The sequence below is a fragment of the Populus alba genome, chromosome 16, assembly GCF_005239225.2.
Source record: "Populus alba chromosome 16, ASM523922v2, whole genome shotgun sequence".
NCBI classification, from domain to species: Eukaryota; Viridiplantae; Streptophyta; class Magnoliopsida; order Malpighiales; family Salicaceae; genus Populus; species Populus alba.
This window is the reverse complement of record NC_133299.1, coordinates 5,826,361-5,895,850: the sequence shown is the minus strand read 5'-3', so window position 1 is coordinate 5,895,850 and position 69,490 is coordinate 5,826,361. Positions and strand designations below refer to the sequence as shown.

Genomic DNA, 69,490 nt, shown 5'->3' with positions numbered 1-69,490 from the left:
AATAAAATAAGATACCAGCAAACACACGCAAGATATAGTTGAAGATACACCTCAAATAGGGACAATTAAATTATAAACTAACACGATGGATCAGATGTTACTGGAAAATTTAAATCCATTTATTGGGCCACCATATAAGCAATTTTGAAATGGGTTAGTAATTACCAAATTTGTGTGGTCAAGTGCGATAAACAACCCATATGATTCCACCCGTTTAATCCTGCCAGAAATTATTTCCCCAACATGTAGGCGACTCAGGTCACTCTTTTCAGATTTTGACACGTTGCTTACGCTCGATTTCAAGGTAACTTCAATTCGCTTTGATAGATGCTCCACAGATAGTACCCTGCAATCAAGCTTCTAAGTACATTTCCTCGCATAAAATCCATCATAAAACATCACATTTTTTCAGCCAACAAAATAGGAAGAATGGAGAAAAAATTACCGGCCAGTTAAAAGTTTCCCGATGGGGAATTCTTTTTCAGGATCATCAATATATCCCTCAGACAGATTTGAGAGGAGAATTTTTGCATCAAGTTTCCTTGAAAGTGAAATGAAACATCCTTTTGATGAAACATTCTTAACATAACCCTGCCAAATTTAGAGAATGGATTAAACAAACATGATACCAAGCAATATGCCCAAGTAATCAAGAGACAGAAAGAGAAAAAGAATATAATACAAGAGCATATTAAGAAGAGGAACCTATCTCTTACCTGCACAACCATGTCAGGTTGTAGATCCTCAATCTTATCCACACGTTTGCTGGGAGCATCCCTGTCAAACATGTAATGTAGTATTAAAAACAGGAGATTGCAGAGAAGACCAGAATAGGAGCTTATTAAGAGATCTAAAATCACAAAGGCCTAGCCCTCCTGCATGTTTAGTCACATAAGTGAATTTAAACAGAAACTTTTGTTTGGCGGTGTTACAGAACCAGAAGCTTTTGTGGTTTGTCATGCTGACATTTGTCCTAGGTTCCAGTCACCAAAATTCCAGTAGCTAGGGCCTTGAGTGTTGAAATTTATGAGCATGAGAAATGGCAGAACTTAAATGTAGGCTACTAGCTGAGCAGGGTTTAGGATGCACTAGATTCAACTTTAAACAAAAGGAAAGGAAGAGGATAGAATAAGAATTATAGAATTATGTGTGCGCTCTTATATTAATTGTAGCAGCATCACAAAGCTTTTCAGCTTCAATCAAAGACAATATCAATACATAGTATTTTTCTGTGTTAAAATCAACCAAAGTGGTCCCTGTCAAAAATAGAACCTAGCTGAAGATAGTATTCCTAGTTTCCTACAGATGCATACAAACATGGACCCACTGTTTCTAAATAGACTAACACACAAAGATTGGATACAGCAGTCAATCCAAAGCGAGTTCCTATTTTGTAAGGAATAAAAGTACCGAGTTCATCATTTCATTTTCATTAAGTGAAAGGCACCTCAACACCTAGACAAACCAGAAAAAATTACAAAATAGTTTAGCAGCCCCCTCCTAATCAGTTGTTCAACACTGATACTAATAAGATGAGAGCAATATTAGGAATTCATAAAGCTCCAAGACTTACTGATTATTCGAGAACTCTGCTGAATTTTGACCAAGCAAGCCATTCAAAGATAAACGTAATGACAGATCGATGTGGATGGTACCCTTGACTGGATGGCTTATCTCTAGGACCTTGGATTTGACAAATTGACCTTCTTTGTATGCAGACAATGGATCAGGAACCCACGAGTCTTGAAGTTCGGTAAAATGAACCCTGCCATGTATATGAGGACCAAGTTGCACCAGCAATCCACCAACACCTGGAAGTATCTTGGAAATTCTACCACCTACAATATCTCCTTCTTGAATATGAGCAGTAACATTGTCCCAGGGAGCATTACTCTGTAGGTCATCCATAACTGGAGCTCCCCCATCAACAAGAGTTTGAGAGGCAGCAAATGGATGGAGCGCCAACCGTAGTGATGCTTTCTCCTTGTTATAGTTCAAAACATGACCAGTCACGGCCTTCCCAACATAGAATCTTTTTTGGAATTCTTGAAGCTCAATAGGTTCACAAGCACTGTCGAGAACAAAAAGCTTTGCCTTCAAATGTCGAGATATTGTTAACCAGGCCCATTCACCGTCCACTTTATATACATAACCAGAGACGCGTTGCCCAGATGAAAACTCGTATTCCTTGGGCACAAGTTTATCCTCTATCGTGCACGAATCTGCAATGCAATTGGATTTCAGATCCATGAGAGGTAAGTAGGTTTGATTACAAACAGAGCAATAAAACACAGTTAAAAAGTACAGCTAATGCTACAGATATTTCTCCAAAGCACTACTAAAAAAGAAGAAGCTGTCTTCGCCAGTTAAGCAGACAATTCTAATCAATAGATATAAACAAATCACTCACCCAACCAAAGTTTCAAGCTTCAGAGAGTAGCAAGACCAAGAAAAAAGCAGTGATGGAAAAAAAAGGAATTAAAAGGAAAGGAAGGAAGTGGAGTTAGAACAATGACATTTGTGCAAACAAAGTGGTTGCAAAACAGTCATTGAAACAGATTGAAGTCCCCGAAAATTCCATGGGTATCAAAGCATCTACAAAGAATAAAAATAGAAAATTCCATCTAACAATGAAATGTTGCTAGGCAGCCTCACAAATACTCTATTCAAGAATAATCAGCACCATAGTGTTGATGTTTGGATTGAAGCCACAAGGTATTGTGATTCAATGAAACAGAGCAGAAGGAAGCAGCAGTTAAGGGATTCTTGATAAGATTGAGAAAAAGGATGTGATCTGAAGGCACTATGGCTATTAATTGCTTTAACACGTATTTTCACATGATAACTGGAATGGCGTGCTAAAACAACACACACATACGCACCCATGCCTAAAGTGATTTGTTTAAAGTTTGACACATGGTACGGAATGCTTTGGTACACAGAGCTGAAAGATTGAGAAATGTGTCCTTGTAATGCTGTAGCTGATGTGATCAAATTTAGACAATTTGATTAGCAAAAAAGAATCTGTCAAGAAAATAATACCAATGAGCTTGTAGCTCAAGTGGCATCCATGCCACCAGACCCAGTAAGAGGTCTTGGATTCGAGCCTCTCCAAAACAAATCAGACAAAAACCAAGCATATAGTGACCTATAAGAAATTTCAATACAAGGAACAATGCAATGCACATGATACCATAGAAAGTTGGCCTTGACATTAGAAATGCCAAGCAGTGAGAATCCAATGTGCCTTAAGCTTAATCAAAATCAAGATTTTACTTAAAAGGTCATTATTAGATTACACCAACCCCTCCTTTTCCCATCACAGCTTCATCTTAGTGCAAGCCAGTGGCAGGCTCAAAGGAGACAAGGTTATGAAAAAAATTCCAGAAATCATTCTACCTTCAAGCATTTTTGGTTTGATAGACAAATCCCACAGCTGACTTTTTTTATTGTCAGATTGACCAGCCTTAGCAATAATCCTCGCAGACACTGTTTGGCCAACTCTGAAGTTGCTAAATGGATTCTCCAAAAGACAATTATCGTTGACCTGTGCATGAGATTGAGAAAAAAAAAGAGCAAATTAAAATTCGCCCACTAATTAGAGAACAACCAAATCAAGCTGCGTGTGAAGGTTGCCCAAAAAAATGAAATTAAAAATGTTGAAATCAAATTATTCAGAGCATTCACCTCTGTTATATGAATCCTTCCACGGAAACCAATACCGAATTTCAATCTCATTTCAAGAGGCTTGATTTCAGTAATCTAAAAAACAATATCACAAAAGTAAAACATATATTTAAGCCTACACAATCAGAACAGGGTTGAATATAAACAGTGCATTTGGAAAAAACCACCCCCATAAACAATAGAATCATGTGAAGTACCTCTGCCTGAACCAGGGATCCAACATTACAGCTAGACTTTCTCTTGGCCTTCTTTGAACTGGATGTCTCAGTCACCTCACTAATAGATTTCAGAAGCAAAAGCAACCTCCCTGCAGTAGAAGGGGTTGGAAGAGCCATAACTGTGGCACTAACGCTGCATCACATAAGCCATGACAGATCATGAAGTTTAAACAAAGCAATCATAACACTTTTGTAGAGTATAAACTAGAAAATAAATGCAAATGTTGAATCTTACAGGCAACGGCCAAGTTTTATAAAATTTTATACACTTGTCAAGCTTTACAAAATTTTATTAAGAGCTTCCACCCATTCAAATGCCCAAACTTCTAAGAAAAAGAAAAATGATGACAGGCAAATATATACTGTAAGGATTATTCGCCAAAATCATACTTGCCTTTGTCCATTCAGAAATTGTTTCTGAGATATCTTTTGTGTATTATAGTCTGATACCGACGCATAACCTATGGCATAGTTATGCTCAGGAATTGACAGAACCTGCTATCAGCAGGAATACAATAAGTAAAAATAAAAATATTATTGACCACAATATATCATCAGATTTAACAGTACTTGCCAGGTAATTTTCTTTCACAATCTCAACAACTGCATTTACTGTTTGGTGCACCTCCAAGTCCTTTGACATCTCTCCTTTTCGTTTCTAAAATCAGGAATATTGTGTATCAGTCTCAAACATGACAAAAACAAAAAACAAGCAAGGAAAGAAACACATATACAGGCCTTAACCAGCACAAATGAAAATGCGAAGGAGATGACATGAAAGCTTATTCTTTAAACTTCTTTAGTACATATTTGGGTGTAAAGAAACTTTAAGCAGGACTCAACCTTCTTGTGAGTTAAGCTGTTAGAACTTTTGTCTCTTGATTTATCCAAAAACTCAAGCTTTAGAGATAAATCAACAAGGCGTTCTGTCTTGGCAACATCAAGAACAGCAGCTCGAACATTTGCACCTGCTTTCACAATTGCTCCACCTACTAAAGTGATTATAATGAATAAAGGATTAGTAGTTCGTAAATATTAATAAAGCAAGCAACACATATCAAGAAAAGCATTCACATGGTAATGAAAAGAAATAAATAACTTACACTGGTGATGAGAAACAAAACCAAAAACATCATTATGTTTCTCAAAACTGACAACAACACCGAATTCCTTTGACTCCTGAATTTTTCCCTCAATGGTGCTGCCAATATGAAATCCTTCAACCCACTTCAAGTCACGACCTTTAGAATCTGAAGATTGCAGATCAGCAATCTGGGGGGTGGGTGGGGGGGGGGGGGTTGGGGGGTGTTAGACAATCAAGCAGAATGTGAGAAATACAATGCATTTGCATGGCAATCTGAAGTTAACGGGATCCTACAACAAATATTTTGTCTTTGAAACTGGAGGGAACAGAAAACAATAAATTAAATATAGCACATTTAATTTTACCTTGTTCTCTAAGAGAAAGTATTCTTGAAGAAAGCATGCATCTGTAGATGAGCAGCATGACTGCTTCAAAGACACTGTTATTCTGCTTGTTTCATTGTTAACCTGGAAACAGCCATAAATAAATAATAGATAAATAGTCCAATGACAACAATCTGAGAAATTTTAGTCTCGGATAGTTCACCAACATCGAGTATATTACTACGAACAGATTGTCCAACGTAAAAGGCTTCTGAAAGCTGAGATCTTTGGTCATCCATTGCCTGACATCAAGTATAAGAGAATTAATAAAGAAGAAAAATGCAAGAAGCACAAAAAAGGAAGAGATTCAACTTTCTAACAAGTAAAACACACTGGGGCTTTCCAGTCTCTTTGGGTATCAGACAAAGAGACTCCTTTGTACGCCCCATGAACTGGAGATGAGAAAGAAGCTCAAAGAACATTCTATACCATAAAAGTTCCCGTAAAAGATTAAAAAAAAAAAAAAAAGTGGACTTCTGTTCCTTCCAGGTAACCCGCTAAAATGCAAATAAAATGTGGTTCTAGAGGTTCTGGCAGTACTTGCTCTTCCAAAACCACTGTAAAAGCATCCTTAGACAACAATCTTAAAAGCCAGATATTAAGAGTTTACCTTGCTTCTAGGGGAGAAAGCCGTCAAATTCCCAAGAAAGCGAACAAAGCAGCCAGTTTCAATCATGTTACAGATGTACCCCTGATTTGCAAATACAAGTTCAGATGCATGAAAAAGCAGAAACAATTACAATTTCCGAAGATCATGTCAAAATTCAAACCACATCACAACTGCAAGAGCTCTCCCAAAAAAAATATTTATAAAACTGGTCATGCAAGTAGGATGCAAGACATACTTACATGGACTATTGACTGAGGACGAATCTGGCTTAGATCCGAAGGAAGCTGAGAAGCAGACTTGATAAGAGAATATTTTGCAGAGAGAGCCAAATTGTTGCTCTCAATATCTACAGCAACACAAATTCAAGGTAATCAATTGCTAGTTCATAATTAATGTTAACAAATTTGCATACTGCAATGACAAAATATATGATCGGCCAGACTCTAATTATGTCAGAGCACCCAAAGCCCCAAAAATGTGACAAGATGCAGTAGACTGGGAAGATTTGTCCAAAAGGGTGGCAAAGCTACAAATTTTCAGTCTGACCCTTTTCACGTTACATAGCTTCATGTTATGCAGTAACCCGCTTATTTTGCTCGGGTATTAGCTTTGCATAACTTATCTTCTAACGAGCCTCTTTTTATTAATCAAGAAGCATGTGCAATTTGAGAATATCTTAAATAAATATTTTCCTTTTAGACTATATAAAATAATTAGAAAATGTCTTCCAAAAAACCTCTGGATTTTACTGAAAAAGCATGTGCAGTCAGAAAACATCTTAAATGAACCTTTCCCTTTTAGACTACATAAAATAAAATAATCAGGAAAAAGAAAGTTTTAGAGATCTGGTAAAGCATTCAAATGGAACAGCTAAAAAAATACCTAGGACCAGTAGTTGATCAAACTCGTATCCAGGCTTCAAAACTGACTTCATCAAGGCAGCATGTTCTGCATAATTGAAGACCAAACAAGGGTATAATTGAAAAACGTGAACTGCTATTTTTGCCATGTATACAAAGCAAAGATCAATACCATGGTGATCTGACAAATGCTCGGTAGCAATTGTCCCCTTCAAGTAGTCTTTTGCATTAACATAAACTATTACTGAAGAGGCAGTAACTTTATCAATAACTCCAGTAACCACACTACCCATCTTGATGCCATCTTCTTCAGAAAACCTGTAATTTTGAAATCGCAAATACTTGAATAATTTCGCAGAAAGACCAGTAATGAGACTCCAACTGACATTGAAATTGATATGATATCTTCCATTGCCAATTTACTCCTATCTTTTTACCCAGGGATCATGGGGGATGGGAATAGAAAATTAATTCAAAAGCCTTTTTCATTGCTTTGTGAAATGAAAATCAATTCGTAAGTTGTTCTTGCAGGGTGAAGAGAAAACAGCTTCAAAAAAGCACATAATATTGGACTTGGATACTGCTTCCTATCAGACAAATATGAAACAACAAATTTGCAGTTAACCCTAGAGCTCCCCTAAAGACCCATTTAACAGTCAACTTGAGGCACAATACTGCAGGTAAAATAATGAAGAAGTTACTTCATGATGACTTTAATTTTGACACAGGATAATAGAAAAGATGAATCAACTAGCAAACCTTAGAGGCTTCATTATGAAACTAAGATTGATCCTGCGTGAAGCAGCAATAGAACTTATTACTCTGCATTTGACAACCTGCCCAACTTGATAAGTTGAAATTGCATCACTTCCTGGTTCTAATCCAAGCTCAGATCTGCTTTAAAATGAAGAGCAAACAATCAGCATCCTCTACAATCAAACCAAAGAAGAAATCAATCCTAGCCATATAGTACAAATAGACCAACAAGGCCATTCACTATATTAAAAGCAGAACGCTCCCACAGAAGAGATCCAAGAAAATAAGAAGGGCAAAAGAAATCCCAAAAATGATCAAACAGGACTTCAGAACACAAGAAAAAGAGTACACAACATTTGCAATGGATTATTAAAAAAGACAAGCAAAAGCTAAGTATTGGCCATCCAATTCCAAATTAGCATATTCTTTTAGCTCTCACCCTGATCCTCAAGCCCAATAGAGCCATCGTTGATAAACATCGATATATCACTGAAGCAGAGTATCAGTCAAAATATATCACAAAGCAGAGTAAGAACAACTAGAGCCATAGTCAACATCCAAAATCTAAGGCCAGAACATAGAGGAAAGTTATACTAGTTGGAAGATGGATGAGGGCTTGCACTCACAGAGTAGAATTTGACTTCAATGCACAACAGACATGCATGAGCTGATAAACCGCATAAGAAAGTCAAGGACACCAATAATATTGTCAATGTCGTATGGTCTATATCTAAGATTTAGAAGTCAGGAAAGAATAAATGTACCATCTCAAGAGACATTAATTCATTATTCTATATTCCCTGATATTGTCTCTATCCTAATCCTCATTTCTATATTTGTCAAACCCTTCACAAAATATTGTATAAGTTATCTTCTCGTTAAGTATTCAATTCAAAGTGAAATGTCTCCAAACCTTTTCTGCAAGAAACATATTCAAGATTCAAAACCTGTAATCCCAGTTGTTTCTTGGACATCATTGCTGCTAATCCTATTTGTTTTACAACTCTAAATTCCATCTTTATTGAGCCTAAAACATCTAGATTCTTAAATTATCCTTCCCAGGTTGATTTAATAAGTTCTTATGAAAAACACCAGTGAATACAGGATATTGAAGGAATGAAAAAAACAACGGACTATATAGATAACAATTCAACAGAAAGTGTTGTTCTCATGTTGGCAAGATCAAGAAGATAATAAAAAAAATGCAATCTTGAGTTTTTAAGACTAGCCTGGGGGCAAATCCCTGGACTCCATTGTAAAAATGGACAAAGCATCCAGGCTTTTCAATCTTTGTTATCCAACCATGTGTTATTAGTCCATCAGTTGCATCAGAATATGAACTAAGAATTGGAAGTTTAGATTTAACCTGTCAAACCATAAGCCAACAATGTCCATCAGAGAATTAACTACATAAATTATTGAAAAAAATGAAAACGCAACTATTAACAACAGATTGCAAGGAAGCATGTGAAACGTCAAACACAGTAGCAAAGACAGCATGTGGTGTATATATATATGAAAACTGACAGTCACAAAGACCGCTGCAGTGAAAGAGAAAACCTATGACAATACATTTGAGCACTCTTGAAAGTGCTGCACATTGATGAAAAATAAGTTTCAAGTCATATAACATACAAGAGTTTTCTTGTGTGTCACAGTTATTCTCTTGGACTTGCAACCCAGCACACGGAAAAACAGCTCAGCTCCAACCTGCATAATAACACAGGTCAACTATAAGTTATTACCATGAACCAACAAACAATGGACAAGATGGTTGATGTCTAATCTAAGATCCAATTCACAAAAACACCTTAAAAAGCAAATTTGGTTAGAGCGTGACCTTGAATTTTTTCCGAGGTTTCGCAATTTCAAATTCAGACATATGTCGAAGCGGGCAAAGTGCCTTCACTCCACCAGGAAATTGTACAATAGCCCCAAAGCTGTCAACAGCTATGATTTTAGCCCTTGTTGCCATGCCTGGCTTGACATCAGAGTGGGTGAATACAGATCCTTCAAAAGCACTAGCCTGCACATACAAAAACATTATGACAAATGTTCTCATGTCACTTAAGGCAACCTTATTTTGATCTGTAACAGATATAGTCATATAGAAGATAAGAATAAAGCTAGACGCCTTTCTATGCAATATCACAAATGCACTTTGTTAATAAATAACTACAAATAACTTATGCAAATAGAAAGCAACCCCATTTGCTCCCAAGAAAAATATATTATAGCAGTGCAAGTCAGGCAATATACATTCATTTCATTTGAAGAAACATAGAAAACTTTATGAAATAGAAAAGCAACCTTCAAAATCCCCGTGGCAAGCCCTTCCAAATGCCTATACCCAAGGATTCGAACACGAACATTACTTCCTTCCTTGAACTTCTTTTCAAGCTTCCGTACCTCATCTTCAGCCACATCAGATACCTGCATCAACATAATTTTAATGCATTTACCACCATGAAGAACTTAATGATAAGTAAACAATATAAATATATTTATCATGAAAGAATAGGGCATAGAATATGTGAATAAATGCACAAAGAACATACATTAACAAACGCTGGAGTTGGCAGCGGAGTAGATGGGATTTCAAGTAGAAGTCCCATGCCTTTATCTACCCTGACTACTTTTGCAATGTCATAAATATCTCCAACTTTAACACTCTGCATTTAAACCAAAAATTAGATCTAGAGGGAGAAAGGCAGCAATCAGAAGATGAGCATTATAATACCAAGTAGAGCAAGTCAAGCATAATTGCATGTGCCACCATTATCAAGAGAAGCTCCACTATGAAATCAAGATGATATAAGTACAAAAAATGCATTATCATGCCCAGCCTTCAAGTCAGTGATATTCAACTCTATTGCTTTATCAATGGAACCAGGAAGGTAAATATTGATGCGCAGACCAAAAGCACACAAGGCAAGCCTATAATAGAACTTGTAAAACCTCTAGCATTGCAAAGCCCAAATATGAAGCAGTGCTAAGATCTATTACATTTGGTTCACATGCCTATAAGTGGACCCCTATTTCTGGACATCCCAGCTCACTCAGTCCCAGAAAAGGTTGAAGAATGCAACAAACAATAAACAAAGAGTTTGAACATTTAGTAAAAGCCTATAATAAAAAAACTCAAATTCCAAAGTTGCAAGTGCAAAAATAATTATCATACGTCCAAAGAGACTTACAGATGGCGGTGAATTGTTGTGAACAAGATGTTGATTGAGAGTCAAACCAACAGCTCTAGTTGAGGGATCAATAAATAATATACGAGCATTGACCTAAACCAAAAATAATAGCACTGTATATTAACAAAAACAAACAGAAAAAAGAAACAATGGTGGTGTGGCAGAAACATTTTTGGCTAACATGCAGATAAAAATTCGAGCTGCAAAACCATGCACATTATGTTGAAATACAAGTAGCAAAAAAAAAAGTGAAACTTGACAGAAACCACAATACTCTTCATGCAAAGCAATGAATCAATGCACTATGGTAATATGTACTCTTTACTATGTTGATCTGTCCATTGGATGACTCAAAGCATGAAGGCAGTGCAAAAGGAGATTATTACTGAACTTGGGTACTGAACAAAAGCACTGACGGATTGAGTGAGAAGTCAATACTGTGAAAATCAACAGAGCTAAAGGTGTCCAGATCAGTTGAAGGAAGACTTCGAATACGCACCTTTTTATTCTTGGCATAATCATCCTTCCAATTTGAAGTAGGGAAAGTATTTTGTAAATGAAACATATCAACCTGTAAAATGAAAATGAAATATAAAAATATAGGATGTATAGGCAGAATTAATGCATAACCAAGTGGATAAAAATATAAAAATATAGTAGCCATGGCTAGTCCTTGTCCTATCCATCTGTTATAATAAACTTTACAAATAGACAGCAGCAAACTTACAGTTCCAGTAAAGTATGTAAGGAATGATAACATTATCCCATTTTCAAGGGTCGACTGTACACGGGCATCAACCATCATGCCTGGAATGAGAAGATCAATTGAAATGCCCTTAAGATCCTTAGTCTGCATAAGAGTGCAACAAATAAATGTTAAAACAGCACTAAATCCATTGGAAAAAAAAGAGATAATAGAACCTGAAGGTGATGGGATAACTTTAGCATACCACACATTTAGACACTGTATCTGGGTCAGAGCTCAGATAAACAACTTTCCGAGTTTTATCAATCCTTGTAACAATCCCCTGTAAAAATTGCCCAGTTTTCACTTCAGAATCCCTGCTCTCTACAACCAAGAAGAAAAGAAGAATAAGATGTTGCTGTAAAGATTATTAAAACAGTGAAGTATGCATTTTATGGGAAATAGAGAAGCATGAGGCGAATGACTTGCAACTATGTAACATGCTGCAGAAAAACTTGACTGGTACTTACCAGCTTGGCTGTTCTTTGGCAAAAATCCCATAAACGATGACAAACCAAAATGCAGGATGAAACCATGATCTTCAATGCTTTTGACATATGCGGTGAGGACCTATAATCATTAAATGGTGGGCAGATGGGATTACCAATCTATAGAAGACATATAAGCAAACAAGTTAACACTGTTTCATTACATCCTTGATACCTTCGAAAGATGCATACCGTGATAACCTACTAGTAGAAGAGATAGATGCCAGTTATCACTTTGTTCAAAGACAAAATTTTGGTTCAGGAACATCTTTGTAGAATATTATAATGTAGTTCAAGCTATCATTTTCTTTTCTTTTTGTTTTTGGCTTGAGTAGCACCAAAAATAATGATGTGATGTCTACTCAAGTAGATTTTAACAAGGAGTCCATGAACTGCACACTCCACGCTACAAAGCCCTGTGCCAAAATGATTGGTTATTGGTCCAACAATATAAAAATCCTGAGTGGATAGTACCCAAAAGACTGATTCTGAATCCTGGGATCTTTTCCCAATAAACAGTTTCTAGTTGAAGAAAATGTACCAAGTAATTGAACCATAGATCATAAATATCTAATTACATGTACATAATTTATCAGTACAAATTTTGGCCCCAATTGGGATGAGCACCAAAGATAACGATATCTTTTCCATCTTTCCGATTACACATTGTTGCTCAAGATCTTTGTTCCCTACACAGACCCAACTAAAAGGGGGGTCACTTGTGATGGACAATAGTTAGCAAACATAAGTTTTTCACAAGAAATATATCAATTTGATGTAAATCCTAGTTTCACCACTCCATTTTCAGACACTAGTAATTACAAGTTAAGGAAAAAAGAAACACCAAGTTAATCAGAACAGTTTCAGGGTGATAATAGAGCTCATTGAATGGAATGTTTGACTGGGTATCAATGTGATTGTTGCATAGTTGTGGCAGGACATCATCTTAGAGAAACATAGCAGGGCTATCCAAGTCACTCTAAGTTTATATCAGTTATGCTAGTTATATGAGACTAGGAAGCTAGAGGCCCCAGTATCCACCCTCGCCAACACATAAATTATATTAAATCTGGACTAAACCAGGCAGCCAGGCCTTTGCCACTGCTGATTCAGTTAGCCAGATTAGATTGTTGAGATAGTAACAGTACCGTCCCAGGTATGAGAACAAATATTTAGAGGCCCACCCGGCATCAAGAGAGCAGATAAATCTTAGTGAGCCATCTATAAACATGTAATCCACTAAACAAATATATCAATGATTGTTCTTTACATATTTTTAAGTAAACTCGTATCCTAAATGAACCTGCTTCAAATCCAGTTTAAGTTAGAAAGCACTCTCATTTTAAAAAAATGATATTAATATCTAGCAATGAAAGGTTATCAAGGTCCATGCTATTCATTGAGTTGTCTTACCATCCCTTCCTTAACAGCATCTAATGAGAAGCCATTGTGCAATAACGAAAGGCGCAGAGAAAGCCAAATCTTTCTTTTCTTGTTATCGTTTTTATCATCATCCAACTTCAACACAATGCATGACACCAGCTGCCCTACATGGAATACACTTGGAAGGCTACCTTCACCATCCTAGTAAAGAAGAGAATAACAATGACAGCAAATTATTGAATAAAAGCATAATAATACCATAACTAAGATTTAAAAAAGAAAAAGAAAACAAAAAATAATAATAATAATTGTGAATTCATACAAGCTTATAATACCTCAATTTGATCACTCAAAACAGGATCAACTGCATCCACAGAACGTACTAATCCACGCAATCCTCCAGGAAGACTAATTACAAGGTCCTTCTCGTTTACTTCAGTAACAACTCCCCAAAGCTTCATTCCAGGAGAAATGTTCTGTGCACAAATTAAACATGAAAAACTTAAACACCGCCTATAATATGAACAAAATAACTTTTTCCACTTTCACAGTGATTAAATTTTCGGTTCATACCTTCATTGTAATCTTATTAGCAAAACGAGGCAGTTTTCCAGTTAAAACATCGCCAAAAAGGGAACCTAAATCATCTCCAGATAATTGACTACTCTTGTTTTGAAACTTCTTCCCCTTCTTATTCTTCTTATTCAAACGCCTCTCCTCCCCCTCGAATTCTTCATCAACTTGTGCTCTAATTTCCTCTCTTTCTCTCTGACTCAACGAACTCTTTCCACCTTAAAAGGCAAGAGGTCAAAAATCAGTAAAACAGAAATAGTTTTCTTTCCTCGACAATTTATCCCAAAAAAATCAATTCAAAGCTTCAATAATTATTCAATAATCTCCTTTCAAAATACACGTTCAACTTTTCTCGGGAACCAAGCAGAAAATTTTAGGAGATTGAGAGACTTTGTTGAAAAACCTCGAGGGAAGTCAGGGACGTCATCTTCAAGTTGCAAAGCAATAGACGCATCTTTTACGACGGCGTCGTTTGAAAAACTCTTCTTGTTTTTCGTCTGCTTCGCTTTGAATTGCTTCTGTGATGCTTTGTTGAATTTTGGACCGTCGTTTTGTTTTGGATTCTGTTGTTTTTTCTTTGAGGGAGCTGCCATTTTCCGTTACTTGCGTGAAAATAATCAGCAGCCCTTTTCCTTTTGGTTTTTCGAAATAGAGTTGAAATGGAGACGGTGACTGATAAAGAGAATCAGGGTTTTGAAAGGGTTTTTGGATTTCGAAGTGACGATGCTTGTTATTACTAAGCCCTAGCAAATTAGCCCCCGGGTCCGGGTCGGGTCGGGTCGGCTTTGCGTGGGTTTTTAATGGGCCGTGGGATTTTAGCTGGTCGACTTTAAGTTAGTGGGCTTTATTCCATCCAATTTTCATTTTATAATTCGAGTCGAGTAGCTTCGCATCATTAACCATTAACAAAAGTTAACTGGTTGTGAAGTGAAATTACTATAAATGTAGTCTTTACTCTTAACATTAAAAAAAAAAAAAAAAAAAAAAACTTATGACTAGCGAAGCAATATGATATTTTCACGAGTTTTATTAATTATTTTTTAAATTAATTAGTGGCTTATAAATCTGTTTAGAAAATAAATGTAATAAAAGTAATTTTTTTAAATGATATGAAGCATTTAAATCTACATACACCATCGTTGACACCTCAACAAGATTACGAGTTTATTTAGAAATATATTGTAATTATTTTTACTTATAAATATATTAAAATAATATTTTTTAAAATTATTTTTATATTAGCACAATAAAATATCTAAAAACATAAAAAAATTAATTTAAAACAAATAAAAAATAAATAAAATTAATTTTTTAAAAAATACTTTTAAAATAAAAAACAAGCAAGAGAATAGACTCGAATGCAAATGCCAGGAAAGAAAAATAGTTCCTTTCATTTATGCTATTATTTCTTGGCGGACTAGGAATAGATTTGAAGACTATATGCCAAGAAAGAAATCTCTTGCAGACAAGGCAGTTCAATTGAAAGCGTTAGAAATGTGATAGTATATCAATATTTTAAAAAATAAATTTTGCTTAAAAATTTTTAAAAAATTATATGTTTTGGATCGTTTTTTGATACGCTAATCTCAAAAATAATTTTAAAAAAATAAAAATAAAATTATTTTAATACATTCCAACATGAAAAATATTTTAAAAAACAACTATAATCCTAAACATACATATGTTTGGCACAGCAGTGATTGAAATACTATGTTACTATATTTAAATTTATTTTTTTTATATTTTTTAATTATTTTGACATGTTGATTTTTTAAAAAAATATATTATTTAAAAAAAAAAAACAATATAGAGGTCACTACTTGTAACATAAAGGTCCATGGTCTATCCGTATAATTGTTTTTCTTTAACAAGACTAAGTTCTTCACCCATAAAATGAGATTCATTGAGATACATGGAAAATAACATAAACTAATAATGGATAGATTAAAAAAGTTAATTTTGCAGGTGTAGGTATTCTCTGACAGAGTATTAAATTCAAGGGTATATTTAAAATGTTATGAAAGTTTAAGACTATCATGTTTAACAGTCAAAATTTGGTTGGAGACCCATGGACCTGCCCACAGCGTGAATCTGCCACCAGACGCACCATGCATCCACACTCGAGAGTTGGATGAACCCAGGGTGTTCTTTAATGGGCTGAGCCTGAGAGATTTTAATTTTGAACGATTTAAATCAATGAGCTATGGACTGGCCCTCATGAAACCTTGTCTTTCACGATGTGTAATCCAAACAGTAAGAGAGAAGCAACGCCGTCTATTGACGGCTAGATTTTGGAAGACCGGTTGCGGACTTACAACACTGCGATGCATGTTAACATAGGCTATGGGAAAGAAGGTTCTCGAATCTCGAGTTTTAAAAGGGCCCATCGTCCTTCATAGAGCTTGCTTTCCCGTGTTACCTTCTTTCTCGTGGAAACCTCTGGAAGGAGAAGCAAAACCGATATCGTTTCAGGTACTTTTCTCATTCTCTCTGCTTCTACTTCTCTTGATCTTTGATATTTTCACCAATCTTTATCTCTCAATTCTTCAAATAATCTTTCATTTTGTGTTTTTATAATCTAATTTTATTGTAAATTATGAGAGGAGAGGCCGAGGAAAAGCTTGGACGTTTTTTTTTTAATTGTTTTTTGCTTTATATATATTTTTTTTTTTTTTAAGGAATTGGAGTTTTATGAATATTAAAAACTATTGGTTTTTGTATTTAATCTTAGTGGTTGTAAAATATGGTTTTTCTTTGCTTGCTGCAGGCAGTGATATTTGTAGAAAATGAGGGGAAGAAGCTACAGTTACAGTCCCTCACCCCCAAGGGGTTATGGGAGGAAACATAGGAGTCCTAGCCCTAGGGGTCGGCATGGAGGTCGTGGTAGGGATCTTCCCACTAGTCTTCTGGTTCGCAATCTTCGTCTTGATTGCAGGTTTGGCTTTTCTCATTGATTTCCTGCTGTTTGAATTCACGTTCTTGATGTTCATGTAGTCATCTGTTGCTTCATGTTTTGCGCAAATTTGGTTCTGCTTCAATTTTTCTCGCTGTAAATGTTGTCAATTATATCCATGTTATTATTGTAATAGTGGCCTCACTTAGGACGAGATGTGTATAAAATGTACACTGCCTTCAAATTATTGTAGCCAAAGCTACCTTTTTTTATCTACAGCTGTATTTGTGCTGGTCAAAATGAAGAGAAAGTGGGGCTATTCATCGAGCGGTTTCTTTTTCTTGTTTTCTTTGCAGGCCTGAAGATTTGCGTGGACCGTTTGGTCGGTTTGGCCCTCTGAAGGACGTTTACTTGCCCAGAGATTATTATACAGGGTAAGATGAACTCCTTTTCACTCCGGGCCAAAGCAGTTCTAAAGAAGAACTAATTAGTTTGCCTATAAGATATAGCGAATCCAGTAATCATGTCTTTAGTTTTGTCAATTTCTGTGTTCAATTTTGGTCTGCATGTCATTTATCTTAATTAATCTCAAAACTATCTAGTCTGGGATTTTTTCTTATTATGTGCCATTGGTTTATGGGAATTTGGTTGTTTTTATTGAAAGTTGTGAAGACACAAATGAAGTAATTAGAGCGAAGACAAGAATGAAGTAGTAAGAGTGATGGCAAGAAGGAAGTAATGAGAGTGTTGTGAAGACATATTCAAGTAATGAGAATACTGTGCATGTTAATGTACATCAAGGTTGTGGGGAAGGTGGGTTTGAATACATTCTGAAGAAGTTCAAGTGTTGAAGAATTTCTACTCAATTTAAAATTTGGCTTCTACAAGGTTAGCAGCCATATGATCATTTTATTTCCATGACATGAGTGTCAGCAAGTGCTTATCATGATCTTCCACGTCAAGCCTGGAGTCTGGATACTGTCTTTGGGCATTCAGGACACCTGTTTATGTTCATTTGTCTGAATTCACTTTGCTGTGTCGTCTTTATGTATTTGGTTGTAGGGAACCTCGTGGCTTTGGATTTGTCCAATATTTAGAACCAGCTGATGCTGCAGATGCTAAGCATCATATGGATGGTGAAATTCTTTATGGACGGGAACTGACAGTTGTTTTTGCTGAGGAAAATAGGAAGAAGCCTGCAGAAATGAGGGCAAGAGGTCGTGTGAGGTAACTGTGGTTATTTTGCTGAGTCCGCATTCATTGAATACTGATGCATTGTATGGAAATTTGGATTTGAACCTTCTTTTCATGCAGACTGATACAAGAGATTATACTTTATATGGTTGCTGTTGCTGAAACACCAAACACCATGAATTTTAGGTTGCCCATTTTTGCGGGCATATAGAGTGCTGATTCAATTTTTTTAAGAAAAAAGAAAGATGACAGTTAAGGTAGTTAGTATTGCTGCCAGTTTTGATGACTGCAAAGCTAGGTCTTGAGTTGTTAATTTGTGCACAATTCATTGTCAGCGGTGGCCGGTACAATGATCCCAGGTGCTCTCCATCACCACGCTATGGACGGAGTTATTCTCGTAGTCCTGTGTATTATTCTCCTTCCCCCAGGCGAAGACACTATTCAAGGTCAGCTCCCACTTCTCTTTATCAATTTAGTTTAATGAAGTAGGACCTGTTTTCCTGCAATGTGTGATGGATTTGGAAAAGCAGTTTTTACCAATATAATATATTTTGGTAATCCATACAGACCTGTTTCTCCTAGAGATAGAAGGTATAGAGACCAATCCTACTCAAGGTCTCCTTATGGTTCAAGGAGCTATAGCCGGAGCCCAGTTAGGAGCCGTAGCCATAGCCGGAGCCTGGAGTACTCTAGGTGATAAGCAACATTGGCAGCCAGTAAGACCTGTCGCGAGTTACTAGTGGGGGTTAATGATGTGTCAGTATGATCTGATTGTGGAGTTTCTAGAGTTGGCAACTAGTTAGAATAATGTTTTATTAGATGTATCGTATAAACTCAGTTTAAGCATTGATAACTGCTGATTATATGCCTTTTAACCCTTATTCTCCAATGGTTTGTGAAGGGATATCTATAGATGTGGTATGCTAATGCTTTACTCATTTTGCTATTCACAAGTTTGTAGATCAATACACAATTTCGCATAAACTACACTAGACGAAAGTTAAATGGTTCTATGTATAGAAATATCTTCCAGTTTTAGGGGGGCTTTTTGGCCTGCGGCTGCGGGAATTTTTGGTAATGTTATTTATAGGGTGTTTAGAATGGCGGTGGCAGATGATTTTTTTTAAGTGTTATTTTATATTTGAATATATTAAAATAATATTTTTTTAAAAAAATAATATGAAAATATAAAATAATTAATATATATATATTTTTTTTTTTTAATTTTAGATGGGCTATGTTTGTTTTTTGAAAAGCGAGAAACTATTTTTCACTTATGTTTGTTTATTATTAGAATAGTAAACGAAAAAATATTTTCTAATTAAAGAAAAATTTAGTTTGGTTTTTATAAAAATATTTTTTTGAAAAATTTAGATGGAAAATTCTTTGAAAAAAAAAAATTCTGAAATATTATATTATTTATTGTTATATTAAATTTAGTTTTTAAAATTTTAAATATTTATATATTAAATTTTATCTTTTAAAATTTAATTTTTATTTTTATTTTTATTTTTATAATTGTTTATTTGTTTTTATTTTTTTATTGAAATTTTTTATTTATTAAATTCAATTTTTATTTTTTTAATTATTATGTGCTAATAATTTATAAAATATTAATTATTATTATTTTAATATTTTTAATTTAATTTTTATTATTTTGATTATTATTTATTTTTTTTGAGATAATTAAAATTATTTTTTTTTAATTTTATTCTTATAAAATTTATTTTTTATTTTAATAAACTTTAAAAAAAATATTAATGAGTTATTTTTTAATTTATTTTTTATGATGTAATCAAATATTGAAAAATATTTTTTAATTTATTTTTTATTATATTATTAAATATTAAAAAATAATTTATTTTTCTAGAATTTATTTTTTAAAATTTCATTTTTTTTTTAACACACACGTATATATATTTAATCTTTATTTGGGCTGTAATCTCAAATGAGAACTTAACCCAACTTCTAGGCCGCGTCTGAGTTCCGAAGTAAACATGGTAAACTACCAGTCTGGCTTAGCTGATCTTGCTGATGCACTTGTGAAGTTGAAATTCAGTTTTATTAAAAATAAAAATAAATACTATGTCAATTTAATTATTTGTTTTTGTAAAATATGTACTGAATAAAGGACGTTCTGGATTGATTTAGGTCAGTCAAACTATCCAATCCTCCCAATCAATGACTTAGCTTTGTTAAGTAACCTTGCTTAGCTTAATTAAATAGTTGTAAAAACAAATATTTTTCATGAATTTGCAAGAAAAATAATAAATAAAATTATCAAGGAGAAAATTATTATTTTCAATCTAGTAAAATTATATTGTTTTTAAAAACATGTTCTTAACTATTAGCGTTATTTTTAAATACAAATTTATTATGATCTCAGCAAGTTAAAAAAACATGAGGAAACTTTATTTTTATTGAATATTTACTAGCAATTGTTTTGGCATATTAAGTATATAATAATTGAAAAAAAAAAAAAGAGTTTATATTCTCATAAAAATCTATAATATTATTAAAGAATCATTTTAAAATTAAACTAAATATTTTTCTTATTATGCATCTTAAGCACAATAGAACAAAAACTTAAAACCTGGGCCTAAGAGATGGGGCCTGTGAGCTCGGCCTACCAAAAGAAAAGATAACATACCATTCATCACTTGTTTCTTTTAAAAAATAAAGCAAATCATGCGTTGTTTGTTTCTCATAAAAATCTATAATATTATTAAAGAATCATTTTAAAATTAAACTAAATATTTTTCTTATTATGCATCTTAAGCACAATAGAAAAAAAAAACTTAAAACCTAGGCCTAAGAGATGGGGCCTGTGAGCTCGGCCTACCAAAAGAAAAGGTAACATACCATTCATCACTTGTTCCTTTTGAAAAATAAAGCAAATCATGCGTTGTTTGTTTCTTGAGTTTTTGATTAACGGGGAGTTCATCGAAAAATCAGGCTAAGTTTTTCCAAACATGATTTCAAAATAGTTTTAATGATTACAAATCTAGACTCTCAAATATATATATATATATATATATATTTGATGATTTTTTTAAGATGAACTAAATAGCTATTATAATCAATAATGAAAACTATACTAAAATTGTCCTTTTCTCTTATTTACTTGAGTACATGACATGTAGCTTACTAATAGTTTTATGTAAAATTGGTAGAACTTGAAAAGCAATAAGCAGTAGTAATACACTCTAGAAAGAGCAATAGAGTTCCTAAATTGGCACCAAACTTGCAAGAAAATCTATAATTGCATATAGGAAACAGACGTAGACACGTCGCCCGCCTTGCCTTCCTTTAAAGCTCCTTCTCCTGACCCCAAGTCTACCTTACTACTAACTACATTACAATGTCCACGCGCCCATAGTCTTACAAATAGCGTTTTACATGTATATATTTACATTTTGTATTTTACATATTCTCAAATGAGTCACAAAACAATACATTTCATCCATTAGGTTCCAGAAATTTCAAGAATTTTGTAGTTGGGTTACTTTCCATCCAAAATTCCTATTTTATGCCACAAAAAGTGTAATCTTAATAAGAATTTAATAGAAATATTAGCAACAATGGACAAAAGTACCCAATTGAGAAATCTCTAAGACATTTGGGATGTGATTGATGAAATTGTTTGTTATGGGACTTGATTGATAATTTGGTAGTACCTTGGGAATTAATTTTCGATTCCCTCTACTTTATAGACAATATTATAACCTGGAATTGTTTTTTACTCTACTTTATGTGCTTAAATTTCGTTAAAAAATAGGTCATTTAGTATTTTTTTTTTTTTTTAGATTAAAATTGGGATTTCTAAATGAGAGGTTCAGACTCGAAAGTCATGAGAGGTAGGGTGGGGATTTATAGAAGAGGAAGGACCATCTTATGCCGTATTACTCAAAACAAGACAGCTAAAACAATAGATGAAAGCTATTTGACCGGCGGGTATATATATGCACTTTTATGATATATTCCTGTATATAAAAAAATCTTAAGTAGAATTTGAAAAGTTTATACATTATTCTAATTAAATAAATTAAAAATTATTTATATGTAATTTTTTTATCAAGCCCTAACCTTACCTAATCGAAGCAAACCAGTGAAATCAATGACTTGAGTCATAAATTTAACTGGATTCAATATTTTTTTATTTAAAATAAAAACTTATAAAATTAAAAACCAATAATATATCAAAGTGATTAGAAAAAAAAAAATAAAGGCGACGCATCACCTGTCTTGCTAAGGTAAACGAAATGTCACCTCTACTAAATTAATAATTCAGGATGGTTTGTTTCTAACCAATAAAAAACTATTTTTATCATATTTTGACCTGTAAAAACCATAAAAACACCATAAAGACCTGGTAAAAACGTATAAATAGCCTCTAACAACCCATAAATTGTCTTGAAAATTCTGAATCAACCCAAAATAAAGATTTTTTTTAGGTTCAAATCCACCATTTTAGACAAGTTTAAGAGAAAAACAACACATTATCTAAACTTTACTCATGAAAAGAAACCTATTGAAACCAAAATCACTTGTTTCCGTGGCTGGAATTAGTTTCAACCGATATTTTCTCTTTCTACCATCGAAAAGTTGGAGAACTAAAGTGTATGTTTAGCCCAAATTCATTGTTTAATATTTTGTTGATTATTAATCGGACAACATAATTTATTTCAGCTTGATATATTTTTTTTCAATTGCCCTAATAATTGGTCAATTCTCTCAATATACATGTGTCTATTTTATATAGATTTTTTTAAAAAAATTGTTTAACCTAATTGAATCTATGATCTAGGTCACAAGTTTAGTTGGTTAACTTTGATGGGTTAAAAATCAAACTTCATAATTTTTTTAGTTGCATAGATAGTTCTCTATATATTTAATTAAATGTTTACATAAATTTCTCGATTCGCAATTGAAGTGTTTTTTTATGTTAAAAAACACATAGAAAATGTTGTCATATTGAGAAAAAAAATTATTTGACCTGTGGCAAAGCGCGGGTTGGATAACTAGTACAATACATATATTATACTTATTATTCAAATGTTAAAGAAATTAGATAATTACACCCTACCCATAAGATTTCAAGTGTTTATATAGACATTTATTATCTTCCTAATATTTATTATTTAATATAAAATAATATATATAATAGGGTATGCATGTTTGGATTAAGTTTGAAAATATTTATACCATATTTATTATTTATTGAATAGGATAATTATCCAAAAACCTCAACAATTCAAGTTAGTTTGGATTAATATACAATATATTCGGAATAAAATTGATGATAAATATGTTTTTATTTTTATCAAAACACCAATTAGTGTATAACAAACTAGAAATAAAATTAATTTTTTAATCAAAATTAAATTCCAAGTTGAGTAAAAAATTAATTTTTAATAGTCATTTATAAAACATGAAAACAGAACAAAAAGAAGAAGACCCAATGTGAACGCCTCATCAGCTAGAAGAATCCTTGAAATGATGGTTTTGTGACATAGCTAGAGCGAGCCCCCTCCACCATTAAGAAACTCGGTGGAAAAAAGAAGAGAGTTTCATAATCTTGAGCACATAAGCAACATTTTTTCAAAAGATTAGAAATAAAACAATTACGGGAGGCGATTGAAGTGTTTTTTTTGTCTGAAAATGTATGATCAAAAGTATAAGGACTAAAGTGGGAAGCATGAAAATTTAGGGGGGGGGATATTGTCTCTCTTCCCTAACCCCTAGCTTTAACACTGCTTGAAATCCCATAAAACAAGTTGTAAATATCTAGTCAAGAGGGGAAATGGACAGCGAACAATATATGATGATGACAACTCAAACGACATATCTTCAATTCAGGTACCACAGGGAAAACAACGAAGAGGAATGCACCATCCACGTCTTCGCTTTTTCTTCGAAGTGTAATCCTTCACGTGTTTCAAACTGATTTTTCTATCAAAACTATCCTATTAGGTTTTTTTAAATAATTTTTTTAAGTATTTTTTATTTTAAATATATCAAAATAATATTATTTTTAGTTTTTATTTTTAGTTTATGATATTAGCATATTAAAAAGATAAAAAAAATATTAAAAAATATTTTTCTAATTTTTCCTTTTAATTTTTTATATTATCATATAAAAATATTAAAAACTATTAATTTAAAGTGAACATAATCACACAATATCTAAATCTTTTCACTTGCATATAAGTAGAAATTCATCTATTTGAAAGGTAGTTGTAGTTATTTTTTAAAGTATTTTTCATATTAAAATTATGCTTTATTATTTTTTAAAAATATTTTTTGAAGTTAAGGGCATCAAAATAATTCAAAATACAAATAAAATTAATTTTTAACAAAAATATATAATAATGACTAAATCTTTTCACTTGCACACAAGTAGGAATCCTTAATAGATAATAATTCAATTTTAGTATGCTAGAACTATAGGATCGAATGCCATTACTTTTCATAATCTCCTTTTGTAAGCAAGTGATCTAGTTAATGAGTTAGTTGCATATGAAGCAATGCAATCGATTAAAAACAAAAGTAGTTCAGACATAATTAGGTGGCTTTGTTATCCAAATCGAATTTCCATCTTGACTTAACCAACGTCAGTGAGTGTTGACAGGAAAACATACTTAAAATATTAATTAATGTAGCCAATATAACCAAGATAAGAAGCTACCTTAATTATTTTCTTTTATATAGCGTAAGCAAATTCATCCGGTATATGATAACCCCATTTGTTTTTTTTATTTGAAAACGTTTTAAAAAAATAATTATCTTTTTAAATTATTTTTTTATGTTTTTAAATTGTTTTAATGTAATATATTATTTATATCCCCCGTGTTTCTCTTCTAATTATTCTTCTTCGGGGGCCTCATTTTTCATCCTTGGTCCTTTATTTTATCCCAAAATTAAAAGAATTGAGCAACACGCACCAAAACAGCGCGTGCATAAAGTTGATACTTCAAGAAAGACTCCCTTTAAGTAAACTTCCTCTCGTCTTTCCAATTCTCCTTCCATAATAACCACCGCTCTCACATCTCTCTCTCTCTCCCTCCCTCCCCCGTAAAGAAACGAGAAGAAGGAGAGCAAATGAGTCGTCTTGCACCATTATCAGAAGAACCCATAAACGAAGATGAAGAGTACAACACAAACTGTTCAAAGAAGAAAGTTCACTCATGGAGAAACTGGCTCAAGACTCATTTCCATCTTGTTTTCAACAAAAGATCTGACCTTAAAGTCCTCTTGAGTGTTCTTGGCTGCCCTCTCTTTCCTGTCTCCATCCATTCTAAATCGCCCGTCAATGAGGTATGTCATGCATGCGAATGTGTAAAACTATGTCTTTTTAGATTTCTTTGGCATATAAGGGAGTAAATCTAGCCCATTTTGATCTCTCAGTGCACTTTTTCTAGGAAAGTGCAGTAATATCTGGTTTCTCTGGACTTTTTGCTCTATTCTCAAAGAATCTGTAATCGGTTTTCTAGATTTGTTCTTGGTCCTTTCGCTTTGTTCTTGCTGTTTAGGAGCTCCAAGCCTAAGTAACCAAAGTTGGAATCACTGGGCCTATGGAAAGTAACCAATGAATGGTGATGTTTTGGTTTGTGGATGATCAGTGCCCTCGCTGGCTCTCCACTGAGATTCCTCAAAGTCCCCACCAAGCACTAGGCCAATGGAAGAAGAATCAGAAAGAAAAGAAAAAGAAAAAGAAAAAGAAAAGTTCAGGCCCAGTGTTCGTGGGACCACTGCCATCTCAACAATAACTTAGAAAGGACACTACGCCCTGCATTTTCTGGGTCAAGTAATGAATATAGCTATCAAGTACATGTGGAAAAGTATTAGGGTTTAAGCTGATATTTAATTATTTAATTAGGGTTCGATGACTTTTTGTGAGAATTAATGATTTAAAAGCGGGTCTCAATCTTTTACATTAAAGTTAGAAGGACTGTAAACTAGTTAAAAGAGGGTCCAAAAGAAAGTATCGATTCAATCTCCTCTCAAGGCACAAGAAAAAAGTTTAGAGAATAATAACAATAAAAAAAAAACAGAAAAGTGGATTAATAATTAATTTATAGTGGTAAAATTAAATAGTTGGTCATTAATTACATGCACAGCCATTATTGATGTGGTTTTAGTCTACCCAGCAACCTAAATAAGGATTAGGATTTATTTTAAATTAATAAATTATAAAATCCTGAGTATTTCTCAAGTATGAGTCTTTTCCGATTAAAATTATAAATCAATTTTTTTTCATGAAAAAACAAGTGTTTTTTTTTTTTAAATACTACGTCGACACTCAAAAAGTTTTCAAGATTTATTTCTTTGAGATATGCTATATTGAAAAAAAAGAAAGAAAAGGAAACATTTAATTAATATACAAGTGCATATTTGGTGCAAGTTTAAATAAACTTGATAATTATTAATTTAGACTAACTAGCGACAACCATAACAAATTAATGTCTTTAATCAACAGGTATCCTCCTCAGCTCAATACATTATACAACACTTCACTGCAGCAACCGGTTGCCGAAAACTACAAGGCAAAGTGAAAAATATTTTTGCTACAGGAAAGGTTACTATGGCCATGGTTGACGAGCTTGGTGGCTCAGCTATGGCTGGAGTCACTACAGCTGCACAAAAAGGGTGCTTTGTAATGTGGCAAATGGCCCCTAACAAGTGGCTAATTGAGCTAGTCGTTGAAGGCCATAAAGTTGTAGCTGGTAGTGATGGCAATGTGGCTTGGCGCCACACTCCTTGGCTTGGCTCTCATGCTGCGAAAGGTGGAGTTCGGCCTCTACGCCGAGCGCTTCAGGCAAGTGGTACTAATCAAGAGTTATTTCATTTTTGCTTTGCATGTCTAGTAAATAAGAGTAATAATTATCGATGCCCTTTTGGCTATTTATTAATAAATTGTGACCTAACTTTGAATCTTGGCTCGTGACTATATCTATATTTAGGAAGACCAGTTCGATCCTGGCTATAATATTGTCTCTGTTTATGTAGATATCATACGGCAACCATATAAATATGAGCGGTGACATTAAATTTCATGTATATATGATTTTTGAAATTAATTTTCACTTTATTTTAATATCCCAGGTTTAAATATTTTCATTCACGTTTAAATCTTAAAATTACAATTTAAAAAAACAAAAAAAAAAACCCAGTATGAACACATTGAATTGCGTGATGAAAAAGAGTACAATAATCCTGTGTTAATTACTTCAGTTTACTATTTTATGTGATTTTCTTTATAACATCATGTGGATGTTATCAGACAGAGAGCGTCCCTATTCAAGTGCAGCATATATGCGACTAAATGATTATAGATTGCCTCTGTTCAATATCATTCCTAATTTCACCAGAATCAAGATCCAACCACCCCAAGATGCCGGATCTTGGTTCCCCTTTGTCATATAATGGAGTCGGTTAAATCATTTTTTGTCAGAAACGAAACCAATGCTAGCTGTTTATTGAAGATATATAGACACCGGTAGGTTTTGACAATGATGCTCAAGCTGCAGGCACCAACAAGCTCCCTGCACGTGATTCATTTGAGATCATCATGCAAACAGTACAAGTACCCATTTTCTTCATCATATTTTTTTTCCTGGGAATCTAAAAAGAAACTTAGTTCGTGTTCTAGTATTAACATTACTAAGTAAATGCATGAAGGCTAGGGTTGTATTCAAAATTCTTCCTCCTAAGACAGTCATTTAAGAGGCGATGGCCTCTTACATGAAGTTTGAGTGTAACTTGGAGCAGACATAGTTAAATGGTTCGAACAGTTCATGAGATTCATATTGTTGACTGTTAGCATTTGAAAGTATATATATATTCTTAGCTTTCAATTCTCTAGATTAAAAGTTAATGCATTACTTGTATTGGTAATTAAAACACCACATCTACTAATATATATATATATATAAAGCGCCATAAAATGCCCAACTTGTTGACGTTCAAGATGGTAAAACTCATGCAGGGACTAGATCCTATGGCAATATCAGCTGTATTCTCTCCGTCACAATACATGGGAGAGAAGTGTATCTCAGGCGTGGATTGTTTTGTACTGAAATTGTCTGCTGATCAAGCAGACCTTGCTGACCGGAGCGATAGCACAGCGGAGATGATCAAGCATGTAATATTTGGCTACTTTAGCCAAAAAAATGGCCTCCTGGTGTATCTAGAAGACTCCTACTTAACCAGAATTCAGTCTCCGGGAACCTACCCCACATACTGGGAAACCACAATGGCAACAAAAATAGAAGACTATCGGGCAGTGGAGGGTGTGATGATAGCACATGGCGGTCAATCAAGTGTCATGATCACAAGGTTTGGGGATAACTTGAAGGAAGGTCTTTCGATCACACGGATGGAGGAGACATGGACAATCGATGATCTTGCATTTGATGTACCTGGACTCTCCATGGACTGTTTCATTCCTCCTAAAGAAGTTCAGAAGGATTGTCCGGAGGAGAATCTTGATTGGAGATCGCCATTACAATGATGATCATCATCTTTTACGCCATGGCAGAGCCAAATACTTCTGCAAGTGTGGTTTATATACACTCTTTAACTCCGACTAGCATAGCAGAGATGATTTTTAATATGTGCGTAAATATGTAACGTACTCTTAAGCACACGTTTTGTTTCCTTGAAGGAGAACTCGATATCCAGGTCCACCGGTAATGAATGTTCTTGTCACGCAGACTGTAAGTCACACCAACAATTGTATACATATTTGCTCGACGGAGAGTCCTCGATGTCTTCTTCTTTTTTTTTTTTTTTTTGGGGTACTTGAGCTCTTATATCTCAGATGAATTTTTGCCTGATTTAGAGGATAGTTGTGCTTTTTAAAGTGATTTTTATATTTAAATATATTAAAATATTTTTTTATTATTTTTTTTAAAATTATTTTTAAGATTAACGTATTAAAATGATCCAATATATATATAAAAATTAGTTTTTAATAAAATATTTAAAAAAATATATATAAGTTGATCTACATTTTCAAACCAGCATGAAATCCTCCTCCAAGAAATATATATATAGTGGCGCAGGTGGACTTATTTTCAGCAGGGTCGCTTAGAAACCCTCATCTATAATAGATAATCAATTAATATAGAACATTAGGTTAACAATTATAATTAAACCCACTTCACAGTAATAATTCATATTAATATCACAAGACAAAAAAATCAAACCCATGTAATTAGCACAAATTAATATGACATGTATGTAATAAAATAAATAATAAATTATATTCTATAGAAAAAACAATTTTGAATCAAATTAATTGTTGAGTTTTACCTTATGTCACTAAAATGGAGATCAAATGGATAACATAATGACATACTTTACGGGAAAAAGAAATAATGGATTAAATAAATACGATGCTATTTTGAGTTTTAGATTAGAAAAGAGTTATTTTATTTTAAAGAATTTTTAAATAAAAAGTGGCGATTTTGTAATTATATACAATAGAAGGTAAAGTGCTTGAAAATAGGAGAAAAGGAAATCCAATTTAATGTTCATTTGGTCGTATTTAATTAATTTCCTAGGCAAAACTACTAGACTCCATATAGTTGAATTTTGTATTTTTTAGCATGTCATTTCAATAAATGATTTTCAAAAACTTTAACTCTTAGTAATAGCTCGTTATATTTCTAAGATTTTTTTTTCTCTTTTTATAAACCGGATTCTTTTGGAGGTGTAATTTAATCCAAGTTGTATGAGATAATTATCTTAACTTTTTATGCGTTAAATAATTTAATGCAAAATATGCTAGCCAGGTCATGTCACTGCTGCAAATAAAATAAAATAAAAGTTAAAAAAATTAAAAGATAAAATTTTAAAATAATAATTAAAAAAAACAAGAACTGAAAAAAACAAAGCATACCCAAACTCTGTGATCCAGATTATACAAATAAAACAATCAAATAAAAAGCAACTAGAAAATATTTCATAACTCAATTCCAAAATTATCCTAAAAAAGATTAAACTAACCTAAATTAATCATTCTGCAAAACAGTGATGAAACTGAGATAAAAGAATAAATAAATAAATAACACAAATCCTAATATAAAAAAAACCTTGTTAATTTATAAAATGATGATGATTAATTCACTTTTAATGGAATTTGTTGGTAACCAGAGTTTTTGTGGAAGCTTGACTATTCATAGTGATCAATTTATGGTATGCAAGCCTGCAGTTTATTTTATGCAGTATTTTCTTCATTGATATTATTGATTATTTTTCTCAAATCTAGAAATCTTAGTCACTGATTGGAAAATCATATTGACCCTTGACAAGGAATAAATAATACTATGTCCACCCTACTGAACTCACGAGGTTTTTTTTTTTTTTAAATAATAACACCTTTGCCATAGATCATGCCTGAAATTCAGTTATACGACCGGAATTTTATGGGTTGGGCTTGACTGTTCATGGGAAAATCTGGCAAACTAGTCATGCAGCATTAAAATCATCAACAAGCTTCTGTTGGTATTTTGCAGATGAAGAGCTTCGGATCTAGCCTTTGCCCATTGTTTATGGTCTATAGAACTATACAAATATATCAAATGCAGTGGACCTATGAACTATATATGCTCAATAAAATTTCCATAATATTGGGATCCTTTCGTTTTCAACCATTAATTTAGCCATCGAGGACTTGGATTAGAAGGTTTAATGAAGAAAAAAAACTCAAAAATTCAATGGCAGGTCCAATCTAAGCCTGGCACTTGTTCACTGCCCATATACACACCCTTTCCTCTCTTTATTTTCTTTCATAAAGAACTTAATTATGACCAACTTTAACCAAAACAACATTAATGCAAAACTACATTTTCTGAACAAGAATTACTAATTAAATGAGGGATCAAAGAGAACTCCCGCCATCTTAGTCCAATGGTGGTAGATGTGAAGGGGTGGCAAAAAGAGAGCTCTCGTGGAGAATTTCTCCTATAAAAACACTGTTATTGAAATTTATATACCTAACCCTCTTCTCCTTTTCCCTTGAACCAAACCAATCCAAAACGTATGCCATCTTTATGTTATAGAGCTTAGTTAGTTTACTAGTTTTTCTTTCTGTTCTTGCTTTGATAGATATTAGCTAAGGTTTCAAGCCAACCATTTCTTTAACTGCAAAACATCGTTAGTTCGTCACCCTTACTTGTCCACCTCAAATTCTCTTGTTACTTGATCAGAAAAAATGGGGTCCCTGTTCCTCAATCCTCCTCCACCGGCACCCACTAAACTGGTAAGAGTGTCCAGTAAGTGCGACTGGTGCTTTTTGAGGTGGAGGAAGAGGAACGTTGCTGTATATTGCCAAAGTGGTGGAGGAAAGGCGATGAGGTCTAGTGGGTTTCCTTCAGTTTTAACAGAAAGATCTGCAGTGGTTAGTGATCAGGAGCATATTGCTTCTGTCAGGGATGCAGGAAGCTTGGTTTTGTCTCCAAATGAAAAGGGGAAACCTGAAATTGCTGTTAAGGACCTTGTGCCTTATGGTGGACCAACTAGCTCTTCTTTGTTGGAGATGCAAGATGGTATTGGCATTGTCAAATATCTTAGAGGGAAAGGGTTCTTCATTAGTGGTGCAACTGGCTTTCTAGCCAAAGGTATGGTGTTATAATTAAAATATTCTTTGCCCTCATTTTTTTCTTCGTTTGATGATAATCAAAATGTAGCTTATGCTAAAACTTGCAGTTCTTATCGAGAAGATTTTAAGGACCATGCCTGACGTGGGCAAGATATATGTTCTGATTAAGGCAGAAAGCAAGGAAGCTGCAATTACAAGATTGAAAAACGAGGTATGTTCCTCTTGATCATTTCCTGCCTCCTAATTGTCACCAACTTTTTCATCAAATTGCAGAGGCTCTTTTTTAAATGGTGAATCAGAATTTAATTTATGGTTTGTAATTAGATAATAAACGCAGAGCTGTTCAAGTGTCTCAGACAAACCCATGGAAAATCCTACCAAGCTTTCATGTTGAGCAAACTAGTCCCCGTGGTAGGAAATGTCTGCGAATCCAATCTCGGGTTAGAAGAAGATTTAGCTGACAAGATTGCTGATGAAGTTGACATAATCGTCAATTCAGCAGCTAATACAACTTTTGACGAAAGGTTATGGCCTCCTTCCATTTCTACAAAGATAATCTTGTCTAATACTACCATTTGCTTTCAAGTTATATATATATATATATATATATGCTCTGCTATTGCATTGTGACGTTGTGGAAATGCAGGTATGATGTTGCTATTGATGTCAACACACGAGGAACTTGCCACCTCATGAGCTTTGCAAAGAAGTGCCAGAAACTCAAGCTTTTCTTACAAGTATCAACAGGTCAAGTACTAAATTTGTTTTTCAGAAGGGATTTCTAATTATGAATTAGACAATCTTTAATGGCCTTGCCTGCCTAAAGAATCTAAATTTCTTGCATAGCCTTTCGTTTTGTGTTAGACAAGTAATATTCTGAGCTTCCAATTTCCAGAATTTGTTCCATTTTGGTTATCTTTTTGTTACAGCTTATGTTAATGGACAAAGACAAGGAAGAATTATGGAGAAGCCATTCCTTTTTGGAGACTGTATAGCAAGGGAAAACTTAATCATCTCTGAGAGCACGCCAAGATTTGCACCCGCATTGGATATCGAGCATGAAATGAATCTGGCCTTGGATTCCAAGGAAGCTTTTCAAGAAAATGAAGTGGCTCAAAAGATGAAAGAGTTGGGTTTAGAAAGGTGAACGATTCCAACTTCTTGTTTTTTTTTTTCTCTTCAATTTTTGAAAGGAGAATATAAACTCCATTGGCCATCTAATCATTGGATAAATGGTAAGTTGAAATGAATAAATTGCGATTTGAAGTATGATAGTTGACACCAAAACAGGGCAAGAAAATATGGGTGGCAAGACACTTACGTATTCACCAAGGCTATGGGGGAAATGGTGGTTGATAACATGAGAGGAGACATACCAGTTGTCGTCATTCGACCTAGTGTTATTGAGAGCACTTGCAAGGAGCCATTCCCTGGATGGATGGAAGGGAACAGGTAGCCTTCATTCAACCCATTAGCATCACATCAATTTGAACGCTTCAATATATGTAATTCTGAGCTAATTGTCTCATTCATTCTCTTCGACATTTCGTCTCAGGATGATGGATCCTATTGTTTTGTACTACGGGAAAGGGCAGCTCACAGGTTTTTTAGTAGACCCAAACGGGGTCCTTGATGTGGTAATTAGCACTCAATCTCACAATTAATCCTCTGTTTCTCTTATCGGCCTGGGTCGACAGTTTAGTTCGTGTGATCATGGCAAACAATTCAGAAACTCAAAATGATTAAGGTTCTTTTAAGTTTTACAAATGACTTGCCTATTTGGTAAATGAAATCAAAGGTGGCTAGACATTAGGTTTTTTTCTTCTTCCTGTTTTTGTGATGGGTTATTGAAAGTACTCACGAAGAGTTGCTGCTCTGTCAAAATTGTCGGTTGAAGGTTCCAGCAGATATGGTGGTTAATGCAACATTGGCAGCAATGGCTTGGCATGGAATGGAGCAAAAACCAGACATCAATGTCTACCAGATCGCTTCATCTGTTGTAAATCCTCTTGTTTTCCAGGACCTGGCTACGTTGCTCCATGAACACTACAATTCCTCTCCATACATGGACTCAAATGGCCGAGCAATCCATGTTCCCTCAATGAAGCTCTTCAGCTCCATGGAAGAGTTCTCTGCTCATCTTTGGAGGTATGTCACTCAGCGAAGCCGGCTAGCCGGAATGGCCACATCGGACAGGAAGTTGTCACAAAAACATGAAAACATATGCAGAAAATCAGTGGAACAAGCCAAGTACCTGGCCAGTATATATGAGCCATACACTTTCTATGGTGGAAGGTAAGGATATATATGAGCATTCAACAGAAACTCTCTACCTTGAAGATTTATCAATTTGAAAACAAAAAACAAATGTATAAATGCAGGTTTGATAATAGCAATACTCAGAAATTGATGGAGAGAATGTCAGAAAACGAGAAGGGGATATTCGGATTCGACGTGGGAAGTATTGACTGGAGAGATTATATTACAAATGTTCATATCCCAGGCTTAAGGAGGCATGTCATGAAGGGGAGAGGAATGTGTGGCTGAATACCATGAAACTTTGTCAAAACCTTGTCAAGCACTCACTGCAACTAATTGTAATAATAAGCTTCTTAGCATTCCTTCTTCTTTTTTTCTTTTTCTTTTTCTTATGAAACAGAGAGTATCGTGAAAGGGAGGTATACTGTTCCTTTTTACATATAAGATCATCACTGTAAACCAAACAGCAAATTGAAATTTGCTGTGTCCTTTCCAATATCCACTTTATCCATTATTAACGAAATCTAATTGGCCTTGAAAAATTACTTAGCTTTGGACTTATTTGCATTATTTCCTGGAATAGTATAATGAATTGTTTTGCTTCCCCATTAAAAAATAATAATTTAATACTAACTTCGAAGAGCATTAAAATCGTTTTACAGGACCTATTAGTCATTATTACAAAGTTCATTGAGATAAAATGAGTCTTATGCAGTGAAAGAACTAAAATATCATTGAAAAATAAAAAAAATTTAAACCCGACTTCAAATATGAAATATAATGGTTTTTTTATTATTATAAGAGTAAATTTGATATTTAACAAATATAAAAAATTATAAACAATTAAAATGTATAATAAAACGATGAAAATACAAAAACAAAGATTTTAAATCTTAAAGTCAAGGAGCTTTTTTGGTTTTTCATAATAGTTTTTTTTTTTAATTATAAAATCAATTAAGAGATATTTTGATATTTGGCTAAATAAATAGAAAAACAAAACAAAAAAAATATGCATATGAAAAGTGTTTGCACCCTTTGGGTGAAGTGTAAAACACCTCCCAACATTTAAAAATATCCTTTTATATATTGTTAAAAGTTGTCATGTTTTTTTTTTATTGATGGTGCGTTCGTGCTCTGTGATGGTTCATGGAGCAAACATGCATGTACCGCATCATAGTGAAGGGAACCACTCAGCATTATAGGCTTTCCTTCAAGTTTAAAATAGATACGCCTCAGTTTTTAAAAATCTAATTTTATTAAATTTTATAATAATTAAAATAGATATTTATAAGAAAAATAATAATTTAAATTATGAGAAAATATATTTTGTCAGATAAAATTTTATTTTTTTATTCATATATTTTTTTGTGTTGAAGAAAATATTTTTTATTTATTAGCCAACTTTTTTTAATAAAAAATAAAAGCAATTAAAATAAATATTCATAATTTTTTTAATGATTTCAGTTAAGAATGAAAAAAATTTATCTCTTCAATCCAAAATCCCTTTACTTATTCATGCATCACTTTTTTGTTTTTTTTATCATAAATATTATTTTTAAATTAAAAACTTATTATGATTTAAAAAGCAAGTTTCAATAAAAAAATTAATAACTTGATAATTTTTTATGTGATTTTAGAAAAAAACAATTAATCTATGAAAATTATGTAAAATCTTGTTTATAATAAAATATATATTTTATTTTCATTGAATATTCATAATAATTTTTTTTATAATAATTTTGCATATTAGGTTCAATTTTAATAACTCCCATTAATATTACAATAAAAATATCATTCAATGAAGCGCCTATGTTTTACAAGGAAAAAAATATGTTTTGATCCCTTAATTTGTTAGAATTTTCATATTTAATTTATGTAGTATTTGATATTTGCATTTTAATACTAAATTTTATTTTCCTCACATTTCGATCATTGTGAGTTTATAGAGGACTAATAGGAAATGGAGGAGATACAAAGCTTTGCATCAGATCACATTCTAACCATAATAAGAGATTGATCTTGACATTAATGAGTTTTTATTGGAGAAGGGAATTCAATATAAATTATTTTAACATTTAATCTTGTTGGAAAAAGTAGATCATAATCCAAAAAAGTTTTTATTTTATTTGGTTTAATTCTGAGTTTCTAGTCTGATTAAAGAGTGTTTTGGGGATGAAATAGAATTATTAAAGTTCCTAAATAGTGAAAATAGGTTAAAAATTAGATTTTAAAAGGTCTAAAATTTAAACCCTAATTTTAATCAATGAAGGTGACTGAAATTTAAACCAACTTCCATGCCCTAAAATCTATCGTAAAATCTGTCTCAAGTGCAAAACACATTATCTATTCAATTAAAAAAAAATCATGAGTGAAAAAAGAAAGAGGCACCTAGGCAAGACCAGATGAGGTTGTGCGGGGATTCTCCAAGACAGGTCAATTCTCTACTTGTCTAGCGTATATAACGATGGAGGAGAACAGCTGGGATTATAGCTCCAACGTGAAATGGAAGGTGGGATGCAAGTTTTCCAAGGGCTATTCATTGCATAACTTCATCTTTTGAAGTTTAACTATCAAACATTGTTGTCGAGTTCTTTGTCATTTGTCCAAGAGAATAAAATAAATATTGAACCCGTGAGTTGTAATTCATTTTTAAACATGTTTAAAAAAATTATGGAATACATATGGGGTATATGATCAATATTAGTTCCTCTTTTTTATTATTATTCTTTTCACGCCCTTTCCTGTAACATGTGAGGAGAATCATTATAGATTCAAATATTATAATGATTATTTTATTATTCATAGCTCTTAACAATTACCATGACATTGGTAAAATTATTTTTTCAAGGGGATACAAATGTCATTTGTAGATTGATTAGGGACAATTTTGTTGTTTAACTTTGAAAATTCATAGTAAAAATACTTTTTTGCCCTTGAATTTTTTAAAAAAAAAAATTCATAGCTCTTAACAATTACCATGACATTGGTAAAATTATTTTTTCAAGGGGATACAAATGTCATTTGTAGATTGATTAGGGACAATTTTGTTGTTTAACTTTGAAAATTCATAGTAAAAATACTTTTTTGCCCTTGATTTTCTTTTTAAAAAAATGGTCTTTCATTAATGGTTTTTTTTTGTTCTTTTCTTTTTATTTGCACAGTAAAATAACATTTATATCTTTGGTTGCTCATAAAAATGACTTTGCAGAGAACGGTTTCTTTGTCCTTACTTGTTTTGTACAATAAAATTACATATTTAACCTTTTTACTTTTCAAATTTTAAAATAACTTCAAAGGGCATTTTTGTCTTTGTGCCATGGTTGTTTTGTAATAATAATATGTTCTTGGGCCCTTTTTTGTAATTTGTCTTATTGAAATATTAATAAATCAGCAAAATATGATGAGGCATGTCACACACGAATCGGTACGTTAGAGTCCTCTATGCTATTCTGGAGGCAAGTGAGGTCAATTACGGTAGCCGAAAAAACTTGATCGTTGTCTTATTTGATACGCAAGGTTGTGGCGTAGCTGCTGGGGTGGCATGTTTAGCAAGGCGAGCGGTAGTTCGACGGCAATGAATTTTTGTTCTCCTACCCTTTGTTTCTATCTCTTGAGCCTTGGAATTTGTGTTAGACCTTTAAAAATTAAGTTGCATCCTCCACTTTGTATTTGTTTTGGGTTTGATCATTATTCTTTTGATTCTATTTATTTTGATTTTAATGTTTCTTGAAGATATTTTTTTCAATTTTATCCCTATGCATTTAATTTAATTAATTTTTGTATCCAATTTGGTCCTTATTTTTTTTATTGCAATGTTTTTATCCTTTGCATTCATTTTATTTTTTTGATTTTATCTTTTAGAATTTTAATTCATTTCTATCAAATTTTGATCCTCATTTTTTTCATTGCTCCTTTTCTATCTTTTTCTTCATTTATTTTTTTTTTCAATTTAATCCCCAATTCATTTCTTTCCATTATTTTTTATGCAAGATTTAGTCCTCATTATTTATTTTTTATTTTTTTATAATTAAGAATCTTGCTTTGTAATTCTTTCGTGTCTGTGTTTTACAGCATAGTTTTAATCTCATGATTTAATTCATTAATTTCAATGATTTACATGGTTTGAGTTTGATATTTTTAAAAAAATCTTTTTATTTAATATTAACTTTATTGAGCTTTGAGTTTTGTGACTCGTTTGGCTTTTCTTTATCATGACAATGATCATTTGAATTTTTGACATGAGATTCTCACAGATCTCACGTGTAGCTTCTCTTTTCCCAGATAAAAAATTGATTGCTTTTTGTTTGAAAATGAAAAAAGAAGGCAAAAACCACCTTATCCTAAGAGCCAACCACCATAGTTAATAATATTGTTGCGTTACGGGGGGCTGGCATGAAACTAGCAGATCAAACTCTTAAATACTGTTGTCTCCTCCGCCCCTCGTCCCAGCCCGCTCCCAATAAAAACTAAAAAAATAAAAAAATAAAAGACCTCATCATACTAGCATTGACAAGTACTATAGCCCTCATTTGACCTTCTGACAGAAAAAATATTGATTACCATAAAATATTCAATGATTTCCATAAAAAAACATTTTCTACATCTGTCATCACAAAATATTCAATGATTTCCATAAAAAATTGTAATCGAACGAGGGTAACAACTACAAAACTTTTTTTTGATAAACTTGTACATGACACCAGAGTTTTGAAACCCACTTTAGTAGTTAACCTTGCTCAAGGTCAGGTAAAGGATTTTGCCTGAATTACCAGGTTTTTTTTTACTGAATCAATTTTATTTTTTAATAAATTAAAAAGATTCAATTTTTTTGATAAAAAAAAATAAAAAAAATAATCAACAAGTTATAACTGAGTTTTTGACCGGGTTTTAACAGGTCACGTTGAATTGTGACTTCCTCAATTTTTTTTTAAACTCGGCCTAGTTTCATTCTTGGATCAGTCGGGTTCCAGGTTAACCTCTCGGGTCAGATTTCAAAATTAATACAAGAAAGTCATTTAGAAATCCAATTATTTTTTTTAATTTTTGTTTTCTATACACAAAAAGATACATACATGCATAAATATACATGTGTCAGTGTGTGTATTATTCTTATAATTATTTTTAATCTAAACTTACTAAATTTTAATTATAATTATTAATCATAAAATATTATTCCTTATAATTTTATATTCCATGATTTATAGAGAATACTTATTGTATTTTTATAGTTTGTTATACAATCTGTTGAAATTGTGTTCAATTAAATTGATTTTTTTACATAATTGATGTGAATGTTCAATTTTTTCTCAATTACCTTATTTATTTAGTACATTGGATCCAAGTTTACTCCATCTTTTTTCTTATATTTTGTTTTATAAGAATTTTTTTATTTGGTAAAAAATAATTTAATTAATTCATTACAAAATTCATAAAAATTATGTATTCTAATTAATATTTTGTTTACTTTGCACCAATTCAACCCTTACTTGGATCAGATTTGTATTCTAACATGTTACATATCGTAAGGGCATTACTTCTGTTCTCAGCTTCTTTAATTGAATTTTTTTAAGGGAAAGCTGACTTAACAGCCATTTATTTATTTAATAAACTAACTTCCTTCTTCTATTATTAATAGTCAAGTCTCATATATATTAATAATCTTATGGTATACTGCCTGATTATAACTTGTCCTTATATGCTTTGTTACTTTTTCAACCAATAAAATAATATAATGTACTACTCAGGAATAGTTTTGTATTTTTAATTTTTTTTACAATAGTATAATTATTTTAATGCCATCAAAAACAAAACTAACAAAACTTTCACCTAAGGAATTTTTTTTAAAAAATTTACATTAGTTTTATTATAAATTCTAAGGATACACATGGGCATTGTTATAGCACGCAACAACATGTAAATAGCCCTCGCACTGTTTGGTCAGGGCGTGAAGGGTTGTCTGACCATCAAATGATTTTTTCAAGGTAGTGTTTAAAAGGTCTTGGCACCCCCGATGCAAAAGGGGGCATGCGCTCTAACCTGTATTGGATTTGACATTCGACGGTCATTTTTTTTTTTTTTCTCTCTCTTTATCCTTGAATTTTATATCAGCCCCTTTCAAAAAATCAGACCAGTCCCTACAATTTATTTTTCTTTCGTATTTGATTAATGTTCTTTTTATTACCATTTTCCATAAGCTATGAAATTACAATTTCTTTTCAATTTCACCTGTCTTTTTGTTTTTAGTCTTTTAGATTTGATTTCTATTCTTTTGATTACTATGTTTTTAGTAAGCTATAAAATTACAATTTTTTTTTTGTAATTTCAGCTCCTTTTATTTTTTTATCTTTTAAATTTGATCATTATTTTTTGATTGTTATTTATTTTGTTTGGAATAATTTTTTAGGTTGTTTTTTTTAATATTAAAAATTAATCTTCCATAGTTTTTTTTTCTTTCAAATTTGATCCCCCTTCTTTTTATTGCTATTTTTTTCTTTGGCAACTTCAAAATGATTGGGAATTAATCTTCTTGAATGAATCTAGTTTAATGATTTTATAAGTTGTGAGTTTTAGAGATTAGACTAGGTTTAGGAAGTTTGTTCGAGGTGGCTTGTTTTTTTTTTTTTTTAAAGCTAATGTTTTTTTTTTTAATCTTTTTTTAAGATTTGTTTTATTATTTTTGACAGTTTTAATTCTATATGATTAGTCATGGGTTCATGACCAGAGTCACTGGCTTCAAATGCTAACACGTGTTAATTTTTTTTTATGTCCTTTTTAAATTAATTTATTTCTATTTCATCATTCAACATTTAATTTATTTAAAATCGATCTTCTTACCTTTTTATTAAGTTATCCCGATCTTGTGCTCATGATCATCGGGTCTGTGGATTAACTCATGTTAACTGAGATTTTTGTTGTTGTTGCGGGGTTAATCCTAGGTTCACGACCAGGATTACTGGTTTCAAAGGTTAACACAAATTGACTTTGTATTTTGGGATCTTTTTAAAAATTAAAATATTTCAATTCCATCCTTTAATGTTTGATTTATTGGAAATTGGTTATTGTATTTTTTTTTTTCATTTTCTTTTAATTAGGTTATCCCCAATCATTTTTTTTTTTAAATAATTTCATCATTCATGAGTTTTTTTTCCTATCAAATTTGATTCTCATTCTTTTTATTATCTTTTTTCATATGCCAAGTTTTTTAAATTGATATTTTTTCATGATTTCATCCTTCAAAATTAAATTTATTGAATGAACTTGGTTCAAGGATTTCATGATTTCTATGGTCACGAGTTTGGTAAGTTAACTCATTTTTTTTCATTGCTTTTTTTAAATTAATTTTTTTTTTTTTTTATCTTTTAACATTAAGTTTTTTTGAACAATTGAGCTTCATGATATTATTCAACTTGGTTTTGAATGTGTTCTCTCTGGTATCATGACTAAGTAAGAGATTTTGCATCCAAATGACTAGGGCGTAAAGATGCAATTGTGCTTTTTGATAGTTGAGCTTTTTACATCTTTTCTTTCATTTTTATCCTTCAACATTAAGTTTTTTGATAATTTAGCTTCATGATATTATTCAACTTGCTTTCGAACGCATTCACCTCGGTATTGTGATTGTGTGTCAAAGATTTTGCTAGAGATTCTACATCCTTACGACTAAGTCAGAGATTTTAAATCTTAACTCGGGTGAGCTCAAATTGAGTTTTTTTTTTACTTTGTTAAATTATATTATTTCCTTAATTTTTATCCTTCAATATTTTATTTGCTAGAGATTGAGCTTCATCTTTTTTCTTTTCAATTTTTTTTATAGAGTTATCATGATCTCATTTGATTTATAAGAAATTGTTATTCAAAATTTTTTCCTGTGCTTTTTTCTATGAAATTATCTCAATCTTATGTCCATGGTCACAAAGTTTTTGAGTTAACCCAATTTAATTGAGTTTTTTTTGTTGTCTTTTTTATTTTCTTTTCAATTTTGCCCTTCATCATTAAGTTGTTTCATAATTTGAGTTGGCTTATATTGAGTTCTTTTTTACCTTTCTTTCATTTTCATTTTTTTTGTTTATTTATTGTTGTTGCATTTTTTTAATCATATTATTTAAATTACTAATTGAACCAATGACTCAAGTCTTTGATATTTTTTCTTTAGCATTTTTTTATGTTGAAAGAAACTTTGCCACACCCACAGCAGATAACAGGTTACAAATCTAGTGACTTCCTAAATGGTGATCTTAGTACGGAAGTATACATACAACCTCTTCTAATATATCATCTCTCCTAGTCAAGCCTAATGCATCACAAAGCTTTGTACAGTCTTAAACAAACTTTTTTAGTAATATTATTTCTTATATTGAATCATAGTCTAGCACTCGGGATTCTGCATTGTTCATTCATGTGTTAGATGTTAGAATTATCATTCGTTATAAATTGATGATATAATTATTATGATGAATGACATTTCAAGCATCTACAACCTTCAATATTTTCTCATAAGTACTTTAAGATAAAATATCTTTGTAATCTTAATTATTTCTTAGGCCCCCAAGTCTTTGTTAGTTCAATGGTGTCTTTCTTTTATAACCAAGCCTTAATGATGGAAAAACATCACCTTGGAGAATAATGTGAGTATAATTGAATACTTACTCCTACTAATTAATAGCACACCACTTGAAGATACTACACTCTATCATCAACTAGTTGAATGTCTAGTATACCTTATAGTCACACGGTTAGGAATTACTCATTTAATTCATATTATTAGCCAATTCATGGATGCACCATATTCAACTCATTATGTTATAGGGTTACATATACTTCATTACGTGTAAGGTACTTTGTTTCATGGTCTTCAATATTTTAATATTTCTTTTTTTGGAACTTTATACATATTATGACACAAATTAAGTATGAGGATCTCACGTATCATAAATATACTATCAATTATTTATACTTTTGTTTAGAAGACTTTCTTATTTCTTGGTATAGCAAGAAGCAAACGGTAATTGATAGATCTCAAATTGAAATAAAGTATCATGCTATAATAGATATTATAATAGAATCTTTGTGGTTGCATTAACTTCTAGAAGATATAATAAAACCACTCTATAATGTAATTACACCATACCATGACAATCAAAGTGCTATCTAGATTCTCACAATAATATTTTTTTTTTAGCATACCAAATACATAGAAAAATGATTGTCATTTTATCTGACAATATATTGCATATGGATTTTTAGCCTCTATTTTCAGTTGAATTAATTGATTAGCTTGCATATATTTTTATAAAATCTTTATCCATTAGTCACTTCAAGATTTGGTTTTCGAACCCAAACTCATGTCAACCTTACCATCTTGAATTTGAGGGGATGTCAGATAACATTATATTATATCTAGTTTTTTTATTTTTATTATAATACTCTATTGATTATAAATAACTTATAATCTTTTTTATTATATATTTAGTTTTTTATATACGTCTAGGTTTAATAGCCATACATATATAGTTTCGTACAAGTATTTTGATATCAAACTTGATGATTCATCTTTTACGATTATTATTTTTAGCTAGTCTTTTTTTGATAAAAAGTTCAAGTTACTCTCGAACCAACATCAAACCATATCATGAAACATGTTTCAAATCTATTTTTATTTGACACATGTTATGATATGGTATGATGTAACTTGATGACTTAAGAGCAACCGAACTTCTAATCAAATATGAGCTAAACAAAGACAAATTTAAAAGTAAAAAAGTTGATATTAGTAAAAATAAAAATAGAATGACAACCTATATAAAATCAAGAATATAAGGACACAAAGAAACTTTTGACCTTGTTTTCTTTGATTCTCCTTTTCACTTATTTCATCTTTCACTCTTCTGTAATTTATTTTGAAACATCCCACTATTTGCAAAGAAATAAGGCCATTTTTTATATATAAATCTTAAACTATTTATCTCATTTTCCACAATTCTATTTTTCAAAGGATCTATTGAATTCTTTTACTTTAATAAGATTTCCACAAAATTTCCTTTTAATTTTTAACATTTTAGTTCTTCAATACTTAATATTCTAAATAAAATTTAAATCATTTTTTTTCATCATCAACATAGTAATCTCAAGCACGCCCCAATTTATTTTTTCATAATTTTCTTATTATCACTTACATCACAAATCTCATATAATTCCATAACAAGAACATAGTTTCAAATTATTTATTTAGATCATCTATACAATTTACAAAAGATATACATGCATACATGTAAGTGCATGCAAAAGAATTTAAGTCAATTTCTTACAAAATGATAATAATAAAAATTATGGAAATAGAATTAATAAGTCTTAATAATTATGCAAATAGCAAAGCACCAAATTGATTTCTAATTAGCTAAACTAATAAAACAGATTAGATCAATTTTGTGCAATAGTGTGCGATGAATCTGTAACATATATAATTAAAAAATAATAAACAAATTTAGCACTTAATACCACAAAATGAATTTGATAATATTTCTACGAGCAAAACCACGGTTTAATTTTTAACCAAATATTAATCAGAAGGTGCTCGGGAGAAACTGTACAAGCCACGCTCTCCCAAACACTCTCCAAGTCATACCCAATAAATTGCTATTAGTATTTGCTAATTTCTTTCATTTTTCGTCTGGACTTTGGCTTCCGTGGAATGTTCTTTTCCGTGTTTGCCGTTCGTACTTTTGCCACCCAAATCCAACAATGCCCTGTCGGCTACTTGCGCGGAAAAATTCACAAACCCCAAATGCATTATTTTCAATAAAGAATTAAGCAAAGAAAAGTAAACATTGAGAGTCTGAGACCTCCTAAGTCCATGGTCTTTGTTGCCGCTGCTACCATTGTCTTCTTTCCTCTCTGTTTGCTTTCTCTGATCCCTCGTTTTGAGGGAATTTAAGAGAGGGATTAATTAATGGAGAGCATAGCATTATGGCAAGGTTTGACACTTTGTGGGATTGTTTCATGGATTTTTATATCTTCATGTCTTAATGTCACTCAAAAACTTAGAACTTTGGTCCAACCTTGGGTTTCTCATCATGTCATCACTGGAACTCCTATCATTCTCCAGATCCAGGTTTCTATCAATTTTTATCATCATAAAAGAACCCTTTTTCGTGTTTTGAATTCTGTGTATGAGGTGTTCTTTTTATTCACTTTTTTTTTCTCTCATTTTTGTTGCTTTTTTTTTCCTCCCTCTCTCTCTTTTTGCTTTCGTTTGCAGAAATACCAGCATGGATTTTTGGATGCTTTATTCTCTGGATTGTCCTGTGTTGTTTCTGTGCCTTTCTACACTGCTTTTCTTCCTTTGCTCTTCTGGGTATGCTTTATTTCTTTTTGTCTAGTGGTTATTTTGGATTTTTATGGTAGTTTTGGTGGTAATTGGGTGGTTTACCATGTAGAGTGGACATGGCAAATTGGCTAGGCAAATGACCCTATTAATGGCGATCTGTGATTATTCAGGAAACTGCATTAAGGTACTTATTTGCTTTCTTTCAGACCTGATCCATGCCATTTCCCCTGCTGTTGTGTTCTTTGATTTTGAAGATGAACTATAAGGCTACGGGCTCTTTCTTTTTTTTAATAAATTCTATTGGTTCGCTGTTGATGTTTTATTTGTTATAGGATGTGGTATCAGCTCCTAGACCCAGTTGTCCTCCTGTTAAGAGAATGACTGCCACGAAAGATGAGGAGGAGAATGCTTTGGAATATGGATTGCCTTCTTCCCACACTCTTAACACAATTTGTTTATCTGGGTATTCATCTTCCTCCTTTTGTGATCATCTTTGCTATGTGGTTTTTGAACTGTGTCATAGGATTTACTCATTATACCGGTTACTGTTATGCTAGTGATTGAAGAATAGTTGCAGCTAATTTTTTAGGCTCTATGCATATTCCGAGAAAGTAGTGAAGTTGTTTCTTTCCCTAGTCAAGAATAGTGAGTGTGCTTCCGTGGTTAAGCTCCTGATTCTTGCTTATTGGTGAAAAGCTGATTTATATTTCTCTCTCGTATTTTGAATTTTGTCAAGGTTCTAGCTGTACGAGTATAATATTAATTAGTTGGTTGTTGTCTCCTCAAAAACTCCAATGAGGTTATTATATTGTTTTGAATTTTCACCTGAACATTCTGCAGCATGTTTTTTATTGTCCTAAATATACCCTCTTCAAATAATTTGCCAGATACCTATTGCACTATGTCCTATCCTATACCCAAAATCAAGATGCCTCTTTGAAATTTGCGGGATTTGCCATTGTTTGCTTGATTGTCTGCCTCACTGGTTTGGGTAAGTGTGTTGTCTTTCATAAGTTGACGTATTATCTGTTTTTCCTTGTTTTTATTTCCAAAATGAAATTTGTTTCATTCCTTGGTAGGAAGAATTTACCTTGGAATGCACAGTGTAATCGATATCATAGCTGGTCTTGCCATTGGTTTTGCAATCCTTGCATTTTGGCTATCTGTCCATGAATATGTCGACAGTTTCATAGTCTCAGGACAAAATGGTACGTAATCTCATGGTCCTAGCATTCATGGTTTTCAAATTTTGTAAGAGTTAATTGCAGAAGCTACTTTTATAAATATTAATTGTTTCCTGACCAATCAAGTGTCACAAATTCATGGAAGAAATGTGTGTTTGGCGAGGATGATTAAGCGAAGCCTTCACATGAGGCTTTTCCATCCTTTCCATGTTTTCAAAATTCTGAATTCCTTTTCCCTCTTCTGGTCTTTTCACAATTGAACAAATTCCTATTTCCATGGGATCAACTCTTGTGAGGCTTTGAATGCCAGTCGAAATTTCCTAATAGCACATCAGATCTGAAGTTGGTGAGCAGGACATTAAGTTTTTGACAAATAGGAAGACTGTTTGAGAGTTCTAATTATCTACCCTCTAGGACACACATCTTTTTACTGAATCATGACTCAGGATATTGTCAATAATTGATTGGGGTTGTTTAGGTTACAGGGGATGATTCCTTAGTGCTTGAATTATGAATTTTGTGTTCACTTTAACCTCGCCTTGCTCAAAGGAGGTATATTATGAACACATGATCGCTGTTCAAATACTAGTAGTATTGTTTAACATAAGGTGGGATCTGGTTGAGATTATGGATATCTAGCATCAAAACTTTTAATCTAGATAAATTCACAAGAATTGTATTCTCATTCTGTATATATTATTTCACTTGCAGTTATGACCTTCTGGGCGGTCCTAAGTTTTTTATTGCTGTTTGCTTATCCGACTCCAGAACTTCCAACTCCAAGCTTTGAGTTCCATGCAGCCTTCACTGGTGTTGCATTTGGAATAGTAAGCAATCACTCACCCAATTAACTTTGGATTATAGTATTAGCTTGTATGCCTTTTTCTGTCACCAAAATATATCAAAGATCATGCGCACTGGGATGTTCTTGCCCTTTTATATGTTTCATTCTCATCTTTCTTTGAAATAGGGAGAAATGAAAGCCTACATTGTTGAGACTCGAGAGAACATCTGAAAGGACAAATAATGGAAACTTGGAGGCATTTTGATTAACCTTCATAAATATTCGAAAAATAAATCGCTTTGTTGAACCCATGTTCCATGCATAGAAGAAAATAGATTTAGCGAAGGAAGCTAACTCATTATTTGTAAAAGGGAAGGCAAAAGGTATTAGACCATTACTTATCTTGGCATAGAACAAAAAACCGAGAATAGGATAGTGAAGAGAGGAGGAACAGGAAAGAGAGCTGGGGGGTTGAGGTGGCCTGCACTTAATTGCCCAAGCATGGAAAAGGGGGTAAAATGGTCTAACAAAAAGGGACAAATTATAAGGTAAGTGGATAATCTACGTTGCTCCCACATCCATGATGACAATATAAAAGATTATTTATGCATATCGGCAATCACATGGTGCCAAGGATAAGCTGGGAATTAGTGCCATGCACGTCTCCAAGTAAATTCTTTAAAGGCAAGCAGAGAGCCATTTAGGATATGGACAAGAGTGGGAACATTTCTGGTTGCATGTGGTGGGAAGAAAATAGAGGAAAAGGTTTGAGGCATTTGAATTCCAAGATCAAAGAGACAGCAAGTAGAATGCGTAGGGAATAGAATATGGCCAGTCCTGCTGTTCAACAATGAAGCACCAAATATGAAGTATCAACTTCCTAAAATTGTTTATAGCGCATCTCTCCTGTGTCGCCGTCATGAAATCTTCTCATGCATTATCGTTCTTTCTTGATGAAATCTTCTCAGCTAGTAGATAGAGGTTGCCGGCACACTGAAACTGCATGCAGACCGTGCACTGTCCTGTCCTTTGAAATGAAATTTTCTGATTTAATCGTGGTTGTGGTGAAATATGCCTCTTGATGAGCATAGGTGGAGTTTGGGATCGCATGGGCATGCCACTTGTCAGCGTGGTAGTGTGATCCCCCATGCTATCGTTTTGCCATAAATAAATGTTAAACAAACAACAGTCTTGCATTTTATGCTTTGGGCCTGCTGGAAGATTCTTGTCAATTTGAACTTCAAGAAGCAGAAAAATGGATGTTGTTGAGATTTTTTTTTTCGAGTTGTTAAGTCTGAAGTAGCTTTTCATTATTGTTATGAAACAAGCAACGTAAATAACTTTCGTGAGCAAAATTTTGCAATATTTGTCAGGTGGCCGGCGTCCAGCAAACCTACCACCAGTTCCACCATGAAGCAGTGCCGCACATATTTACACCGCAACTCACCATCCCATCTTTTATTGGAAGAGTGCTCGTGGGCTTACCAACAATACTCATAGTGAAGTACTGCAGCAAGGCCCTGGCTAAATGGATCCTTCCTGTCGTCTCAAACACCTTGAGCATCCCCATAAAATCAACCAGCTACATCCCCATGCTAAATGGATCGGTTACCGGGAAGAAATCGGAAAAGAATAAGCCGACAGGTTATGCTATGAAGCTATTCTTTTTCTCATCTCAGGACACATTCGACGTTGACACAGGTATTAGATTCCTCCAATACTCGGGCCTCGCCTGGTCTGTGGTGGATCTTGTTCCCTCTCTCTTCTCGTATCTGAGGTTGTAAATTTGTAATGATCCTTGTCATTGTTGTGCGTGTCATTATAGGCATATGGTCGAAAACGTGTTCTAACGACAATGTAACATATCTTGTTCTTGTATATGATGGTATAATTTTTGTCATCGATGATTACATCTCTTGCTCGGCAACCGATCCTGCCAGCAAGATTTTCAACAAAGCATCAACATGCACAATCACAGCAGAGAGAGAAGGCACCTTCCAAAAAAACTCCAGCGTAAAGCATCAAGAAGATGAAGTTGGAAATTAAACAGGAATCTTACATTCTAATGTTAGACCGCTGTCTGCATCAGCTTTAGCCTATTCCCACAAAGAATCCAGCGTGGTTTCAAGTACAAGACAGGAAAGAAGAGGCATTCAACTTGCCTATTATAATACAAGCTTTTCTCGTCTCACAACCTTCAGCTGGGCATAATTAAACTTGTATATGATAAACCCAGTGCATCTAGGATCCTCAACCATCTGAGAGCAAGTGGTATTATGAAAGGCTGCTTACAGAAAGTAGTCCGGTGTTCTACGGGTGACGTCAGGTTCTCCCCTCCTGGGAGCTGGCTCAAACTGTAATGCACCAGAAATCTGTAATTAGAGGCAAGCGCTAACATTATGTATGATGAATATAAGCTGGGAAAATATACCTGGATGAATGTGTGCCCGTTGCAGTCATCGACTTCCAATATGGAGGCCATGTTTCCACAGCGGTAACAATAATTAGGGGCGCTAAATATGGTAACCACCTTTTGTTCCTGTGCCAAAGAAACAATGTCATCCCCAAACCTGAGATTTCGTCCACACATGAAAGTGCAGATAACATCCATGAATTTTAAGATTGATAATTACATGGGCCCAATTAAATCCGTCCATGACAAGCTGGTGTGCTCTAGCAATCAACTTCAAGCTGTTTGTATGATTAAATTGCTCAGATATATCCTGCATAAAATAACAAAAGTAGATCCAGAGAATTCAGGAGAAATGAGATCACCATGGTAACAGATGATCTCAATGGTAACTTGGATAAAAATGACATTCTTTGTACAAATTGAGGTGGAATACATGGAGCTTAAGTTACCTGGCCGAAGGTATATCCAGCACCACGAGGTGATATACCCCAACCACATCTGTCATCTGGATCAGACCACAACAGATCACACATGGCTCCTTCATGAGGAACTTCTTGAACACGATCAAAGTTCCTTATGTTATCAAGGGTCTCTATGGTTGGGGACAATCCACCATGTAAACAAAATATTTCAGACTCGACCTACAAAAAAAAAAAGGAAAAAAGGGACTTCAGGAATTACCAAACATAGCCAATAAACAATGATTCATTTCAACTTCCATCAAACCATTAGTTTTTACTGCACTGGCTTGTCCCAACACTGTTGTTGATCTAGCTTTCTACAACACCATAAAAAGATGAAAAACTCGCCCAAGGGATTCCTCAATATAATATGAAACAATTTATGTGATATATTCAGTGAGAAATGCAAAATTAAGTTATAACTATGTTAGTAAATAGCCATTAAGACTGTTTTAGAGGGAACATTATGAACATGGAGAAATGTGAGGTGGAGCTTCCAAAGACCGGAATACTAGGAAATGCAAACAGTCATGATTTACCAAATGATACAAACTCAAAAAGCTAATTTAACAAGAACATTATCAAAGTGAGAATAGCAGTAATAATGGTGAAACTCAAAGGTGGAAAGAATAAAAAAGAACTCAACATGAATCAGCTACAAAGCATCTCTTCTATATCTAGCTAGGGATTAGAGTAGGCTGGTTAATGTCTCCCTATTTATTTTTCCCACACACCCAGGTTTTTTTACAGGAAAATCAACAGTACGCCCCAGATATAGCAAGTCTTACTAACCAAAGCAGTCAATGGAAAATAGTCAAAAAGGTCTGTGAAGATCTTCCAAACATTTGCGTTACCATACCTGTAATATGTCATGAGAAAAGAGTAATATCAGATATTTGCAAGAAACTAGCAAAATTTACAAAAGTTCTGCATGATAGTGTGTTAAGCATGTCAAATCATCGAAGAGAATCTAGAAGGGTATACCACCAGCAGCTCAGACATTAAAACTAGCCCCCCACTTTAATACTACTTATTAACAAAACTTCATAAATTAATTAACTCTTTCCATCACTAAATTAGTGCATGTTAAATTATACCAAAGTGCTACTAATTAAATTCCATATTTTAAGAAGTGAAGTTATCTGTAGTAAAAAATAAATTCATGTCAAATGTATGAACAGATAGAAGTGTTCGGTATTAGCATACAGAAGCAGAATGGAATGCACAAGAATAAACAGTAATGAAAAAGTTCACCTAACTTCAACCAGATAATCAAGAAACTTCACAAGCAATGAAGATGTAAGAAACCGGCAACAGAATTCCGAAAGGAGCATTTAATTTGGATTAAGACAAGTCCAACTACAGCAAAACATGATCAGTTAAAGTAAAGGTGACGCGCATTAATAAGTTACTGTATACTTTGAGCATGTAGTCAAACGAACTTGATACATGGAAGAAAAAAAATTAAGAATAGAGATAAACAAGCAAGAGCTGCATGCTAGTCCAAATAGGGGGGTTGAATGCCATAACTTGAATATAATACTTCAACACTACTATTATTAACACCTAAGCTGCTATCAAAAAGTAAACTCACTTTCGTAGACATTCATCATAGAACCCATAAACCTGAGTAATCTGCAAGGGGAAAAATAATGAAAGCAATTAGTGTTTCCATATGCAGCACATGGCCCACAATCTGAAGTAAACACAATTAGTGCAAATTAAAATTTAACTTCAACTGTCCAAATAAAACTAAGTATGACATCTTAAAGAAACCCACATTGAACATCAACCTCTCTGAAATTTGGTCATAAATATAGTTGACGAGATGTCAATCATACACTAAACTATTTAAAATTATACATCAAACTTACAAGTTCACACAGTAGCATTTGTAAAAGAAATAGAAATATCATCACCCACACAATCTTCAGGATCCAAGCATTACAGTAGTGGTTGGTAATACATAAAAACTCATCATGAAAGCATGACAGACAAAATGAAGTACCTGACGACTTTCATGGTTTCCTCTAAGAATGGTAATCCTCTGGTGATAGCGCACTTTCAATGCCACCAAGAGCTGGAAAAATTATTAAAAAGTGTCACGAATTACGACCTTCCAAATGTCAGACCATTTATATCCTCAGATTGAGTTGAGAAAGGAAGTTTTTGTTAAAATTAAGTCAAACAAAAGGCAAAGAATGTCAGCATGCAATTTAAGTTTATATTAGCTGAACCAAACATCATAGGAGAGCAAATATGAAATTCAAGGACCATCTTTCAAAAATGATTCCCAACACTAGAAATTGCAACACATTAATATCATTTAATGTGCCACTAAACTATTTTTAATTTTTTTTCTCTGGCTGCTTCAATCACTATCATGATATTGTGGGAAGAAGAACAAGCCTCGGCACCAAAGGTCCTTATGTTCATGATAGACTAGCAGCCTTGATTACATTACCTAACAGATTTATTGAAAGAAAAAACCTGTTATGTAATGGAATCAGGGCTGCTAGTCTATCATGGACATAAGATCTTCTTTCTGTCATTATATGTAAGCAAGGAGTGACATGTTCTACACCCTTTATACTATTAATCAATTAATGAAGCAACAAAAAGCAAATGACAGGATGGATTGTGTACATACCGTCACAGTTTCAACAGAATAATAGCCACGGTCCACGTAATCCCCCATAAACAAGTAATTGGTATCAGGACACTGTCAATAAATTTAAAAACAGTCACAAGTCTCATGTGGGAATTAGATAGTAACAAATTATGGGCACAAAAGCAACAAATGAATGCAAAAAAAAAAGAAAAAAAAGAAAGACCATCGATACATTCACAATGACCCAAAAGACTAATCAAAAGATAACTTTATCCAAATTGTTAAAAGAATGGTTACCACTTTAAATGTACCCAAAAGACCACACTTGAAACATAAGGTGAAAACCAATAGTTAGTACTTTAAATTACATGAATTAAAGAATCCACAGCACAATGAACAAAAACGAGCAGTTTCCTGACCAATGACAATCTACTTGACTATACCTCAGAATAACTGGAATCTTCAAAAGCATTTGGCACGGGTCTCAGTAAACTATTTAAGACAAAGCCCTCATCTGAAACAGAAGAGTTGAAAAACTACAAAGTGGTGTCATAGTCAGAACTGATACCTTCCCTCCAATCCGAAAAAGTTCTGCAAGATCATGAAACTGCCCATGAATATCGCCACATATTGTCACAGGGCTTTTCACAGGCTGTCATCCAAAAACAATTCAACAAACTCAACATCTTTTAATCCCAGCACATACCAACAGACCAGTTGAATTCAAAAACCAAAAAAAGAAGGGGGGGGGGGGACTATAAGTTAAACCTGAACATTGCTTTCTTGCATTAGTATTTCCTTAGCTTTCTCGCACAATGCCCTAACCTACACCGAAACAAATCAAGAAAAAAGATTAGCTCGCGCCATTCCTTACCATAAATAAACAAGAAAAAAACGCATCTAAATAAATAAATAAAACCCTAAGTCTTTCCCGCGTTGTGCGACCGCATCAGTAAAAGCAAACAGTAGTTATTTTGGAAATCATTTCTATTTTAACCACAATATTTTCTTTTCTTTCTCTGCCAAAAAAAAAACAGAGAAACAATTAAATCCAGTTGAATCCAACTACTAAAATAACAATTAAAAACGCTAATCAAATGTTAAATTAGGTAATTCGATTCGAATTTTTCATAAATAAAATAGAAATAGAATTGAGCAGAACCTGAGGTTCAGAGAGAGGCTTGCACTGCATGAGTTGCTCGATCTGTTGATCAAGATCCGTGATTGATTCAAAAGATAACGAATTCGTCCCCATCTTGATCGATCTTTAGCACCGAATCGGGTTTACCGATATGAGATATCCCTATGAAGGGTAAGCCTAAGCCTGGATTGAATCAAGCAAATTTTACTCCCTCGTGTCTTTCTTTTTCGCAGTTTTTCTTTCGGGAAGAGTAGTGAACGAGACAGCACAGTCTGATACTTTGGTTAAGAGGCTGAAAAGAAAAATAATTTCCCTTCCCTTTTTTTTTTTGTTTTTTGAAAATTGTTTTTATGAGATTTAGAATTTGTGTATGAATATTGTGAGAAAATGATTTCAGAAACTTTAAAAGTTATAATAATAGGCTCTTAGTATTAAAAAAGTCGTTCAATAAATAAAATAAATTAAAACATTATGAAAATCTAAAAATTTAACAGAACTCTAAAACTTGTGGGATTTCAATTTACCGTGGATCCAAAGACAAATTATTATAGAAAAATATTATATAAACACTATAAATTTATTATGGATACAGACATATTGCACTGTAGACAACATTTTAGCTATAGAATATTTACACTGTTGATGGCACTATAGTATCTTAAAAAGCGTTCATTTTTTGTATTTTCAGTCAAGAATTGTAACTATAGCCATAGAGTATTTTCATTGTAGACAACACTATAGCATCCTGGAGGGCGTTCCTTTCCTATGTTTTTAGTCAAGAATTGTGGCTAGAAACATTGTCTTCTATGCCACAAGCCGCTGGGTCTGGCTTTGGTAGCCGGACCCAACGCTGTTAGGTTTGGCTGACAATCCAGATCCAAAATACTTCTAAAAAATATCAATATCATTTGGCTAGAAAAGGTAATCCAACAGGGAATATGCTATTGCACTGGTAGCCACAAGGAAGGAAGCCTAGAAAAGGTTAGCGTGGTAATTAAAAAAGACTTGCTTTTGACAATCAAGTACTCTACTTGGTCTGGCTAGGAGGTAAAACCCAATACTATTGGCATTTTTTGTAAGTGTTTTAGGTTTGGATTGTCAACTGGACCCAACAATGTTCAACCTAACTACCAAAGCCAAACTCAATGGCTTGTGGCAGAGAAGGTCACACCCCCAGCGGCAATTCTCAACTAAAAACACAAGAGCATTAGGTCATGCTGACACCAAGACCCAATGGCGTTGGGTCCTGCTCAACCCATTAGAGATGGGTCCTGCCCAAGCAAAACCTAAAAGGTCGTGTTGCTTTCTCTGCCAAAATCTGTTGGGTCTGGCTTGGTTACCAAACCCAACGCTCAAGGCAGACCCAAAACACTTCCAAAATATGCCAAATTGTTGGGTCATGCCTCACAGGAAGATCCAACAACATTAATTTGTTTAATTTTTGAAATAACTTTTGACAAGCCAGACCCATGAAATTTTTAATTTTTAATTTTTTGATTTACTTTAAATTAATTTTTTTTTATTTTTGTATTAGTTTTTAAATAGTTTTTTTAAAAAATATATATCAAAATTGTGTCTAGCTGCGAAGCAAGACCCAGGAAATTTGACAATTTTAATTTTTTTTTTCTTTACTTCAAAATAATTTTATTTAAAAAAATTATATTGAGAATTTGAGATTGTGTCTGGCTGCGAAGCGAGACTTAGAAAATTTGAGAATTTTAAATTTCTTTCTTTACTTCAAAATAATTGTTTTTTTAATATATATATATATATTGACATTGTGTCTAGCTGCGAAGTGAGACCTAGGAAATTTGAAAATTTAAAATTTTGTTTCTTTACTTCAAAATAATTTTTTTAAAAAGATATATATTGAAAAAATATTTTCAAATTAATATTTTGATGTGATTATATAAAAAATATTTTAAGATATTTTCAATTTTATTTTTTTTCTCTTGAAATTTTTTTTTGCAAGACCCAAAGAGGAAGTTTTTTTTTGCAGAACCTAAAATAGCTTTGGGTCTTGCCATGTGCATGACCTAAAATAACTTTGGGTTATGCTAATGCAGACCCAAAATTGCTTTGGATCTTGACGTGTGCAGGACCCAACATAACATTTAGTTTTAATGGTGCTAAACCCAAGTAGGTGTTGGGTCATGCTGATGCAAAAACGTTTGTAGATTTTGAAAAGCTATCTAGGCATGTGAGCAGTTTCTTAAGGCCCAGTCAAAAACCACAACTCAAGTAGAACGAAAAGAAAAGACCAGAGTCGTTTACAAGAAAAGCTAAGACTGAAATTGCCTACTCCCCTGGTAGGGCTATTCAAAGCAAATGACCCCAAGAACATCGACATAGGAAGATTGTAAAAACAAAACAATTGATTTCCTTCGGTGGACAAATTGGAAATCTATGTTATCACGTACATGAGAATTCAATCCCCCGTGCCTCTTTATGCCTATGCACATTGTAAATATATGTATCTTCTTCAGTACAATATAACACCACCGTTAAATATTAATGGAAGACCATTGATCAATAACGATGACTGGTTTCCAGACCCAGCAGCCATACCTATATAAATTTCTTTGTCTTTGCCTTCTTTGATTTAAATTTATTTTTCAAAATAAATTGATGAGATTTTTTTTATATATTATATAAAAGTTGGGTGATGATAATTTTTTTCCGTTTCAGGTTGGGTTGAATTTCCTAATTAAATCATGTTTGATTTTGCATTTTGAACATTCTTTGATTTTTTTTATATAATTTTTAAGTGTTTTTCTTTGCTTCAAATTAATATTTTTTTTTATGTTTTTGTATTATTATTTTTAAAAAATATGCTAAGATTGTGTTTGGCTATGACGCCAGATCCAATAAATTTTAAAATTTTTAATTTTTTTATTTACTTCAAAATAATATTTTCTTCATATAGTAAGCTACTTATAACTTAATAGGGATAACCAGATTTCTATAAGATGCATCCTAATGAGAATTTTCATTTGCATTACTAGAAGCAAGATGGGCATAAAGTTAAAAGTACTTGAGATTCTGCTTTTCCATAGAACCCTTTTCTAAAAAAACGTTTTGTTTGAGAGTGTGGTTGCGGTTGTTTTTTAAAGTATTTTTCATGCCGAAAATGTATCAAAATGATTTGTTTTTATTTTTAAAAAATTATTTTTGAGATCAGCGCATTAAAATGATCCAAAACATAAAAAAAATATAATTTTAGATCAAAAAAATGAAAATTTTTAGAAACGCTCTCTACATCATAGGGAGATTTCGCATAATCCTGATGATAGAAATCCTCTTGTGTTTTTTCACCTTCTTCCACCATACTTTCAATTCTACCTGATCAGGGATTCTTGGAAAAAATTTGATAAATTTTCATTTCTTTATTTACTTTGAATTATTATTTTTTTCTTAGTTCATATTAAGATGTTTTTGTAATATTTTGATGTGATTATATAAAAAATAGATTTTAACAAATAAAAATTTTTATCTTAATATATATTTTTAAAAATATTTTAAGATATTTCCAAATTTTTTTCCTCTTGAAATGTTTTTTTCTTTTCTTGATGATAATTGTTTTTTCATTTAAGGTTGGGATGAATTTTCTTATTAAAGCATGTTTGTTTTGGCATTTCAAAAATGCTTTGAATAAATTTTGAATTTTTTTATTGTTTTATTTACTTTAAATTAATATTTTTAATGTTCTCATATTTTTTTTAAAAAACAATATATTGAGATTAGATCTGTCAAACCTAAAAAGAATATATTAAGTTGGGTCCTGCCCAACAGGGTCCATTTGAGATGGGTCATGTACTAGAAAGATCCAAAATAGCTTTGGATTCTGCTTCGGGTGGACCCATTAGCGTTTGGTTTTAATGGGCATTATATCTTGAGTTATGGGTTCAACAAGTTCACCAGGTTTGGCTCAATCATTTTTTCATTACTTTTTAATATTTTTGGATTTTGAGTCAATGATCATAATCTTAAATTTTGTTTTTATTTTTTTAAAAACTCTTTCGTCTTGATATCTTTTATGCGAGAAAAAAAATGATAGATCTGTAACATTGCGCCAGCCACTTATTAATAATGATTATATTTTGCTCGACAACCTCACATGGTTTTACCAGTGCTTTGTTTTTTAATATTTTGTTATTGAATTTTTTTATATTTTTATTTTAGGAGATTAACCATCATTATTGTTTTTAGCTCTTTTTATGGTATGGAATCATGAATTTGTTTTGTTTTTTAAAATCCAATAATAACACTTGGATATCATTTTTTACACTGAAAAAATAATAATTCCAAAACGCAGCGAAGCGCAAGCCTTTAATCTAGAATCAACTATAATCGAGGAAAACATCCGTAGCGATATTTTAGCTCCGTGTCCGATACTTGATAATAATAATAATTGGAAAAAAAACTAAAGTAAAATAAAGAGCAAACTAGGGTTTCTTAATTCGAATTTTAAACTCAATTAACACAACACCACTTCAGGTATCTCTCTCTTGCCTTCCGTTTAGTTTTATTTTCCACCTTTGGTACTCTAATTTTTAACATCTGTGTTTTTTTATTTATTTGAGGTTTAATTTTTGTTGCAATTGGGATTGATCAAGTTTCTGATGTTCGTTTTAGGGAATTTGGAATTGGATTTTTTTTCAGCTGTAATTTCGTTGTGATTTGCAAGCAATTATGAGAACTTCATGGTCAGATTCTGTGGCCAGCTCTGCATACGAGAATGCAGCAGCTTCTGGTTCGTCTGGTCTGCGTCCTACCCGTGCTACTTACATTCCACCACACCTTCGTAACCAGCCGCCATCTTCTGATTCTCTGGCTCCACCACCTGCTGCTCCCTCACTAGGAAATGATCGTGTAGGTTATAGTGGGCCTGTGGGTGGTTCTCGATGGGGTGGTGGTGGTTCGAGACCGGATCATGGGCGTTCCGGTTATGGTTCTGGTGGCAGAGGAGGTGGTGGTTGGAATAATAGAAGTAGTGGGTGGGACCGCGGGAGGGAGCGTGAGGTGAATCCGTTTGGTGATGATGGTGATGTAGAGCCGGCTTTTGGTGAACAAGAGAATACGGGAATTAACTTTGACGCGTATGAGGACATTCCGGTGGAGACGAGTGGGCACAATGTGCCACCGCCTGTGAATACATTTGCGGATATAGACTTGGGTGAGGCAGTGAATCAGAATATTCGGAGGTGTAAGTATGTGAAGCCGACTCCAGTTCAGCGTAATGCTATCCCAATATTGCTTGCTGGGAGGGACTTGATGGCTTGTGCTCAGACGGGTTCAGGGAAGACAGCTGCCTTTTGCTTTCCAATTATTGCTGGAATTATGCGGGAGCAGTATGTACAGAGACCGCATGGAGGGAGGACAATGTACCCTCTGGCTCTTATTCTTTCTCCTACTAGGGAGCTTTCGAGTCAGGTGTTATTCTGTTTCAGGCTAGTTATGTGCATTCTGGAACATGCAATGTCTTTATATGACTTGTTTTTCTTATTATCCTTTTACTTGCAATATGACTGTAGATACATGATGAAGCCAAAAAGTTTTCCTATCAAACTGGTGTCAAGGTGGCGGTTGTTTATGGAGGCGCACCAATGAACCAACAGGTTTAAATCATGTGGAATTCATTTTTTCTATCACTACAGAATATCTTTTGTATGGTTTTCTTCTTCTTGCATCCATTATCTTTAAAATGTTTTTGTTCATTTAAAACTATTCTATCATCGATGCTCGTCTTTTATCTCCTGCATCTATTCTATGATAGAGGGAGATAGATGTGACCAGAGTCCACTTGTCCCGCCTATGTGGCAACATGGGGCATAATAAGGAAACGCTTGGATGGGTTTCCCTCACTTTTAGGTGATAGCTATGGCTTGTTTCTGTGTTATCATTTTGAATGATATCTTCTTTACTGGAAATTGTTTGGATTACTAGTAAATTTGGGAACATGCTGTGGCACTAATATTAGAAAAATGAAGAAACATTCTCCTTAGCAGCACACTTGTTTTTTCTGACCAGTAAGTTGTCATTTCTGGATGTACTAGAACTGACACATCTCCCAAATTTCCAGTCTAAACCATGCTCAAAATGACTAAGATAAATTGCTCATTCTTCTAATGATTCCCACATGACTTGCATTGATTTGACAATTTCTTTAAATGATTTATTTAAAAAATGTGAACATGTATGCAGGCTTGCACTAATGTTTGGAATCTTCATATAGGTCTGTCATTATGTGCTTCGTTTTTTTGTCACAAATTTTATGGGTGATAATAAATGTCTCATACAATTGAAACATCAGTCCTTATGGCCTTGTTTGCATCATATTTCTAAGCACACTTACAGCTTTGTTGCTGTACATGCTAGGTTACTGGGGGTGCTTCTCATTGAAATATTTTGACTATTATCTCACTTGTTTTGGGGATACTCTCTTCATACCTATCATTTTTTTTTAGTATCCTGCATGCTCCATTATGCTGTTGCATTGCAGATATTCATTCATTCATTTATTGATGTACACTTTTCCTAGAATTAGATGTCTCTTTGTAATTGGTTGATGTGAGGAAGTTAGTGTCATAGGGGTCCAATATGCTCATTTGACTTTTGGATCAATTTTATCTTTGTGGGGAAACTATGATTTGCAAGTGCCTCAGTGGTAGGGGTGTTCACGGTTCGGTTCGGTTCGGTTTAGACTTAAAAAACCAACCGAACCGAGTTACATTAATTTTGTAAAATATTAACCGAACCGGACCGAAAACCGATTCAAACCGGACCAGACCGGTTCGGTTAAATCCGGTTTTTTTGGTAAAAAACCGGGAAACCTAATCCATCATCCAGATTTTTCATATGGCAAGGAGTTTGCATGAAAGGCACAGAAATTCAAGACAGAAACTTTCTTGATGGAGCTAGATGAAGAAAAATTATCTTTAATATCCAAAATAATTCCTCCATGATTTCCATTGCCATTAGTCCCATCGATCTCAACCATTACCACAAATACTTACCACAATAAAGACAACTAAGAATGAAAAGGAAGGAAAGATAAAAACAAGAAAAAGATACAAGAAGTGACAAAGATCATTGGATATCAATTTTTGTATGTGAAGTTGAAAAATATAACCTTTGCATTGAAAGCTCATTCAACAAACCCACTGGAAATGAAGATTGGGAAACGGGAAAGGAAGAATAAAAATTAATTAAGAGGGGAGAGGAAGACTAGAAATTAATTAAGAGGAAGATTGGGAAGCTGGAAAATTAATTGAGAGGAAACGGGAAATGAAGTTTAGAAATTAATTGAGAGGGGGGGGGGCGGCTGCTTTTGTGAGAGACAGGAAGGTTACATTAATTATTAGGGTTAGGTTACAATTTAACTATTTATACCTCAGATATGGGTAACTTTTGGTTTTTAATGGGTCCGGTTCGGTTTGTTCCGGTTTTTGGTTCAAAACCGAAACCGAACCGGACCTGTTAAAAATTATGGTCTTGACAATCGGTTTAATCGGTTTTTCATTTCGGTTCGGTTTTTTCGGTTAATTTTTCTTCGGTTTTCTCGGTTTTCTCGGTTAATCGGTTATTTTGAACACCCCTACTCAGTGGTAGTGATTTCTGGAGGTTGTTAAAATAGATGATATGGCCACAATAAAGAGGTCAAGGTTAAAGGTGATTCAAACTACTATAACCATGCCGCTGCCACCTACTACCACCCCACACAATGACCACCTCAACTGCTATAGCATCACCAGCAATACCATCGTACCTCTATCTTGCCAGTAACACAGCCAAAGACCCTTATCATTTATTCTTGTAACATTTTATCTCCATACCAAATTCAACCCTAGCATGAACATTATGGTACAAGGGAGCTGGTAGGGAGGCAGGACAATATTTTAGAGACCATCATAAAACTTTCATAAAATTTTACTACGAAGCTACTTGCTCGATTTGGGGAATTGCAAGGGAAAGGGTTATACATGCTTTTACAGCATCAACGTCAATTGCATTGCTTAGAATACAGGATGTATGATTTTCTTTATTTTATTTTTGCCTTTTGTGACCACCCTTTAGCATTATTTTGCCTTTGTAGCGTGTCGAAGGAGTGCTTGTCTTCTAGTTTAATTGTTCACTAGCTCTGTTTTGCTTGGTCAGCTCCGAGAACTTGAGAGAGGGGTTGATATTCTTGTGGCCACTCCTGGACGGTTAGTGGATTTGCTTGAGAGGGCCAGAGTATCATTGCAGATGATTAGATATTTGGCTCTTGATGAGGCAGACAGGATGCTGGATATGGGGTTTGAGCCTCAGATTAGAAAGATAGTGGAACAAATGGACATGCCCCCATGTGGCATGAGGCAGACAATGCTGTTTAGTGCCACCTTTCCTAAAGAAATACAGGTTTGCTTTAGTTGCTTTTGGTGTTCGTGTTAGTTTCCTCTCTTATCTTTGTGAAGCTCAGTAATTGATATATACTAAAATGTCTGGATTTTCTATGTTGGTTATCATAGTGTTGGAAGTAATTTTTTTCAGTGAGTGTGCATATGTATTTATCTATTTTGTTGCTAAATTATGGTATAAAGTATCTTGACTGCTAAAGTTTATTGTTCTGTTCCTTGATGCACCTTTGGTTCTGTCTGGATAATTGCCTACTCAGGCAGGCAAATACTATTTGCTATCTCGTAGTTATTGCAGTCTTTTTGGGTGATAACCATTCACATGGTGATGGTTGCTTGTTGATTTCCATTGAAAACTGCCATTTCAATTGCATCTGACTGATATTTGCAATTTGGTTGACATGCAGAGACTTGCATCTGATTTTCTTTCAAATTACATATTTTTGGCTGTTGGAAGGGTTGGATCAAGTACTGATTTAATTGTTCAAAGAGTTGAATATGTTCAAGAGATTGACAAGAGAAGTCATCTCATGGACCTTCTTCATGCTCAAAGAGAAACTGAAGTTAATAGCAAGGTACAGTGAACAACTTGCTGACTTGCAATTTTATATGACCTAATAATCTGTTTTCTAGCAAAATTACTGGTGATTTGATTTATTCATATTGATTAAGGGAAAGGAGTTTGTCTCTTCCAACCTCATTAAAAACTTACACTATTTGATTTATCCTATGACAAGAAGGGTAAAGCGTAACAATTCATATTCTAAAAGGATAAAATTGAGGAAAAAGGATGACGACCTGCCTTACCAGAAGAGGAAATGAGTGTGTTAAGAGAGAGGTGAGGAAGTGAAGGATGCAAACAGGCTCATAAAAAAAGATTAAAACTTTTTAAAAGGAGTTAATTGAGGAAAAGGTGAGACAGGTCTTATCAGGAGATGGAAAGTATGTGAATGAGAGAGAAGAGAGGAATGATTGGCAGCCACCAAAAGAAAAACCTTTTCTAAAAGTGTACGTTAATACTTAGCACTGCAATGACAACAGATTTTTGTTAAATTCGCAGCATTCTCTGACATTAGTTTTTGTGGAGACAAAGAAGGGAGCCGACTCACTGGAACATTTGTTACATGTCAATGGATTTCCTGCTACATCAATTCATGGTGATAGAACACAACAGGTAAGTTGTCCGATTTGGGCATGTGTTCTTTACTTTGTTTCTATGGGATTGCTATTTATGCAATACTGTACAGCATTGATGAGCTTAATATTGTTTTTATTTTTTATTTTTATAACGATGATTCAATGGCATAAGGTAGTTAGTTTAGATTCTTTTCTTTGGTAAACTGCGAGAAAGTGATATTACAGTTTAGGATAAAGATCAGATGGCTTTCTTCATTTTGGATAGAAAACAAAAATTCTGAAGGTAGCAGATACTTGCTCCAAAGTGTTCAATTGTTTTTTGTTGTTGTTGTTGTTTGCTTGCACTATGCTATTACCAGTTATGTCTTCAACATGACTTCCTTCATGTTGGTGTACAGGAAAGAGAAATGGCACTTAGATCATTCAAGAGTGGGAAGACGCCAATTCTAGTAGCGACAGATGTGGCAGCACGGGGTCTTGATATACCCCATGTGGCTCATGTGGTGAATTTTGATCTTCCAAATGACATTGATGATTATGTTCACAGGATAGGGAGAACAGGACGAGCTGGAAATACAGGGCTGGCTACTGCTTTCTTTAACGAAAATAATATGTCATTAGCAAGACCTTTAGCTGATCTAATGCAAGAAGCAAATCAAGTAGTACCTGCATGGCTCACTCGTTATGCTTCACGGGTTTTGCATAGTGGTGGCAAGAATCGGCGCTCCGCGGGAACCCGCTTTGGTGGTCGTGATTTCAGAAGAGAGGGTTCTATTAACAAGGGTACAGAATATTATGGAGGGAACAGTAACGGTGGATATGGGGTTCCTGCTGGTTATGGTGGGGGGTACAATCCAGCCGTGGCCAGTGCTTGGGATTAGTATCATACCATTTTCTGGATTCAGCTCTCATGCGTATATAACGTTCTTTTCACAATTAGAGGATTAATTTTTTTCATCCTCCAGTAGCCTTTAATTGTCTTTTATGCAAAAAGTTGCTGTGGGGTTAATCCCTGGCCTTCTCAAAATGGTGAACCTACTTGATTTGATCAGGTAAGACATTAGATATTTGAATGTTAAAAATTGAATTACTTAGGCCGTCATTGTTTTTGCATATAAAACGATTTCCTTGTTTTCAGTAATTTCATTTCGAACTCAACAAATTGTAGCATGGACTCAGTATTTGCAAAGGAAAAAAAAAAAAAAACAGAAATAGTATCACAAGCTTTTTCCACCTGTTTCAACCTCTTCCTCAAAACACACGCATGATTTACTGAATAAAATTCAAACAAAACACACGCATGCAAACGAGCACAAACACAAAGTTCCATTTCAGAGGTTTCTTCAGAGCAGTCATCGCCTGTTTCAACCTCTTCCTTCTCAGACTCTTCGTGTCCGGTTTCATCCTCCACATCACTTGTCAAGGATTCCAGAGGGAAAACATCCCTGGTGATAGCAGTTGAAAATAGTCGGGTCGGGTAAGGTTATATGAGGATGTGGATTTACTAATTTTCCACGATTGTTAATGCTAATTAAAACAGGCACAGCAGGCCATGAAGTTTTTGCCATACAGAGACAGACTTTGTATAAAAGACAAGCTGCTTTCGGATCAGTCTCTGTATCAACACGGGGGTACTTTTTTGACTCTATAGGTAGGTATTGGTGGAGCTTGCGTAATTACATGGTCTCCAGATCGTTTTTTCACCCTTTCAAGCCTAGCCTTTACTACGAACCCATTTTGGAGAAAAAAGTAGCAAAGTTTGTTGCTTTGAGTTTTTTTTTTTAATCTTTTTTTTGTAATAAGGTTTTTAATATAATAAAATAATTATAAGTTTTAAATTAACTAGTCGATATATCGAGTAACTCACTTATCTAGTTTGATCTAAATTGAGTTTTAAATTAAATCATATGAAAATTGACTCAGTTATATATAATAAATCTTGAAACAACCTTGTTTTATTTTTTAAAAATTTTAAAATAATATTATTTTGAATTGATCGAATTCAACTTGAGTTAACCTACTTAATCTATAATCTAACTTTTAACATGAGCTTTGTCATGTTAACAAAAGTAGAGCTAATTTGATTACAAAGGCTTAGTTCTGCTTAGAAATCTGGTGAGGTATCTGCTCTACCATTACTAGTACGGATTTTAATCTTGTAGTTATTCATCGATTGAAAGAAGACATATTGATTTGGGAATGGGGGAGGGATGAAGGCTATATTATAAACTCTTGTATGCTTGCCCTTGAAAAGATCAAGTATACTGGATCTAAAACCTTATGTTACAGATGTCTAGAAATCTATTTGCCCTCTAAAAACAGAAATGACTTTATGGTTGGCCTTAAATGAAAGCCTTTGCATAAGAGGCTTCCTAGTGAAGAGGTACATCTTGAGCCCTTACGAGGACATTGCCTTTTTGTAAGCATCATTTAGAAACTAACTCCCACATTCTCATGTATTACCTAGTGGTCTGGAAACTATGGAATAAAATTGTAGCTTAGAGAGGTCTAAGTCGCGTAATGCCATATGCCCTTGATGACCTTCAATGTCAATGGCTAGGTCTTATATAGGAAAAAAGTTGTAAGTTCGAAAGATCTGTTTGGGAGGGCTTTATGTTTAACACTGTCTGGACTATATGGAATGCTAGAAACATCTTGATATTTGAGGAAAAACATCTGGGAATATATCCTATGACATTTGTTTAACTTTGCTGCAGGCTGAATTAGAAATCTGAACTCTTTATTTTGATATACCGGTATTAATCTATATAGGAATCACGAATATATTTCATCTTAGTTTGCTTAAGTTTTGATTTCATGTGATTTTTGTATTGTTTGCTTCATTAGTAGGGTTTTATGTTTCATTGTTTTTCTTTCTTGCAATTACGCTGATATGTAGCTAAAGCTATGCCTACACTAATCAAGTTTTTTTTTTTTTTTTATTCTATATATATTATCGATTTCATCAAAAAAATAAATAAAGGCTTTGTTCTTATTTTTGGTTTATATAGTTTATTAGTGTTGTTTTATATAATTTATTAGTGTTGTTCTTTAAAAACTGTTAAAAAGAAAAAAAAATCAAAATTTTAATTTAATTTCATGTAATTTAATTCCTTAAAGTGCATTTGTCACAACTACAGTGTTCCGATTTCCAAAATATTTCCAGCCAAATATATTGAACTTTTCTCCAATTTTGAAAAATCAACCTAAGGTGTCACCAAACTATAATTTAACTGTTTTTTTTTCCAAGAGGTTTTTAACCCGAACAAAAATTTAACCTTGAATTCAAAATTTCTACAATTTTAGTGCCCTCTTGACCAGACCCTCACATGGATGCATTACAGCCCTGTCCTCTTATGTAGAGTCACTTTACTGTTCACTGGGCCCCACAAAATTTTGCGTTTCTAACGCAGGAAACGGGAAGCAACCATTTCATGCTTTTTGTGTGTACTGTTCATGTAGTTGCACTGTTTGAATGAATAGTGCAATTACATGAACAATATATGGTGTGTACTGTTCAAGTGAACAGTGCAGGTAACTGCACTGTTCACTTGCCTGCGTGCTGCTTTTTTTTTTTTTTTTTAATATTTTTTTTTAAAAAAATTAGTTTAGAGTAAAATTTATATCTGATAATATTTTATCTAATTTTATTACATGCTAAAAATATTATAAAAACTGTAGTTTTTGTTTGATATATTTCGTACGTAATGAAATTATAAATAGATTCATGGAATAATAAAAAATATTTTATATAAAGTATAATTTATTTCATGATAAAATAGCAATAATTAAATCTATAATATTTAAATTAAAATTAATAAGTACTAATATATATTTTTAAAATAATTTTATAACCTCAATTTTAAAAGCATTTTTAACCAAACATATTAAACTACTTTTTTTTTCAACTTCAATTTCAACCACAGTTTTAACCAAATACCTATTTTTTCAAACCAAACTCAACTAAAAGTACTTTTTATAAAATAACTTTTTTAAAACCACAACCACAACAGCTACCGCAATGCCAAACGGACTCGTAGTACTAGTAGCCCATATGATCTGTTGGCACTGAAATTGAGGTGAGCATTACTAATAGCCTGAGACTGTTCTGTTCTTCATTTAATAGCCTGTGACCATTACTAATTTTCAAATTTGAAAGTTCTTGCAGTGATCACAACATTGGGAATCAATGATTGGCAGGCTCTGTTCAGGTCGTCGGATCTTGGGTCATGGACAATATGATTTTGAGGGTTGGGTAGAAAGAAAATAGCTCCTCTTGTCTTGATGGCCATGTTGCCCAGCCTCTGATCCGACACGCAGATATTCCGGTGGCAGCTCCGGTGGTGGAGGAGGGTCCCCAAGAGACCAAAGAAGAAGAGCAAGAGCAACGGCAAACTGAATCAAATTTTAAAATATAATTACATTTTACATCTAATACAAAAAGCAGAAAAAACTATTTAACAACGAAACAAAAGCTACTGCGCAACTGGGACCTTTGTATCTGATAAAATCATTGTAGTTTTGTAGTTGTGACTGTGTAAGATAGAAGGAGCTCAGTACCTAACAAAATCATACTCCAAGCTTGCGCTTGAGGGTGACTATTCCTGCAACTTGGTTCTGCTGAGCAAATGTTGAATGCACTGTGGCTCTGAATCCACAGAACCTCCGTGTTATGTAATAATGAGCTGTAATCATTATTACTGTTGCGCCAAATCTGCTAGCCCTAACAGTATCCAAATCCTGTGTATCCATCCATATAGCATCACATGTGAACCTATGCCTTCTTAACAAGGGTTTTTTCCGCTTATTAGTATGATTTTTTTATAAAAAAAATTAACAAAATAGTACAGTTTTAAATACATAACATTTTACAGAAATTGTGACAAATTATGATAAAGAAAAAGGAAAGGAAAAAAAAACTTTGGCATCACATGAAGTTTTAATTATTTCACCACTAGATAATATCATTGAAAAGATCTCGACAAAACAAATTTGATATAAAAAAAAAAATTAATGGTGAATAAAGTAAGTTACATTTATCCTTTAAAGATGGTGGGTGCTCACTTGACAGCAAGTGTAGCCCATTCCGGTCAACTTTAATGATATTTTTTGGTGTTGTTGGATTTGTCTCGTCAAGATTTTTTTATAATACTGGTAGTATTGTAATCAAAACTTCAGTGTGCCTTCAAGATTTTTTCTTTATTTTCTTTTTTTTCCCGATCTCTCCTCATTATAATTGCTTGTTTGTTTTTGGAAGAAGAGTGTGACTCACTCTAATCATTGTTAGTAACTTTTTTTGGTGTCGCTGGATTTATTTTATTGAGATTTTTTTGATAATATTGTAAATGGAGTTTCAATTACCCCTAGAGTTTCAATTATATAGTACGTGGTCATTTGGTTTATACAATTATTATTTTTTTTGTATTATATGAGGTCAGTCCTAGCTATGAAACATCATGTTTATGTGTGTTTGGCAGTGCGTTTCAAAAGTATTTTTTTTTTAATTTTTTTTTTTTGCTTTGAATTAATATGTTTTCGATGTTTTCAATTCATTTTGATATGCTGATCTCAAAAATAATTTTTAAAAAATAAAATAAAAAAATATTGACATGCTTTTCTAAGTGAAAAACACTTTAAAAAGCAACAACAACCACACTTTCAAATACGCGTACTAGCGTCATCAAACAATTAAGCTTAAGTTCTATAAATTGAACAATTGCAGAAAGATACAAGGCATGGAGAGAGTTTAAGCTTGCAATGACAATTATCCTTGTGGCATGCAGGACGAGACCAGGCATAAGGATTTTCTATGTTCTCCCTCCCTCCCTCTCCTTCTTTAGTTTAAGCTTTCCTTTTTTAGTTTCTTCCCCTTCTTCTTCTTCTTCTTCTTCTTCTTCTTGTTTAGGATTTTTATGACCATGGGGTCGATGTAGTTTTTCTTTCGAATTAATCTTGTAGTTAATGTTAGCATTATGGGCTAATTAACTGAGTTATATTGGATCTTAGTGAAGTCTCTCTCTCCCTCTTTATATTAATGCTGAATGTAGTCTCTGCATATAGCCAACACGTTAGTTTTCGAATATCATTAACTTCTTATTGTTGTG

The 69,490-nt window shown here is 33.3% G+C and overlaps 7 protein-coding genes across 11 annotated transcripts in view; 5 read left to right on the top strand and 2 right to left on the bottom strand.

The window, feature by feature from the left end:
* The window catches only part of LOC118050032 (rRNA biogenesis protein RRP5), a 17,932-nt gene extending 3,225 nt beyond the window's left edge, over positions 1-14,707 (bottom strand). The window contains exons 1-32 of one of the 2 annotated variants that reach the window (XM_035060247.2): positions 14,388-14,707; positions 13,985-14,202; positions 13,747-13,887; positions 13,442-13,612; positions 12,011-12,110; positions 11,746-11,864; positions 11,523-11,645; positions 11,295-11,366; positions 10,796-10,888; positions 10,157-10,270; positions 9,909-10,031; positions 9,439-9,624; positions 9,234-9,308; positions 8,828-8,964; positions 7,602-7,736; positions 7,015-7,160; positions 6,865-6,930; positions 6,222-6,328; positions 5,983-6,063; positions 5,540-5,614; positions 5,355-5,456; positions 5,009-5,177; positions 4,749-4,897; positions 4,480-4,563; positions 4,300-4,400; positions 3,885-4,038; positions 3,688-3,762; positions 3,400-3,547; positions 1,574-2,222; positions 717-777; positions 446-591; positions 166-346 (exon numbers count right to left, since the gene is read on the bottom strand). In XM_035060247.2, the coding sequence (XP_034916138.1) occupies positions 166-346; positions 446-591; positions 717-777; positions 1,574-2,222; positions 3,400-3,547; positions 3,688-3,762; positions 3,885-4,038; positions 4,300-4,400; positions 4,480-4,563; positions 4,749-4,897; positions 5,009-5,177; positions 5,355-5,456; positions 5,540-5,614; positions 5,983-6,063; positions 6,222-6,328; positions 6,865-6,930; positions 7,015-7,160; positions 7,602-7,736; positions 8,828-8,964; positions 9,234-9,308; positions 9,439-9,624; positions 9,909-10,031; positions 10,157-10,270; positions 10,796-10,888; positions 11,295-11,366; positions 11,523-11,645; positions 11,746-11,864; positions 12,011-12,110; positions 13,442-13,612; positions 13,747-13,887; positions 13,985-14,202; positions 14,388-14,577 (4,491 nt within the window). In that variant the 5' untranslated portion in view covers positions 14,578-14,707. The other variant, XM_073405202.1, reaches the window with a different exon arrangement.
* A 1,595-nt stretch (positions 14,708-16,302) lies between these two features.
* Positions 16,303-19,017, top strand: LOC118050040 (serine/arginine-rich SC35-like splicing factor SCL33). Of its 2 annotated transcripts, none has more exons than XM_035060260.2 (6): positions 16,303-16,456; positions 16,752-16,919; positions 17,234-17,311; positions 17,940-18,104; positions 18,407-18,517; positions 18,639-19,017. In XM_035060260.2, exons 2-6 carry the CDS (start codon positions 16,771-16,773, stop codon positions 18,766-18,768), a joined length of 633 nt encoding a protein of 210 aa, XP_034916151.1. In that variant the 5' UTR covers positions 16,303-16,456; positions 16,752-16,770; the 3' UTR covers positions 18,769-19,017. The 2 variants fall into 2 exon arrangements, with proteins under 2 accessions (XP_034916151.1, XP_073261240.1); XM_073405139.1 differs by having other exon boundaries at positions 16,330-16,456; positions 16,756-16,919.
* Positions 19,018-25,088: 6,071 nt separating this feature from the next.
* LOC118050048 (uncharacterized) lies at positions 25,089-28,855 on the top strand. The gene is made up of 3 exons (XM_035060269.2): positions 25,089-25,388; positions 26,551-26,889; positions 28,060-28,855. Exons 1-3 carry the CDS (start codon positions 25,173-25,175, stop codon positions 28,582-28,584), a joined length of 1,080 nt encoding a protein of 359 aa, XP_034916160.1. The 5' UTR covers positions 25,089-25,172; the 3' UTR covers positions 28,585-28,855.
* A 2,290-nt stretch (positions 28,856-31,145) lies between these two features.
* On the top strand, positions 31,146-34,463 carry LOC118050053 (fatty acyl-CoA reductase 2, chloroplastic). The gene is made up of 9 exons (XM_035060281.2): positions 31,146-31,696; positions 31,785-31,888; positions 32,002-32,201; positions 32,324-32,424; positions 32,607-32,820; positions 32,968-33,129; positions 33,233-33,314; positions 33,575-33,972; positions 34,059-34,463. Exons 1-9 carry the CDS (start codon positions 31,291-31,293, stop codon positions 34,222-34,224), a joined length of 1,833 nt encoding a protein of 610 aa, XP_034916172.1. The 5' UTR covers positions 31,146-31,290; the 3' UTR covers positions 34,225-34,463.
* A 10,125-nt stretch (positions 34,464-44,588) lies between these two features.
* LOC118050063 (lipid phosphate phosphatase delta) lies at positions 44,589-49,127 on the top strand. The gene is made up of 8 exons (XM_035060293.2): positions 44,589-45,043; positions 45,191-45,286; positions 45,369-45,443; positions 45,592-45,722; positions 46,147-46,250; positions 46,339-46,467; positions 47,155-47,270; positions 48,601-49,127. The coding sequence occupies exons 1-8, from the start codon at positions 44,882-44,884 to the stop codon at positions 49,009-49,011; spliced, it is 1,224 nt and encodes a 407-aa protein (XP_034916184.1). The 5' UTR covers positions 44,589-44,881; the 3' UTR covers positions 49,012-49,127.
* On the bottom strand, positions 49,024-54,226 carry LOC118050074 (serine/threonine-protein phosphatase PP2A catalytic subunit). 3 transcript variants are annotated; one of them, XR_004687802.2, is made up of 12 exons: positions 53,875-54,226; positions 53,481-53,537; positions 53,281-53,364; positions 52,752-52,823; positions 52,110-52,181; positions 51,696-51,736; positions 50,894-50,960; positions 50,090-50,281; positions 49,861-49,950; positions 49,659-49,766; positions 49,287-49,581; positions 49,024-49,160 (listed from the first exon to the last, which is right to left on the bottom strand). XR_004687802.2 is itself a non-coding variant. In XM_035060302.2 (11 exons), the coding sequence occupies exons 1-11, from the start codon at positions 53,965-53,967 to the stop codon at positions 49,516-49,518; spliced, it is 942 nt and encodes a 313-aa protein (XP_034916193.1). In that variant the 5' UTR covers positions 53,968-54,226; the 3' UTR covers positions 49,223-49,515. The 3 variants fall into 3 exon arrangements, 2 of the variants coding, with proteins under 2 accessions (XP_034916193.1, XP_073261532.1); XM_035060302.2 differs by lacking the exon at positions 49,024-49,160 and having other exon boundaries at positions 49,223-49,581; XM_073405431.1 differs by lacking the exons at positions 49,024-49,160; positions 53,481-53,537; positions 53,875-54,226 and having other exon boundaries at positions 49,223-49,581; positions 53,156-53,288.
* Positions 54,227-58,192: 3,966 nt separating this feature from the next.
* On the top strand, positions 58,193-64,488 carry LOC118050085 (DEAD-box ATP-dependent RNA helicase 37). Its single transcript, XM_035060319.2, has 7 exons — positions 58,193-58,350; positions 58,489-59,286; positions 59,388-59,471; positions 62,011-62,253; positions 62,657-62,824; positions 63,310-63,423; positions 63,785-64,488. The coding sequence occupies exons 2-7, from the start codon at positions 58,546-58,548 to the stop codon at positions 64,265-64,267; spliced, it is 1,833 nt and encodes a 610-aa protein (XP_034916210.1). The 5' UTR covers positions 58,193-58,350; positions 58,489-58,545; the 3' UTR covers positions 64,268-64,488.
* Positions 64,489-69,490: the final 5,002 nt, after the last annotated feature.

What these genes read in the sequence shown, in the direction of transcription:
- LOC118050063 (XM_035060293.2), top strand. Translation starts at nt 44,882, where the DNA reads ATGGAGAGCATAGCATTATGGCAAGGTTTGACACTTTGTGGGATTGTT. An exon ending in CTATCATTCTCCAGATCCAG is followed by an intron (nt 45,044 to 45,190) that starts GTTTCTATCAAT and finishes TTTCGTTTGCAG; the next exon opens with AAATACCAGCATGGATTTTT. An exon ending in ATTCAGGAAACTGCATTAAG is followed by an intron (nt 45,444 to 45,591) that starts GTACTTATTTGC and finishes TATTTGTTATAG; the next exon opens with GATGTGGTATCAGCTCCTAG.
- LOC118050040 (XM_035060260.2), top strand. Translation starts at nt 16,771, where the DNA reads ATGAGGGGAAGAAGCTACAGTTACAGTCCCTCACCCCCAAGGGGTTAT. An exon ending in CCCAGAGATTATTATACAGG is followed by an intron (nt 17,312 to 17,939) that starts GTAAGATGAACT and finishes ATTTGGTTGTAG; the next exon opens with GGAACCTCGTGGCTTTGGAT. An exon ending in AGGCGAAGACACTATTCAAG is followed by an intron (nt 18,518 to 18,638) that starts GTCAGCTCCCAC and finishes TAATCCATACAG; the next exon opens with ACCTGTTTCTCCTAGAGATA.
- LOC118050053 (XM_035060281.2), top strand. Translation starts at nt 31,291, where the DNA reads ATGGGGTCCCTGTTCCTCAATCCTCCTCCACCGGCACCCACTAAACTG. An exon ending in AACTGGCTTTCTAGCCAAAG is followed by an intron (nt 31,697 to 31,784) that starts GTATGGTGTTAT and finishes TAAAACTTGCAG; the next exon opens with TTCTTATCGAGAAGATTTTA. An exon ending in TTACAAGATTGAAAAACGAG is followed by an intron (nt 31,889 to 32,001) that starts GTATGTTCCTCT and finishes GTTTGTAATTAG; the next exon opens with ATAATAAACGCAGAGCTGTT.
- LOC118050048 (XM_035060269.2), top strand. Translation starts at nt 25,173, where the DNA reads ATGAGTCGTCTTGCACCATTATCAGAAGAACCCATAAACGAAGATGAA. An exon ending in CTAAATCGCCCGTCAATGAG is followed by an intron (nt 25,389 to 26,550) that starts GTATGTCATGCA and finishes TTTAATCAACAG; the next exon opens with GTATCCTCCTCAGCTCAATA. An exon ending in CTCTACGCCGAGCGCTTCAG is followed by an intron (nt 26,890 to 28,059) that starts GCAAGTGGTACT and finishes AAACTCATGCAG; the next exon opens with GGACTAGATCCTATGGCAAT.
- LOC118050074 (XM_035060302.2), bottom strand. Translation starts at nt 53,967, where the DNA reads ATGGGGACGAATTCGTTATCTTTTGAATCAATCACGGATCTTGATCAA. An exon ending in GAAACCATGAAAGTCGTCAG is followed by an intron (nt 51,737 to 52,109) that starts GTACTTCATTTT and finishes TTCCCCTTGCAG; the next exon opens with ATTACTCAGGTTTATGGGTT. An exon ending in ATTTTCCATTGACTGCTTTG is followed by an intron (nt 50,282 to 50,893) that starts GTTAGTAAGACT and finishes TTTTTTTTGTAG; the next exon opens with GTCGAGTCTGAAATATTTTG.
- LOC118050085 (XM_035060319.2), top strand. Translation starts at nt 58,546, where the DNA reads ATGAGAACTTCATGGTCAGATTCTGTGGCCAGCTCTGCATACGAGAAT. An exon ending in CCTTTCCTAAAGAAATACAG is followed by an intron (nt 62,254 to 62,656) that starts GTTTGCTTTAGT and finishes GTTGACATGCAG; the next exon opens with AGACTTGCATCTGATTTTCT. An exon ending in ATGGTGATAGAACACAACAG is followed by an intron (nt 63,424 to 63,784) that starts GTAAGTTGTCCG and finishes GTTGGTGTACAG; the next exon opens with GAAAGAGAAATGGCACTTAG.